At 38.2% G+C, this 72,089-nt stretch overlaps 1 protein-coding gene across 1 annotated transcript; it reads right to left on the bottom strand.

The window, feature by feature from the left end:
- Positions 1-13,349: 13,349 nt before the first annotated feature.
- Positions 13,350-44,225, bottom strand: PLSCR4 (phospholipid scramblase 4). Its single transcript, XM_060011390.1, has 9 exons — positions 44,147-44,225; positions 32,402-32,428; positions 31,113-31,217; positions 24,130-24,365; positions 20,683-20,725; positions 19,528-19,754; positions 17,788-17,949; positions 16,269-16,427; positions 13,350-15,406 (listed from the first exon to the last, which is right to left on the bottom strand). Exons 2-9 carry the CDS (start codon positions 32,406-32,408, stop codon positions 15,353-15,355), a joined length of 993 nt encoding a protein of 330 aa, XP_059867373.1. The 5' UTR covers positions 32,409-32,428; positions 44,147-44,225; the 3' UTR covers positions 13,350-15,352.
- Between the last annotated feature and the right edge of the window lie 27,864 nt (positions 44,226-72,089).

Raw genomic sequence — 72,089 nt, forward strand, 5'->3', positions numbered from 1 at the left:
CCTAGAAGTGACCAGAGTTTACATTCTGATGTGTTTCTTTCAGTGTTACGTCTGCATGTACGTGAGTGAGAATGTTTATGAGTTGTGTGAGTCTGTGTGTGCATACACGTGTGTGTACGTATAATGTGTTGTATTTTCAAACAAAAAACTTCTTTTTTTCTTATGGCCAATGACTATGTCCAAAAAAGTAGTGTCTCATTCAAAGTAGCCATCATGGCTAGAGATGCAATTATTCTAATGATGCCGTTCTCATTCATACCCTTTTAAATTCCTCTTTTAAAAAGTATCTTCACAGAAACTATCATATTATTTTACCTATATTCAATGGCATTTATTCAACATTCATTAGTCTCTGCTTCTTGTTTGTCACTCTTGTAGGCACTGAGGATATAGTGATAAACATGACATACAAAATTCCTGCCTTCTCAGTAATTATTATAAACAAAAAATAATATTTCTGATGGTGTTGGGTGCCGACAAGGAGAGAGTGAATTTGGGGGACTTAGAAATATTTTAGATAGGGGACTAGGGCATGCCTTTCTGAGGAGGTGAACTGGGAAGACAAGGAAAAAGCAAACTTAAGATCTGGGAAGAATGATCCAGGGCCCGGAGAGGAAACACAGTTTGCTTTTTGACATGTGGATAAATGGAAAGCTACTGCAGCGTTTTCAGAAGGCAGTAACTTAATTTGGATAATCTTTGAGAGTAGATTTGAGATAAGTAGGTGAATGTCGTCAGTGAGTCTTTGGAGTCATAGAGTTTATGGTACAAACTGAGTTTTGTAGTTTGGGAAGTCATTTCTAAAGGATGATTTTCAAAACTCTGTTAGCAACAGAGACCACAGAAGGCTCCCCACACCAGCCTTGCCCTCACTGAGTCCTTACAAAGAGTAAATATATCATTAACACTGGATGTATATATCCGTTGTTATATACATTGTGTATATACAGTGGAAGTATATACCATTGTTAATGAGATATACAAATATATAATATATAATGAGGGCAGATAAGTTTATAGAGAATTTAGTGTAAAGGACTGAACATGTAAATTATATGTAGCTAGATAATATGGTTACTTATATTACTTTTTAATTTTTTTTCTTTTTGGGAGGATTTAAGTATACTGTTTGTTTTTTTTTTTTTTTTAGATTCTTCATGAAAACTGTAATAGTATACTTGACTCCAAATGATACTTGTATACTTGTCCAAATGATCACATATTCAAACTTAGAGAAGCCAGATGTAATGCAGTTTCCTTGAACTCTAAAAACAGAAATGATTCTGGTTCATAAGGGAAACTTAACCTAGCTAATCTATTTAAGTACATAGAGACATGGCATCCACACACATTTTTTCCATCTCATTGACTTTACCAGTCAGACTTTGAGGATCTTCCCGTAAGTTTGTCTGTGACTCATCCTTGGTTCAGATGACTTAATGCTTCCATCTAACCCAGGGAAGGGAACATGATCATTTAACAAATCCACGATCCCCAGTTAGGATGCCAGGAGGCTCTGAAGAAACTAACCTTGTGGCTTTGGCACTTTTCATCTTTTCTTTTTCTTTTAAAAAAATCAGTGCTTACAGTTGGCCTACTAACTGGAATTTCTTTCATCCCTTGTAGGTATTTCTGGACCAGTTTGCTTTGATATCTCATTACAGACTACACAAGAGCCTGGCTAAGTTTCCTCGTATATATACAGCAGAACAAACCCTGTCCTACTCTTCCTTATTTTCTTGTACTTAGTAAAAATGCTGATGTGTGAAAAAGTCCAATTTTACACACATAAATTGTCTCACTGAAATTCTCACAATAACACTGTTACAAAAACAAGTCAGGCATTATGGTTTTGGGGCTTCCCTGGTGGCGCAGTGGTTGAGAGTCCACCTGCCGATGCAAGGGACATGGGTTCGTGCCCCGGTCAGGGAAGATCTCACGTGCCGCGGAGTGGCTGGGCCCGTGAGCCACGGCCGCTAAGCCTGCGCGTCCGGAGCCTGTGCTCTGCAACGGGAGAGGCCACAACAGTGAGAGGCCCGCGTACCGCAAAACAAACAAACAGACAAAAATAACAAGTCAGACATTATGGTTTTAATTTTACAGATACAGAAGTGGTGGAGCACAAGAGCTTCATTTCAAGCCTAGTGTCGCTTAGTTAGCAAGGGCGGCTTCTGAACAGGGAGCAAAGTCTGGGCCCCGCAAAGTCTACTACCTTCTTTCTGATACATCACATGTCTCTGCAGAAAACACCCAATACTTACCTGATACAAGCTTTCCCACCGCTACCTGAATATTAGACATTGTATACAATTTAAACTTTCTTGTTTTCTTATCATATATTTGTGATCTATAGCTGCTATTTGTGATCTATAGCTGCAATTTGTGTGGTTAACGGAGAATTCTAGACAATGAAATTTTCAAGTTGGCAGAGACAATAGCCTTTCTTTCTCTTCAACAGACCATTGACTGAAGGTGACTCTGTGGTTTATGTTGAAACTGACACTGAAAGCAGCAGTTAGCCAATAAATTTATCCAAATTCCTAGTTCAACACTGACAGGATATATACCCTGAAGCTTACATTTCCACGTGAATTTTAAAAGCGGGATGACACCTAAAGAAAGGTTTCTAATAGCTCTGCACACGCACACGCACACACACACACACACACACTGGTCAACCCATAGGAACATTTTCTTGGTTTAGTACCTTTTCTGCGTGGCTCAGATAAAAAATTAGCAACATCTGAAAGTAGGTTGATTTAGTTGGTTGGTTGGAAGGAGGAAAGATGGAGGGTGGTGTGGGAGCGACAGGAGCAGAGTTTTGGGGTAACTCGCTCATGTATTAAGTTGGGTGGAATCCAGCAAAGAAACTGAGCCAGTTGTTATAAAACATAGGACTACTGGGTAAGAGGGATGAATAAAAAAGACTTTTTGGCTGTTTTACTGGGCATTAGCAATGTGATCTCTCTTTGCCTTCTCCTCAAGGGTTCAACCTCCTTAAAGATCCTTTACATACAGAGAAAGTCTACATTGCTCCTCTGTGATTTTTGGAGTAGCATTTGTTTTGTTGGTAGGAGTGCCAGATTTCACAAGGAAAAATACAGAAAGCCCAGTTCAATGTGAGTTTCACGTAAGCACTGAATAATTCGTGTGTGTGCAAGTCTCAAATATTGCATGGGATAATGTTTTACTAAAAATTGATATTTGCAATTCAAATTTAACTGAGCATCCTGTATTTTATCTAGCAACCCTATTAGTTTGGCTAAAACATGGATACAAATAAGAAGGTTTACTTTATGGGCTTATATACAAATTGGAAGGAAGTTTCCTGGAGGCTTTCAGGTTCTGGTGCTGTAGCTCTCAGACTCAGCCAGGGGACGGAATTTTTCAAAGCATCCCAGGTGACACTGGAATAGCAAGAAGCTGGTGACTGACGTCCAGTGATTCTCATCCTGTACTATACAAAACAGAAGTCTAAAGGAATTTTTGAAAGCACTTGTGCCTGGATCCTACCCCAGAGCAATTAAATCAGTATCTGGGGAGGGGGGTGGGCAGGCCCCCTACACTGCAATTAAGGAAAAGTCAATTTTCAGTGTTCCTGCAGCATTAGGAAGCCCTAAATTATAGCCTAAAATATGACATCCTAGAGACAGCCAGCTATAGAAAACTTTTTAAAGTTTATTTTTAATTTTCTAAATTATGAAAAAATTATAATAAAAATTTATTATAATAAATCCAAGAAATAAAATAGCATCTAAAATAAAGATGAACTTCCCCAATTCTACTTCCCAGAGGTATCCACTATTAAAAGCTTGATCTGTTTTGCTAGCCTTCAGGAAGGAGGAATCAATGAGAGACAAAAGATATGTCATTTGTCTTTTAAAGAAGTTGCCAGACTTCACATTTAATGGACCAGAATTTTGCTGTGTCACCATGTCAAGGAAATATTATGTGTATTCAAGGCTTCACTGTGAATCAATGAAATCAGAAGCTAAAATATAAGGGAAGAAGGTGAGAGGAGACTTGAGCTCTTCTATGGGGTAAGTTTTATAGGTGTAAGTTTCCACCAGGGACCCCTCCTGTCTTCCAGCTCTGCCTGAGACAGGGAAGGTAACTGATTCTATACCACTCTGTAAACCTACTGTTGCCAGAGAACCCCCAATATCCTTAAAACAGTCTTACGAGGATAAAAATAATTTGTGCTTCCCTCCCTTGTCTACCTCGCAATTAATTTCACTCACAAGATAAATCTTTCAAAACACCAGCAATATAGATACAGTTTCCCTTTAAAAGTTATAGAGCTCGGCTTCCCTGGTGGCACAGTAGTTGACAATCTGCCTGCCAATGCAGGGGACACAGGTTCGAGCCCTGGTCTGGGAAGATCTCACATGCCGCGGAGCAGCTAGGCCCGGGGGCTACAACTACTGAGCCTGCGCTTCTGGAGCCTGTGCTCCGCGACAAGAGAGGCCGCGACAGTGAGAGGCCCGCGCACCGTGATGAAGAGTGGCCTCCGCTCGCCGCAACTGGAGAAAGCCCTCGCACAGAAACGAAGACACAACACAGCCAAAAATAAATAAATTAATTAAAAAAAAAAAAGTTACAGAGCTATCAGTGAGGGAAATGGCATAAACTCTTCCCGATTTCCACATCCAGGCAAGTCCTGTGGCCTTATCTCAAACATGTGCCATGAACATGTTGTAAATAGAAATACACAAAGCCCTATAGAATGGGGAGAGATATAAAAACACAGAAAACAGAGAGAAAAATAGAAATGGCCTACCTAGTAGAAAAAAATGATAGCAAAGCAACTTAAGGGGATAAAATAGACACTGAGCATTATCAGGAATAATCCTCGTTGCTGACTCTCACCCCCTCTACCAGATCCCTGAATAAAATATTCCCACATCCTCAGCCATGTCATCTGATGGGCCAGCAGGCAGACCAGGACACATGTAGGCAAGAGTTGTGTTCAACTGTCCATTTGTCTGTATTTCCATTTCCCTACTAAGGGTAGTGCTACGATTGTCTTTGCACAACTGATACTCCATTTTGAACCAGCAATTATATTTCTTCAAAGCAGGAAAATCTATCAAACAATGAAAAGACTTTTACCAAAAAATCTAAATACATATTTTAATCAGGAAATTGAACTCAGATGTGAGTGGTGACTATAAAAGGTATCAATTGTATCAGTGGATAAATGGATAAATAAATAAAGTAACCCTCTATGTTACCCCTGACATAAACATTTTAAATGTTTTTGTTGTTGTTTTTGCAACATTGTAATTTAGTTTCTCCTTTGTAGTTAGAAGACCTCTGTGAAATTAGTATGGTGTACTGAAGTACTGTAGACTCTATAAGCATGTGCTTAAAAATGAGTTAGAAGATAAGAAAAATTTTAAATTGGGTTTTACTTTTTTTATTGGTTAACATTCTGGTGTTATGAAAGATGTTGCATTAAAATGTTTTAAATCGCTGCTAAATTCTTGGTCTGGTGGAAGGAAATTGGAATAAAGGATGGAAATCTGGGAATTCCCTGGCGGTCCAGTGGTTAGGACTCAGTGCTTTCACGGTGGCGGCACGGGTTCAATCCCTGGTTGGGGAACTAAATCCAGCAAGCCTCATGGCGCAGCAAAAAAAAAGAATGGACATCCATTTTTACTTCTGGTTCTGCTACTAATTCCTGCTATAACTTTGGACACATGACCAGGGCCTCTCTCAATTTCTTCATTTATGTATTAGAATGTAGAGCAGATAGACCTTAATGCCCTTCTAAGTCTAAAGTCCTTTGATTCTACTCATTAAAAGTTACAGATTAGTACCAATATATTCCTGACTGAAAAAAATGAGCAGAGCGTACTAAAGAAATCCATGAGCTGGTGCTGCCCCCTATAGTAGACTGACAAGGTGTAGGGCGTGCTGTAAAACTAGACAAATATTTTGTCATTCTAATTGTGTCTCTCTGGCACCCTCTATGTACCTATTGCAAAATCAAGAGTTTTTAAAACTAATTTCTAACTGTTTTTATGTGTTATAATGAGAAGAATTAAAAAATAAATTATATTTAATGACTGTTAGCTAAGACAATTTGAGCAAACATTTTTTTTTAAAACTGTTCAAGGAAAAGAATGTTCCTGTAATTTCCCCAAATAAATTTATCTGAGTCTGATTTACAGAAGAGCTGGCACCATTTAATTTATTTTTAACTATAATATTTTTATTACACCTAGTTAAAAATTTTTTTCATTGAAATATAGTTTATTTACAATGTGTTAGTTTCAGGTGTACAGTAAAGTGATTCAGTTACATATATTTATATAAATGTGTGTGTGGTTTAGATTTTTTTCCATTAGAGCTGGCACCATTTTAAATGAATCACTTTTTACTTAACAGCATTAGAAACATTAAACATATTTAGTGCTGCTGGAGGGGCAGGATGGCAGTTGGGACTCTCTCTAGAGAAAAAGGCAATGGTTGACGTCATTTTTGCACTCTCTCTCTACCCTGACAGCACAGGAGGGCATATGTGGATGTGACACCCTCATACTGCCTTGCTAAGGCTGGCAGGGGTCAAAGGTTGCAGCACCCCCAAGCTCCCTGGCTCGGACCAGTGAGCATGAGTTGTGGCATCGTTCTCCCACTCCCTTGCTAAAGCCTGCAGTCATGCACACAAAGGCACTCTCCTGCTGCATCACTGAAGCTGTCTGGCAGGCACAGTCAAGGCATTTTCCCACTGCCTCTCTGGCAGTGTGATCTGACTCCAAAAGTAAAGGCAACAAAACAAAAATAAGTAAGTGGTACTACATCGAACTAAAAAGCTTCTGCACAGCAAAGGAAACCATCAACAAAATGAAAAGACAACCTACTGCATGAGAGAAAATATTTGCAAGTCATATATCCAATGAGGAGTTAATACCCGAAATATACAAAGAACTCATAAAACTCAATAGCAAAAGACCAACAATATAATTTAAAAATGGGCAGAGAATATGAATAATTTCCCAAAGAAGACATGCAGACGGGCAACAGGCACATGAAAAGATGTTCAACATCACTAATCACCAGGAAAATGTGAATCAAAACCACAATGAGATATCACCTCACACCTGTCAGAATGGCCATCATCAAAAAGACAAGAAATAGGGCTTCCCTGGTGACACAGTGGTTGAGAGTCCGCCTGCTGATGCAGGGGACACGGGTTCGTGCCCTGGTACGGGAAGATCCCACATGCCGCGGAGCGGCTGGGCCCGTGAGCCATGGCTGCTGAGCCTGTGCGTCCGGATCCTGTGCTCCACAACGGGAGAGGCCACAACAGTGAGAGGCCCGCATACCACACACACACACAAAAAAAGACAAGAAATAACAAGTGTTGGCAAGGATGTGGAGGAAAGAGATCCTTTGCACACTATTGGCGGGAATGTAAATTGGTGCAGCCACTATGGAAAATGTTATGGAAGTTCCTCAGAAAAGTAAAAATAGAACTGCCATACAATCCAGCAATTCTACTTCTGGGTATTTACCCGATGAAAACAAAAACACGAATTCAAACAGATACATGTACCCTCATGTTCACTACAGCATTATTTACAATAGCCAAGATATGGAAACAACCTAAGTGTCTACTAAAAGATGAATGGATAAAGAAATTGTGGTATATCTGTATATACATGTATCTCTATCTATCTATCTATCTATCTATCTATCTATCTATCCACACACACACAATGGAATACTACTCAGCCATAAATAGAAAGAAATCTTGCCATTTGTGAAAATATGGATGGACCTTTGGAAGTTATGCTACAGGAAACAGATAAATACTGAATGATTTCCTTTATATGTGGAATCTAAAAAACAAGACAAAAATCATAGGTACAGAGAACAGAATGGTGTATGCCAGAGGGGAAGGGGGTTGAGGAGTGAGCCAAATGGGTGAAAGGGAGTCAAGATGTACACACTTCCACTTATAGAATAAATAAGTCATGGGGATGGAATGTGCAGCATCGTGACTATAGTCAGTAACATTGCAGAACATACTTGAAAGGTGCCAAAAAGTTAATTTTGTATGGTGACAGATGGGAACTAGAGGCATACCTCATTTTATTTCACTTCACTTTATTGTGCTTGCAGATACTACGTTTTTTACACATTGAAGGTTTATGGCAACCTTGTGTAGAGCAAGTCCATCAGTGCCATTTTTTCCAAAAGCATTTGCTTGCTTCATGTCTCTGTGTCACATTTTGGTGATTCTTGCAATATTTCACACTTTTCCAACATTATTATACTTTGTATGGTGATCTGTGATCAGTGATCTTTGATGTTACTACAACTTGCTAAAGGCTCAAATGACAGCATTTTTTAGCAGTAAACTACTTTAAAATTAAGATCTGTACTTTTTTTTTAAGACATAATGCTATTTTACACTTAACAGACCAGTATAGTATTCACATAACTTTTACATGCACTGGGAAACAGAAAACAAATTGTGTGAATCACTTTATCGCAATATTTGCTTTACTGTGGTGGTCTGGAACCGAGCCCGCAATATCCCAAGGTATGCCTGTAGATTTACTGTGGTGATCATTTCATAGTATACAATTATCAAATTATTGTGTTGTACAACTGAAACCAGTGTAACATTATATGCCAATTTTACATCAATAAATTTTTTAAAGATAACGAATGTTCATTGAGCATCTTAAATGTACAACTGTCTAGAGCTCTATGTTTACTGTAATAAACCATCAATCCCCGCTTTGTTTGATGAAGATTTACTCAACTGACCATTTCAGTTACATTCACCATGTATTCAGTTTGCCAACACACTGTAAAATGCATCCTACTCATCTCCAGCTATGCCAGGAAGTTTACCTGAGTTTATGACACAACCAGCCAGCCTGACTGTCTGATTAAATGGGACAGAAATATATCACCCAACCCTTTAGATTGTGCTAGTGACATGGCCTCTACTGAATATGCCAACAACCCATTGAGCATATGTCCACCCTGGTCCTCAAAGACGTGTATTTTGTTTAAAAATCAGTCTCATCCACTAGCCTGTGAGCCCCTGAGAGTAGTAATTATGTACTTTTCACATTTGTGCTTCCCTCTGCTTCAGAAATAGCTCAGTGTCTGAATTTAGAAGATGCTCAATAAAGTAATGATTGATAGAGCGAAATAGTGGAGAGGATGTTAAAACTTTTTACAGGCTACTATAACAAATATTGCAAAAATATATCCACTGACTTTATTGTTATTCGTTAGGCAGAGGTGAATGTCTACTGACTGAATGCCTACCGTGTGCTATTAATAACCATACTACGTATAATCATGTAGCATACTATGCTGCCTCACTCTGACTACACTTGGAATGTGTCATTCTGTTTTTCTCTTTTCTGGGTTTTACAATTTAGGGAGCTAGAGGCAAATGGGAAATGCATTCTGCAATGGTCGACCGACTTATGGGAATAGATCCATTTTAAATATCAGCTATCACCAGCCAAAAAGCTGAATTTGGTATTCGTTGATTAAATCCAGACCTATGGGTTTCCCAAGCTTGCATCTTTCAGTATAAATTACATTAAACTTCGACTACTGCGGGGAAAAAGGACTGAAAAGTAGCCAGCAGTCCCATCAGAGGCAGGATGACATTCCCCAGAATCACTACTTATTCCAGACTTGAGCTTAATTTAACATCTAGTTGTTTGGAAAATTCAGCTAGTAAATCAGTCTAGTAACCAGATTTTTATAAAATTTCTGGGAAATCTGTCATTAAGAAAAAAAAATGTTTGAAATGTACCCTTCACCAACAGTTACAAATTCTAGCAGCTTTTCTTCATGATATACTGGCATTGAAATCATACTTAAAATTTAAATGTGTCTTAAATAAGTGAATTACAAATAAGCACTTATAAATAACTTGGTTATATCAGAAAGCTAGTTATTCCTACAAAGTCCAAAGTCTTATTTAAATATTGGCCAAGTCAGCTATGGGTGAGACGCAAGGTGTGATTTATCCTGAGGCAAATTGTTCTCCAGCTGTGAACCTATGAAACCAAACAAGTTGCGTGCTTCCAAAATACAATGGTGGGGCAGGCATAGCATAGACATCTCCATTCCAAAAGGGTAAAACAGGAAAGAATAAAGGAGGACAGTTCCCCGGTATGCCAAGACCGAACAGAACAAACAACGTTAAACCTTAAGGCTCAAGAATAATCTTCTTTGACTCAATGATCTGCCTTCTAGACCCACTGGGATGGCAACATCATCCCAGGGCTCAGCAGGAAGGCCTGTAGCGACTCTCTGCCTGGGCTCCATGGCTCTCTGGGTCTGGGGTCCTTGGCCCATGAGTCTCCCAGGTGGCCCCATCCTCTGAAATTTAGGTAAAGGTAGCCATGCCCCACCAGACCTGAGCCAATGGAGACAGGGTCGTATGGTCATCACCAAAGTATGCTGCCTGTGCCCTTTGGAAGGGCAACCACTGAGGCCCATGCTACACTGGGGGTCTACCAGAGTTTCGTCTGGGGTGTTGGAGGAGTGTGGCACGGACTACAGATATCAGAGCTCTACATGTGAATGGCACCATACAGCTGGCACAAAGGTCTCACAGGTGCTGGTGGTCCCTTCTTTGAACCACTCTGCTCCCCAGGCCCTTGCACTCAGGGCCTGTGATGGGAGTGGCAGCTCTGTTGATCTCTGAATCCCCTTTGGGGGTCGTTCTTCATTGCCTTGGAGAATAGTGCCTGGCTTCTGATCAGATGGCTGATCCATACTAATCTCCTTATCAGTCACTTGGCCACGCCCTTAGTGTTCTACCTTTTTGCAATATGGATAGGCTGAGAATTTTCCTAATCTTATATTCTGCTTCCCAGTCTTGAGGGAAAAAAACGGAGCTGGAGGAATCAAAGTCCCTGACTTCAGACTATACTACAAAGCTACAGTAATCAAGACAATGTGGTACTGGCACAAAAACAGAAATATAGATCAATGGAAAAGGATAGAAAGCCCAGAGATAAACCCACGCACCTATGGTCAACTAATCTATGACAAAGGAGGCAACGATATACAATGGAGAAAAGATAGTCTCTTCAATAAGTGGTGCTGGGAGAACTGGACAGCTACATGTAAAAGAATGAAATTAGAGCGCTCCCTAACACCATACACAAAAATAAACTCAAAATGGACTAGAGGGCTTCCCTGGTGGCGCAGTGGTTGGGAGTCCGCCTGCCGATGCAGGGGACGCGGGTTTGTGCCCCGGTCTGGGAGGATCCCACATGCCGCGGAGCGGCTGGGCCCATGAGCCATGGCCGCTGAGCCTGCGCGTCCGGAGCCTGTGCTCTGCAACGGGAGAGGCCACAGCAGTGAGAGGCCCGTGTAGCGCAAAAAAAAAAAAAAAAAAAGGACTAGAGACCTTAATGTAAGACTGGAGACTATAAAACACGTAGAGGAAAACATAGGAAGAACACACTTTGACATAAATCACAGCAAGATCTGTTTTGATCCACCTCCTAGACTAATGGAAATAAAAACAAAAATAAACAAATGGGACCTAATGAAACTTAAAACCTTTTGCAAAGCAAAGGAAACTACAAACAAGACAAAAACACAACCCTCAGAATGGGAGAAAATATTTGCCAACAAATCAACAGGCAAAGGATTAATCTCCAAAATATATAAACAGCTCATGCAGTTCAATATTAAAAAAACAAACAACCCAATCAAAAAACGGGCAGAAGTACTAAATAGACATTTTGCCAGAGAAGACATACAGGTGTCCAAGAAGCACATGAAAAGCTGCTCAACATCACTAATTATTAGAGAAATGCAAATCAAAACTACAATCAGGTATCACCTCACACCAGTTAGAGTGGGCATCATCAGAAAACCTACAAACAACAAATGCTGGAGAGGGTGTGGAGAAAAGGGAACACTCTTGCACTGCTGGTGGGAATGTAAATTGATACAGCCACTGTGGAGAACAGTATGGAGGTTCCTTAAAAAACTAAAAATAGAATTACCATATGACTCAGCAATCCCACTACTGGGCATATACCCAGAGAAAACCATAATTCAAAAAGACACATGCACCCCAATGTTCATTGCAGCACTATTTACAATAGCCAGGTCATGGGAGCAACCTAAATGCCCATCGACAGATGAATGGATAAAGAAGATGTGGTACATATATACAATGGAATATTACTCAGCCATAAAAAGGAATGAAATTGGGTCATTTGTAGAGACGTGGATGCATCTAGAGACTGTGATGCAGAGTGAAATAAGTCAGAAAGAGGAAAACAAATATCGTATATTAACCCATATATGTGGAACCTAGAAAAATGGTACAGATGAACCAGTTTGCAGGGCAGAAATAGAGACAGATGTAGAGAACAAACGTATGGAAACCAAGGGGGGAAAGTGGCAGGGGGGTGGTGAGATGAACTGGGAAATTGGGATTGACATGTATACACTAATATGTATAAAATTGATGACTAATAAGAACCTGCTGTAAAAAAGAATAAATAAAATAAAATTCTAAATAAATAAATAAATTCTGCTTCCTTGTTGCTTAACAATCCCATCTTTACGTCCATTCTCTCAGGTTGAATTTTACTGTAAGCAGTCAGGAGGAGCCAAGCTGCACTTCAACACTTTGCTTAGAAATTGTTTCACCTAGGTATCCCATTTCACCACTTGCAAGTTCTACCTTCCACAAAACACTAAAACATGGACACAATTCTGCCAGAGTTCTTGGCCACTTTACGATACGGATCACTTGTCCCTCATTTCCATCCTGGTCTTTATTGTCCATATTTCTACCAATATCCTGTTCATGTTTAATTAGGTATTCTCTAAGAAGACTGAGGTTTTCTCTACAGTTTGCCTCTTTTCTTCCTAAGCTCTCATCAGAATTATCTTTAAAATTCTGTTCATGTCAATATAGGTTTTTACCAGTATGAACCTTAAAACTTCCAGCCTCTATTCCTCACCCAGTGCCAAAGCCAGTGCCACATTTTTACATATTTGTTATGCAGCATCCCCATTTCTCGGTACCAATTTCTGTCAGTTTGTTTGGGCTGCTATAACAAAAATACTGCAGACTGAGAGGCTTAAACAACAAACATTTAACTCTGGAGGATGGGAATTCCAAGATCAAGGCTGGCAGATTATAAGGGCACTAATCCCATTCATGAGGGCTCCACCTACATGACCTATCACCTCCCAAAGGCTCCACTCCAAATACCATCACACAGGTAATTCATAAATTTGGCGGGGGGGGGGGGGGAATACAAACATCCAGTCTATTGCAAAGCCTCAATCACAAGTCAAAAATAAAACAGTATTTTACTATAAACTATATTATATTTATTTAGAAGCCAAAAACAATATGATGAAACATGAAAACACACACATTTCAGAGAATGGCTTGTTTTGTTAATCAATCTGATCAGTTTTACACAATGAAATATCGTTAAGAAACATAAAAATTATAATATAAACTGTAGTATAAAAATATAAGAAACATAGTATTATTTTTAAAGAAAGAAATTGTAAGAGACATGTTAATACCACAACAACTTTAAACAGAAATTTAAAATGTCATGCTAGAAATAATTTTTTCTTAGTATTATGCATCAGGTCTTAGAATGTAGGGATGTAGGCAAGTAAAAATGAAAAGTTTATATAGTAAACTTTCTGAATACTATTGTCTGATTTGCTCTATCAAATGTCAGACATCATTATAAGAAATAATATATCTGTCCATTTAAGACTACAATTGCCTTAAATATAAGGTAATTATTATTTTAGAAACAAGCAGTTTTTACATTTTTTTAGAAAGCTAGTAGTAGCATATAAAAATGAACATTACAAGAAACTGGTTAAAACAACATTTACCATGAAAAGATGAATATAATTTTAAAATGAGGCACCTTTATTTCACTTCAATAGGAACTGTGGGTGAAGGCCTTCATCTCATACCAAAGAACACTCAGTCTTGCTTCTTTTAATAAAGAGCAGTGGAAGAATACATTCCATTCTATGTACTGGCTGTGTTGAAAGAACAGAGTTCAGGTCCAGATAGGAAGCTAAAGTGCAGTAGAGGCAAGTTGATTTATCAGAGTGTATTCACTAATACACTGTGATTTTAACTAGTTAATACAAATAAGTGTAACTTATACTTTTACTATGTTGATCCAAATAATCTTTACTGATAAGCTATAGATCCCAGAGAAGCAGCATGTTTGCTGTGTTTTATCATTTTCTTTGCATAGATACAGATTTATCTATCATTTAAATAAAAAACAGCAAAACAGTATTAAGCAGTGTCTGCATTTGTAATTTTTGCTTTTACAAAGTGCTATGCAGAATGTCACATTTCAAAATTTAAAAACAAAACTCCAACTCTTGCAATTTGAACAGCACAGTTCAAATCAGGGATCTTCTTGTAAGAAAAAAAATATCATCTCCTCTGTGTCATATCAAATGAGACACGGGTTCAATAGGCAATCCTAGAGATTCGACCAAACCTATTTTACATGTAAGACATCTATAACCAAGAGAGGTTAAATGTATTAAATACAAGCTTCTCATAAGGGCACCGATGTCTCTAAATTGCTCAGAGATCTAGATTGGTTAATGGCCCTGGTAGTCTGACTCTATCTTCATACAGAGGCAGCTCCTGATTGTGTATGCTAGTAAATAAGGCATAGAAAATATAACCTTATGATATGAAAAACATGTTTTATTTTGTAATAAAATAAAAATTTCCATTGAAATTTTTATGAAGTTTGCAAAATAAGGTTCTGATACATTTGCACAAGTAAAATTTTCCTTGGGCAATAAAACATAGTATTTCTCTCTGCCTTCCATTTTGTTTTTAACAATGAAGAGCATCATTCTTTTCACCTTTGCCTTCAGTAACTGGACATGTTGATGGAGAGGAGAGGGTCAGAGTTAGAAGCTATATTACTCTATCTCAACAAAGATTGCTCTAAAAAGCCCATCATTTTACTATCAATTAATGTGAAAGCTTTGGGATTCATTTCCCCTCATCTCATGTTTAAAGCGTTTTCAAGTTCACTATATATATGTTTACTTGGTTAATGGGTCATAACTTTTTCAGGTAAACTCCTAGTCTACCAAGTAGACGGGTAGACAGATACTCAATTGAAACACGTTTAGATGTGTTCTTTCACTTACACGCTCAGCCTACCTGTCAAAGCTAATACCCAATAACAATAATCTGCAAGAGCAGATAAATATATTTGTGAATAATTGAGGGCTGACTGTAAGCCCAACCAACTTTTCTAAATTTTTTTCATTAATCAGAATTGCTGATTTGCGGTATCCATCAATCATGAGTGGATGAACGTTGTGGTGGAGAGCTTTCAAAATACATGAAGTCCTGAAATTGGAAAAAGAATTATATGTATAGATAAATATCAAATTAGATAGATAAATAATTACATAAATAAAGAATGTAAATAGATAATTAGGTGCAATGCACAAAATGTTATTCTTCATAATTTATCAGGTGATCTCATTCCAGTTAAGAATAAATCAAGCTAATGAAATTTTCATGAAGAGAACCTAATATGAAGAACAGCAATTGCAAATCTGAAACTGTGGGTAGTCAATAAGTTTTCCATTTGGGGTACCAATTAACTAAATTTTCCTTGTTGAAAGGAGGAAAAACTTGATAATCAATATTAAAAATGTTAAATATACCAATTGTAATATGTTAATTAGGTTTTTAAGGTAAATGTTATCAATTTTATTTCTATGATTTATGAATATTAGCCACTAATCAGACAGGAATACAGCAAGGAAATTGTACCTAATAAATCTTAGGTATATTGACAAAGAGGTAATAGATGAAGGGAGAGAACATCAGCTTTAGAGTTATTTTATTTCACTAAGAAATCAAAGAACAGGAATCTTTAAGTAGTGAGAATGGTAAGTAACATGAAATGATGACAATTACACCCACTGGATGCCTAGTATCTTTCAAGCACTCTCCTAGCCCCTTTACTCATATGATAGCTAATACTCATAACCCTGAAATATATATATATATATATATATGTATTTTAATTTCCATTTTACAAATAAGGAAACTGAGGCTTGCAAGTGTTAAACACTTTGCAAGACATATAATTAGTAAGTGGCAGAGACAGCTTCAAATCGTATTGCCTTTCTACTGCACTACACTGCTTCTCATCAGAAAGAATAATTCTCTCAGGATAACTCAGAAGCAAAATGCTTACAATGAGGAAGCAAGCTCCAAAAATCATGGCTTTCATTGTCACATCCAGGTCTAATGGGAAGTGAATTTCAAAGTGGTCAGCATCGCTCATTGCAGATAACACACCATTCCACTTCCGAGTAATACTTCCGATACTGGATACACCATCAAGGGATATGACCTAGAAAGACAAGAAAGTGACTTTATGATTGAAAGGTGTTAAACTACATGCTCTATTCTCCTGTTTATAAGCAGTTTACACTGAGGTAGTATAAATATGGTGCAGGAAATGAATATAGTAATAATATAATTTCAAATAGGGAATTATGGCCAAGAAGGGTTAAGTGCCTTGCAACTGGTTGACAACCAAGCTGGGGAGTATCTTACAATTCTCAGGCCAGTGTTCTTTCTTCACCCTCAAATGAGTTATTAGGGAAGCCTGTCAGAGGAGGTATGATTTAAACTGATTTTGAAATTCTTTTTCATATAGCAAAGGGTGGGAATTGGGGATTGGGAGGGAGTCTTTCCCAGTCGAGGGAAACATGTTAGCAAAAGCAAGGTGGTATGGCTCTTTTCACTTCACAAAATCCATATGATCACTCAGGCTTTTGTGGGCCCTGTCTTCTTAAAGTATGTCAGAATCCCAAAGGGCTTCAGCTTCTAGAAGGCACCTGCCACAAGGATAATAACCAAACACTACATTTTGGTGATTAAAATGACCCACACACCCTGCCCTCGAAATCTGGCTTATTTACATTTTCTATCTATCTATAATGGCCTTTTAATAAATAAGTCATGGTTGATGATATGGTTATGTAAAATGAGAACTAAGGAAAGTGTCATAGAAAATATTTGAATGAGCAATTCTGGATTATCAATTTTGTTGAATTGTGAGGCATTTAGAAAGAACTCTTTAAGAAGCCCAGGAATCTCCTTTGTCACAACTGTTGTCACAACTGTTAAGAGTAATAAGCTATCATTTTGTGGCCATTGAGATGAAGGCAGAACAGAAGGATTTTCCTTCTTCCAGAAAATGTTATAATCCACTATAAGATTTATCCTGGTTTATGAGTGTTGTCTTGTTTCTTGAGGATGCAGACAGACTTCTATCTTGCAAATAAGCAATTTGCACAACCTCAGGGGTGCTCTATTGGTTCTGTGACATGTGGGGCCTTTTCATTACTCAGGACCTATATTCTGTTCCTGGAAATCTTTGGTAAAAATGGTTAGTGAAATACAGCCAAGAATAAAATAGATGGATTAGGTTAGGCTATTTATTCTCAGGTTTAATGTTTTAAATGGTTTCTTCTTATCTTTATCAAACACTGAAATCATGCAAAAGAAGCTCACATTGTGGAAAACATTAAGCAATCCCCTAATGATAATTTGAAAATTTTTCAATGTCAACTGGTTAGTTAACTCTTTTCTCACATTACTTTATTCATTCACACACACAAAAATCATCTAAAAGCACATCATTCTGAGGTCTGTTAGTAGATGTAGAAAAAATAGTAGAAACATTTATTTTTATATTTGTTTACCTCAAAAACAGAATCTGAACCACAGCCATAGGTTGAGCATGGCCCAAGCACTCCCATCATATCTTCTTTCTTCTCATTTTGGATGCTGTACACTGCCCTGCACAGGTTCCAGTGTTCGGCAACAAAGCCAATGGTGACGCCAGGAGGACACTGCACCTCCAGCTGCAAATGAAGCAGTGACAGAGGCGAAGATGCTACATGTATAGGTATACACATACACAGATACACACAACCTAGGTATGTTCCTAATTCATTCAAGAACTAGGGAAACTGTCACTGGGAAAGAGTCTTCCATTATCCCCAGGCTATTTCTTAGGGCTGTATTTCAGTGAACAGCCTTGAGAGATGAAGTCATGTTCCCTTTGGGACAAAATTACTCCTTGTTATAAAATGGTCAGTTCTCCAAGCTCCATGTCCCTTAGCTGCGTATGTAGCATCTACCTGGGATCCGCTGAGTCATCCTTGTAGAACTTGGGGATGAGGGGACCTACGCACATGTGCTGGAGCTCACGCTGCTTACTGTGCTGTAATAAAGTTCTTTGCCCCTGACCTAGGGGTCTCACGTCTTCTGGCACAATCCATGAAAAAGTATCATGCTAGCTTCTTAGACTGACATCTCAGACATGACAAGTGTAATAGGAAACAAGAGAAAAGAGGCATTCTGAAAATTGTAGGTTGTGAAGACAACAGTATGTGTGTATAAGTATAGGATGAAGTGGAGACTGATCTCAAATATAAGACTGTTATTATACAAAGCCAATAATGACAAAGGAGTAAGCTATCGGACAATTGCTAATATTCACTGAGCACTAAACTATTTGCCAGGCACTATACTAACACAGTTGACATTTATTTACTATATAATCCTCAAAATAACCATCCTATGAGATAGGTACTATTAATATCTCCATTTTATAGGTGAATAAATCAAGGCACAGAGGCTATAAGTAAATTCTATTGAAAATGCTGGTACTTAATATATAATTAAAATCCCAGTAATCCTAGGAGGTATTTTTTTCTGCCCAGTTAACATATTAAGAACACTGAGGCTAAAACAGGTTAAGTAAATTGCCCACTTTTAAGTAGGTGGCATATTTGAAATTCAAATTCTCTTGGATCTCTCTCTAAAACTTTTCTTTTCCCTGTAGCAAACAATTTTCCTAGGGCAGCACAGATTATAGAAGAGCAACTAAACCGTAACTTGGCACAACTGCTTTCTAGTTCTAGCATCTACCAAGTGTAACACCATCCTCAGGCACTTATTCTTTTTTAGCCACCCTTCCTTTATCTGTAACAAGGTGTAGGTTATGATGGGTAGAGTAAAAGTATCTGAAGTTTCTTCCGATCCTATTTAAAAGCATGTCTACATTTAGTGTGACCTTATTTGGGGATATGTAGGCACATTTAGACAAATGTGTGTTCTAGGTAACAGACTAATTTCTAATTCAGTAGACACAACTGATAGAATTGCGATCAGTGACTAAATAACCCTCATTTGTGCTTGACCCGCCCCCCGCAACTAGCCCCTGAAGACATGAACCCACATGAAAAATGTCTTTGTGGTTTTTCCATAGGTGAGACAATTTGGCATTTGGCTTCCTTCCTCCCCCCACCCCACTATCTTCTTCCATTCTGCCTGTGCCATGAAAGGCCCCGCCTGTGTAGCTTTGGAAGGAGCACAACCGTGCAGGGAAGAGTTGGATCAGGAAGAAACAACGGATGAGACTTCTGTCCTCTTACCTCTTGCCTGGTGGAGGGGCAACAGAAGCAGCAGCAGGTGCATCTGAAAGGTCTCTGCATTGTCATGATTTCTCGGCCCATACAGTCAGTGACCCGGAGCACAAAGGGCCTCAGTGTCCGATAAGCATTCCTGGTATAATCATCTGTGTCTTCGGTCACAAAGTAAACCATCTGGCCCAGGTTGTTTTTAATATCATATGTATTATTAGTTTCAAAATCTGTTATCACTAAAAATGAGAGAGCCATCTTATTTTAGAAGCAGTTAAAATGGGCCTCAAGAAGTCCTTTTGTAGTATTTCACAGGGGCCTAAAGCAAAAGAGCTTTTTAAAAAATTTCAGGTGAAAAATATGCAATTATTAGAACGTCATTGTAATTCATATGCCCTATAAGTATATAGGTAATTTTGAAATTTTAAAACATTTCTTCTGAGAAGTTCAGTGTAAAATGATTTTTAAAACTTTTCCACATAGAAGCAAAGATTGGAAACAATACTCTTGGAGTACTTGAATTAAGAAAACTTTAATTATAAAAACATTTAAAGGAAATTATACACCAGACCATGAATTAATCAGCTTATGAAATATGCTGAGAGGATTAGGGTCATTACTAATTGCAAATAAGAAAACCAAATAAGAAAAGTCAAAGGCTCTATGTGGAGGTAAAATGAATGAAATGAGGGTGTAGATCTGATACAGTGAGGGGAACTGAGAACAGGCATTGTGCTTACCGTGATTTTTTCTTACTTCCACAGCATTGGACTTAGAACCCAGCAGACTGAGACTCTATTTCCAGCTCTGCCATTGATTAGCTGACTAGGGTGCCCTTGACTAGCTCATCTAGTCTTTTTGCTCCTTCTTTCCCTTGTCCATGAAAAGTGAATACGGAGGAGTTGAGATGGGTAAAGGATAGGGCGTTCGATCAGGTAAAAATGTTTAAGTCCTTTTGAAATCTAAGAGCTCATGTATGATGTGTAAACAGATAAAATTATACAAAGTTAAGTCCCTTTATTACTTTCTTGAAGATAGGGTAATAGAGGATAGTCTTTTCTCTTTGAACCACTAAAAAATGATCAATATAAATAAGGAACTAGATATTGGATAATGCAAATTTTCACCTGATTCAAATATTGCTGGACACTACAAAAGTATACATACTTTCCAGGGGTTCAAAATGCTGAAGAACATGTATGTTGTCCAACTGTTGGGATAGAACAAAGCAATTAGGAGAGAGAGAAATAACAGAATCAAATCAAACCAGTATTAGAAAAAAACCTGATGAGACAGAAATTAAATGTATCAATTGATACAAAAATATCTCTCTGAAACTGAATGGAATCAAAAACATTTTTATCAAGTAAAATCAGCCCATCTGCACCTGATCAGATGGTTATTAGCAGAGCTGTCCAGATAGAACACTCTCCTCCAGGTCCACTGTAAAATATTGAAACAATTCTCTAAAATATCAGAAAATCATCTTCCTGCTTCAGTAACAGCACCTAGAAGAAGCTATGTTGCCTAGTTCAGTTCCTACTCATTGGTCTCTCTGATATGTTACCCACAGACTGGACTTGTCAGGAAGTTCGGGACAGTTTAACATGGACCAGCCACAAGAAGCCAATTTTCTCAGTGGCTTAGGGAGAGTGAATGAGGCAGGGTGGACCTTGCACAGGAATCTCCGATCTCATATTACTTCACAGTACCTCTGAAAGAGGTTAACACACTGACTTCCATTCACTTGGGCTGCTGATGCCAGGGTCTTCCCTAAGTGCAGACTAATAGGGGAAGATCCAAGAGAGCTGGAAGCATGTGAATAGGATGAGGGCAAAGGACAGGAAACATTCTCCAAGGATGGAATCCCTTGAAAAGGGAGGTTGGTAATACCATTAGAACAACTTCTACCTTAACTTTACTTAGGAATCACTGTAAAGATAAACACTTTGGCCCATCATCTGTTATACTTGAGAACATCCTAGCAGAAAAGAAACCCCCTTAAGGACAGACTACTCATATCTAATTGTAGATAATTTAGATCATTAGATCATTCCTAATGCCTGAGCCCAGAACACTGCCCGAAATGCCATATTTTACCAAATGTTTGTTGAATACATTAATTAATGAACACTACATTACTGTGGTAATAAATAAAATTTAAAATAATGTAACCTGCCATAAACATTCTGTGGCGTGATCCATTACAGGAGGGTATAGAGAGGATACAATCTTTCTTTCATTAAAAAATTTTTCGGGCTTCCCTGGTGGCGCAGTGGTTGAGAGTCCGCCTGCCGATGCAGGGGACACGGGTTCGTGCCCCGGGCCAGGAAGATCCCACATGCCGCGGAGCGGCTGGGCCCGTGAGCCATGGCCGCTGAGCCTGTGTGTCCGGAGCCTGTGCTCCGCAACGGGAGAGGCCACAGCAGTGAGAGGCACACGTACCACAAAAAAAAAAAAAAAAAAAATTTCTTTTATGAAAAGACAATCAGGTGAGAGGGCCTAAACATGTCTTACAAAATTATCAAAAGTGGCCACTAGGGTGGTTTACAGTCCCTTTGAAAAACTCTAGGGACTCTTAAACATCTATAACTAAAAAGTAAAAATATTCACTACTTGGTAAGAGCTTCTACTGCTGAGCAAAATATTCTAAAGAAATGCCTGTTACTGTGAAAGCAGTTTACCCAATAAGATACTATGGTTGTTAAGAAGCAGTCCTAACAAAGTGTGGAGTCACTGGCCAAGCCAATATTCTAGAAATAATGTAAACCTGCTACTCTGGATGTTAAAGTGTCAGGATAGTCCTGATAATGATTCATGTAATTTGCACACGAGATGGCAAAAAGACTATGATAGGGACTTCCCTGGCGGTCCAGTGGTTAAGACTCCACACTTCCACTGCAGGGGGCATGGGTTCAATCCCTGGTCGGGGAACTAAGGTACAGCCAAAAATAAAAAAATAAAAGCCTAGGATGAAAAAATGCTTGGATGCCTGGCTCTGTGTCTTCCACCTACACACAAGGTGTTTCAACTAAAAACATCCACACAGCTATTATCCACTGGGTGGGTCCCATGTGCCAAAAATATTAGGCACGTTACAAACCTTATCTCATTAAAAATTCTCCTAACAACCAATAGAGTAGGTATGACTAGCACTATTTTATAGATGATGAAATTCAAGCACCAAGAGGTTAGAAAAGTTACTCAAGGTAGCAGAGTGAGGAGAGAGTAGAGCTAGAATTAAAACCCAGGTTTGTCTGGCTCTAAACCTGTTTTATTTGTTTCTTTTTCAATTTTTTTTTTAACTAAAAACATTGCTGAAAGGGAAAATAGATTTCATAAAATATGCCCATTTAACTTCACCTAAAGTAATAGAAGAAATTAAGAAAATGGTTTTTAATATTTAAATGAACAATATTAAAGCTATACATTTTTAAAAAGAAATGACTCTAGATATTGGATTTCTAAGGAAATTTTCTACATTTATCATCAAGTAAAAAAATAAACTTTCTAAACTTGGTTAACTTATAAACATTTTATAAGCTTCCAAAATAATGTAGGGGTTACTCTAGCACTGTACCTGAATGACTGGCTTTGTCAATATTTTGCCAAACAACAGGTTAATAAAGTTTTTGGTTTATGTAAAATCCAAATTTTCCTGATACAACTGTATTACTTTCAAAGATCAACACTAGAACTTTGTAACAATGGTTTTCAGTACACAGGATTAACAGTCAGTATATAAAACTGAAAAGAGAAACATGTCAAACTCCAAGGAACATTTGGTTGACTACGGTGGGGAGACATGTATTGAATTGGCAAGTCCCTTGCTTATAATGTGTCAATATTCCAACACTTGCTTTTTCTAAAAGTGAAACATGATTTAGTAGTTTCTAGGGGATTTGCAATACTAGGTTTATCTTATTTTCATTAAGCAACATTTTTATTTCTGACATGGGTTTTTAAACAGTACCATTTGATGATATACAAACCTGTGGGCATGTTGCCCCAGTTTCTGAAATGGGTGGCCCAGTCCTAGAATGTCCATCTAGATATAAATTAGAGAGTCTCTGTGTTGTGGAAAGGGGTTCTCCGGAACTTGACCTGAAACAGTATCCTTGGAGGTCCCCTATTTTTATTTACCTTGTATGCTTTGGGAGGTGACAGGACTGGCTGATGAAAACTATGGGTGGTGAGAAATAGCAATGGCCTGAGGCACTGAGTGATTTACTCACTGTCTACCGTTCTGTTCTGTTCTTTGTAATGTTGCTTTTCTTGACATTCAGCCTTTACTTCTAAGCAAATGACACTCCAATTAACATCTTTGATAATTTTTCTTCTATTCCAATTCCTAGTTTTTAAACTGCCTTCATAGGACATCTTGAATGTCTTAAAATTCAATATACAACCTTCACAAAAACCGTATCATCCCACCAAAAAAATCCCTATGTTCTTTGTTCCCCATTCACATTTCTGAAATTAGCACTACCACTCCTATAGTCTCACAAACATCTGTCATCACTGACCCATCCCTTTATCCACTCTATCCAGTCTCTTTTTGTTGGATCCCCAGTCATACTTTGTAAGAAAATAATTTGGATTTGTGTGGAGTACCTGGGCTAAATATTCCAGACCTGGAGGACAGTTTGGCATAACAGTTGGCATTGGCATCCACACTATTGGAGCAGAATGTTGTGGTGCAGGATATTTTCCAGGCTGGTACTGGATAGGATGGCTACCACCAGTTTGCATGTACAAGGGGAAGGTAGTGGGCTGATGTGGACTGTAGTATCCCACAGGCAAGCCTCCTGGGTGGCCTGCAGGAGGAGGGACAGCTGGTCCAGGGGGCCCTGTGTTCAAAAACAAATGAAAGTGTTATACATTATAAACACTACAATATATTGGAAATTAGCATGACTTTTTACATGGAGATGATATGGATCACACAACCTCCACTTAAAAATAACAAGGTGTTCCATTTTACGAGTGTGTAGGATGTACCAAAATGTACTAAGGGGATTTACACATTAACTCATTTAATCCTCTTAAGCCTTATGAGACAATTATTCCCATTTCAGAGGTACAGAAGTAAGGTTGAAAGATCAAGTTAACATGTTAGCCTCTAGGCATTAGCTTCCTTCTTTGGAGATAATAATATACCTACTTCATTAGGTTATAGTAGGATTAGCGCAAGGCCTAGCATATAATTAGCATGGTTATTTTTTTGTTACTATGTTTACTGTTATTATTGTTTAAGGTCATAAAGATAGTAAGGTCTACTTAACTTCAAAGGGGTTCTTCTTTTTGTTTTTTTTTTCTTTTTGCGGCTCGCGGGCCTCTCACTGTTGTGGCCTCTCCCGTTGCGGAGCACAGGCTTCGGACGTGCAGGCCCAGCGGCCATGGCCCACGGGCCCAGCCGCTCCGCGGCATGCGGGATCCTCCCGGACCGGGGCACGAACCCGTGTCCCCCGCATCGGCAGGCAGACTCCCAACCACTGCGCCACCAGGGAAGCCCCCCAAAGGGGTTCTTTTAATGACTGCTGTCTAACTCCAGAACAGTTTCATCATCCATCCCCAAAATCCCATACCCATTAGCGGTCATTCCCCATCTTTTCCCCCAGTCCCTGGAAACCGCTATCTCTATAGATTTGCCTAATCCGGACATTTCATATAAATAAAATCATGTGACATAGCCTTTGTATCTGGTTTCTTTTACTTGGCAAGTTTTCAAGGTTCATCCTTGAACTTTGCATTAGTACTTCATTAATAAAAACTAGTGAAATAACAATACTCATGTCAGACAAAATATACTTTAAGACAAAAACTGTTACTAGAGGTAAAGGACATTTTATTATAATAACAGAAGTGTCATTCCATCAAGAAGACATAACAATTATATACACCTAAAAACAGAGCTTCAAAATACATGAAGCAAAAACTGACACACTAAAAAGTGAAATAGGCAATCCAACGAACAACAGCTGAAGGCTGCAATACCCCACTCACAGTAAGGGACAGAACACCTAAGCAGAAGATCAAAAAGGAAATAGAAGCATGAAAAACACTATAAATGAAACAATACATAACAGGCATGTATAGAACACTCTACCCAACAACAACAGACTGAACATTCTTCTCAAATGCACATAGAACCTTCTCCAGGATAGACCTACTGGTTGGCCATAAAGCAAGTCTCAACAAATTTAAGATACCTGAAATCATACAGAGTATATTCTATTACAATGGAATAAAACCAGAAATCAATAATAATAGAAGAAATTTTGGAAATCACAAATATGAGGAAATAAATCAATACACTCTTAAATAAACCAAGGGGTAAAAAGAAATCATGAGAGAAATGAGAAAATACTTTGAGATGAATGAAACAAAAGCACAATATACCAAAGCTTATGGAATGCAGCTAAAACAATGCTTAGAGGGAAATTGACAGCTGTAAACACCTACACTAAAAAAGAAATATCTCAAATCAGTAACCCAACTTTCCACCTTAGAAATAAATCAAACCCAAAGCAAGCAGGAGGAAATAATAAACACTGAAGTAGAAGTGAGTGAATGAAACAGGAAAAACAATAGACAAAAATCAGCAAATCTGGGCTTCCCTGGTGGCGCAGTGGTTGAGAATCTGCCTGCCAATTCAGGGGACACGGGTTCAAGCCCTGGTCTGGGAAGATCCCACATGCCTCGGAGCAACTGGGCCCGTGAGCCACAACTACTGAGCCTGTGCGTCTGGAGCCTGTGCTCCGCAACAAGAGAGGCCGTGATAGTGAGAGGCCCGTGCACTGCAATGAAGAGTGGCCCCCGCTTGCCACAACTAGAGAAAGCCCTCGCACAGAAATGAAGACCCAACACAGCCAAAAATAAATAAATTAATTAATTTTTAAAAAAATCAGCAAAACCAAAAGTAGGTTCTTTTAAAAGATCAACAAAATTGAGAAACCTTAAGCCAGACTAACCAAGAAAAAAAAATAGACTTCAATTATTAAACACAGGGGTGAAAATGGGGACATTACTAAACTTACAGAAATTAAAATGCATCATATGGAAATATTATGAACGGTTGCATGCAAAAGCAGGGTCCTGTGCATGATCTCTGCACACAGCACCACCAAGGGGGTGGGAAGACCACCCAGGCTACGCCTCCTGCCCAACCCACTGACCCGTCCCTACCCTCACCCCATTTAAGGAACCAGCTCAGCCCCTGCCTCGGGGAGTGAGCAAGGCCACCTGCTTCTTGTTCTCGCTCCCTCTGCTGTAGCAGGAATCCCAGTAAAGCCCTGCTTCAACTTCTCATCTGGCCTCTTAACAATTTCTGTTGATTAAATTGTCCAAGGACCTGGGTCTGTAACATATTCACTGGTAGATGCATAGTATGTGAAGTGATTAGAGAGGAGGGGCAACTAACCTAGGCAGAAGAGATACCCTGTGATGTAAGTGCTGACACATTAGACCCAGCCAGCACCTTTACGATGAGCAAAGGTTTTAGATACAGCAGGTACAAAATGAGCAGCTGCACAGAGGAAGCTCAGTACCACAGGAGTAAAGGCCATGCATATATAGAGATTTAGCAAACAAAACAGAAAGGAAGGTGGGGAGGAAGTGACGATTATGAAAGACCTATGCTCTGTGCAAAGAACCTGAACTTTATGCTAGTAAAATGTAAAATGGAGTGACCAGTTTTACATTTAGAACCTTTATGAATGAGAAGGTTAAATTAGGAAGGAGGTGCCTGCAGGAGTCTAGATGTGAGGTAAGGAAGTTTAATTGTGATGAAAAGAGTAGAAAGTGGAGAAATAATAATCGACGTTTAAGAGACATATTGTCTTGGCAATAGACTGGATGTGAGGAAAGATTCTCAAGTTTCTGACGTGGGTCCCTGCAGGCCTCCAGTGTAGAGAAAGAACAGAGGGCACGTGTTCCGGAGTGAGATGCCCAAGATGCACTGAGGAATCACTGAGGTTGAGATCTTGGGTCACCCAGGGCAAGTGGTCTACAGGCAGGTGGAAATGCAAGTTTAGAGCAGAGGAGACTGATGTGGGTAGGGGCTAAGGGATTCGTAAGTGGTTAAAGGCAAATGAAACCATATGGGGTATTCCCAGTATAACTTAGGAGAGTGTAAAAGGACAGGTGAATGGAAGAGAGAGGACACGGCAGGGCAGGGCTGGACAGGGGAGTGGCCCAAGGACCTCTGGGGAATACCCATTTTTAAGGGTAGAGAACACAGACCTCTTGACAGAGACCAGGTGTCAGGAGAGACTAACAGAAAAATAATGGTAACTAGAAACAATGTTAAATTAGAGCTAAGTGAGAAAAAAAGTGCTAATGTCTTTAGAAAAAATGGAGGAAATTTCACGTTTCAGTTTGTTGTGAAGAATAGACTTTAATTCCTTTAAGAGCTGTATTTAAGAGTACCCAAATTGGATTGGAAATCGGATATCCTGCTCATCAGTTTTTTAGAACTATTATTAAAAAGCATACAATGCACCTAAAAAGTCACACAAACTATCTCAAAAATACTAATTGTTATATCACTTCAATGAGTTGATGATTAATTCTTCTGGTATTAACCATGTGATTTTAAGATAAAAGTATGTCATGGAATAAAATTTGAGGATCAATAAATTAGAAAGGAAATTACAATTTAGATTATGGTGCTATTCAGTTTAGAGACTATACTTCTAAAAAAAATTGTATACAAATGTATGTAATCAAATGATTTTTGTTATAAGTATGTATTATTCAGAGATGTTAAGAGAAGTGAAGAAAAAAACATAATCTAATTACGTGTGGGAAATGTTTTATACTCTCTTTCAAGCTTTAAAATTGCCGTTAAGGGTTCTGATTGTTCTGCAGGAAAACACAACAAAACATGTTTAACTTTGTGTAACTATAGTATCCCACACTTATTTAAATAAAGAACTCTTGTTATGGAGCATTTTCCTACCAATGCTAGTGTGAGAAATACTGCTTTATGGGATTTGCGTTTTCTTAGTTATTTTGAATATTATCATCCTTTTTTATTTCAAAAAAGTATGTCATTTTCCTCTTTAAATAGACTACATATAACAAAGGCTTCTTTATTAACTATGTTTTTAAACATATTTGGCCCAAAATTATTTTCAATGGTAACAAATATCCAGTAATGTAATGCAAATGGAATTATATAATTGAATTTAAAGAAATTCATTAAAGCTAAAATTTCAAGTATAGTATTTCAAGTTCCTTAATGTGAATCAAGGGCACACAATTTGCATCAGTATAAATAAGTATATAGTTCAGCCACTAGATGGTGATCACAGTGAATTTTTGTTGCTGATTTTCATAACTGAAAATTCATTACTTGTGCTATTTTTTTGATACAGAAAGGAAGAGACAGACACTTTCCCAGATGAGCAGAACATGATTTATAACCAAGGTTTACTTCTTAGAAACGGTGGAGTTTCTGTTCTACTGGAACCTAAGTTCTTGGATATAGAGTGACTGGTGAATCTAAGACAGATTATGTAGATAATGTTGATAGCCACTGAAGTAAAACATAGAGAAACGTATATATAGTGATATTACAATGTAGGGTTGTCAAAAACTTGGATTTAGCAGGGGTTAAGCCATAATGAGGGGTTATACTGGATCAGATTCACACAACATGCATACACATGAGGGAAAGAGGAAAAGGAAGCCCTGTTTTCAGAAAACACTACCGGGGCAAAGGCTACCTGAGCTTCATGAATCATATGTCTGGAGCCAAGACAACATCCTTGCCATCATCCTGTGGATACTGGGGTTTCTTCTGCTCTTTCACAGCCTAACTCACTGGTTTCTGCCTCTAAACAAACACTTAAATATATATTTAAAGAAATATCACTATACTTTATCATTTTCTAAATCACTAAAATGTATTTGAATATAATCCTGATTAAAACTATTTCCTTAGTCAAAAGTAAGTGTTGGTTTTTTTTTTAGATGTTTTAGGGCTTTAATGTCCTTCACACGGTCAACATAAAACACTGACAATGGATGAACAATAGGGGAAAAGACTGTTCAGCGAAGATCTTCCCGAACTCACGGCATCACTGGTCAAACACCATAAAGAGAACAGTCACATGAACAGTAAGGGAGTTTAACAGAGACTTTTAGTTTAACAGCATAACTGAAAAACAAAGAACCAACCAAGTAAACAAGCAAGCAAGCAAGCGACCAACCGTTCTTCTACCCACTGAAAGGAAAGTAAAAGTGAATCAGGGAGCTTCCAAATCTGGTGAAGCAGCTTAAAAAGGGAGAGGGGAGGGGGAAGGGGAGGCACACAACAGTTGAGAACGTAACACTCTACTGCACAAGGTCAAGGATCCTAACATTCTCAACGTCTCAACATATACCAACAAGAACCATATTATTAGAAATATAAAGGCACAGAGATATAAATGCATAGAGATATAAACTATTTGGTATTAAAAACAGACCTTGCTATATAAACGTATAGTATGTCACTTTTATCTCTTTATGAGAATAACAGTATAAAGAAATATCTCCAGTTTGCCTTTTAGTCTGGAACATCACAACACGGTCGGTGGTGACCTGAATTAACAGCTGCAGAATCCAGAAGACCCCACTGCTGTCATCTTGCAAAGGATCAAAATTCAGCACCTAGAGGGCTCCACCCACCCTCCATGCTGTGTGTCTCTAAAAATAATGACGTGCAATTTGCATACAATTAAACCCATAGGCATCTTTGAATATGAGATCTAGGGAGGAAAAGTAGCAGCAAAGACAACAGTAGCTAGAATTTGGTAGAAAAGCAAGAGAAGATTTTTTAAAAGCTTCCACTTCAAGTCAGGATTAAGGTTAAGTTTCAACAGCTAGGCTTAGCTGTGGATGTTTTGCTGTTCTCTGGAAAAAAAAGAAAATCTATCATAAGGATGTTCATTCGAGAAAAATACTGTTTGTTTAGTTTTTTTAGCCATGACCAAGTGAAAGAGTAAGAGTATTTTTAATTTTAAAGAATTTACATATTGCCCCAATACTTAGGAGTATCTATTTTCCTGAGTCCCTGAGTACAGTATGAGTTGTGTATTCAGACTTATAAAAATATTTGCTGAACTACAAGCTCCTGAATCAGAACTCAAAGCCATTCACTTCCATTTTTCTGCACTTCTCCTGCCATTTGTCCCAACCAGACCTTCATGACCCTGAGCTTTTGGACATATTGTTCTTTCTGCAAGTATGGCCCTTTCCCCCTTTCCTTCGATTGATAAATTCCTCACGTGCCAGTAAAACTTGATTTCCTCAGTTAGTGCTTCCCTCAAATCCCCAGTAGAGGCAGTTACTGCCCTCTGTGCTCTACACAGGACAACGTTCTCTTCACATTCAAGCAAAGAGAATGCCATCAATGTTTGCACAACTTCCTTCCTAAGACAGGAATATAATTCTAATTAACATCTAGTGAACTACTCGGCACGCTGTAGGCATCCAGTATTTATTTACTGAATCATTCCATTAATTAATTAGTTAATTTTAAAAGCAATCTTAACTATGAGCATGGTTTTCTGGAGAGGGGCAAGATTCTTCCTGAATATTCAACCTACCTGGTACAAAATGGGAATTGTACTCAGGAGGGGCACCAGGCCTTGGATCAGGTGATTTTATTTGATTCTCCATTTCATCTGCAAGTTGTTCAGGGCCTGTGGGGACTATATTTTGGGGGAGAGAAAGGGGACCTGATTTACAATGGGAATGATAATATGATTACAGAAGATATTCATTTTTTAAATTTTGGTATGCATCAATGAATATAACCAACATGACATACACTCATTTTTTATAAAAAAGCAATTCATTATGTAATTAGACATCAACCTATTAATATATTTGATGAATTTTTAGCCTGAATATGGACTTAAAAATAAAACTAAGCAATTATATTGTTATGATCAAAGCAACAAGCTTTCATGCTAGTGTTCAGCTGACCTGATGCTCATTCCTATCTACATAAACTCCTTGCACAGTAGCAAAACTTCTTTCTCCTATTATATAATAGGGAGAGTACAGTCATTTATAGAGTGCATCTGATTTAGTCCCGAATCCTTTTTGGAAAATGGCTGTGTTTAAATAAATTCAAAGCACAACACAATAAATACTTAATAAATTTAATATATAACATGATGAATACTTAATAAATTTAAAACATAACACAATGAATACTTAATACTTTAAATAGCAGTAATGCTACAAACAACTCAGCTGGAGGTGGTTCAGTCTTCCTCTCCAGTGAGTCACATTTTTACCATATTCCGCCTAAAAGCAACCTAAATCATGGTAATTGCTGCAAGGGAGGTACTGAAGTCACTTTTGTTATGTTATAGCTTGTCCTCTTGTTGAAATTAGAGAAATTACTCACTAGAAGGTAGTCCTAAATCTCTTAACTGGTTGACTTTTATCTCATAAGAAACACAAATCCCACAGATGTGGTGTTTCTCTCCTTGTATCATCTCCTACATTGCTTGAAAAAGCAGCGCTACTTTTGAGTCTTCTTCTGTAAAGGCAAGCTGCCATCACAGGCTTTTTATTACTATTACCTCTCTTTGCAGATTTACTCTCCTACCTATATTTTTCCTTTACCTAACTTTCCCCCACATACTTTAGAGATTTTTGCAGTACCTATATGCCAGTATAAAACCCTTTTAATCCTTTTCTGTCAAAGATAAAGAGGAATGTTCATATATATAAATGAACAAATGAATGTATATATATATATATTCTTCAAATATTAAACAAGTGACTTAAAAGTGAAATAAACTCCAATTTTTTAAGGAAAGGAATCACACAGTTCACATTTGAAAATAAAGCATATTAAAATTTATTCACAAAAACTTACCTGACATTTGAAGAATCCTAATTAATCCTGAAAAAAAAACACATTTTATACCTTTAAAAATATATTTATATAGTTAGTATTATTATTTAGTAATACATGTAACAAGTTCTGTGATTCTTTTAGTCCCCAGTTACCTTTCTTTCATTCCTTCATTAATTCAACAAATATTTCCTGAGCATCTATTATGTACCAGGGACTATTATAGGTGTTGAAAATACAGCAGTAAACCAGATGGACACTCTGCTGGAGATTATATTCTAGTGGAGTGAAACATATCAAGAGATATTTAAGATTAAATTTAGATAGTACAGTTATGAAGAAAACAAAGTTAAAGATTAAGAAAAACATGGATGAGGCGCTCGAGGAGGGTCAGGGAAAAGCTCTCTCAGGAGGTGAGCTTTCAGCTATCTGAACTATGACAGAAAGCATTATACTAAAAATGTAGGAAGAGAGTTCCCAAAAGACAAGAAAGTAAGTGCAAAGGCCTTGAGATGGCAATGAGCTTGGGCAATGACCAAGGGAGAGAAAGAGGTCAGGTGTGACTGGAACACAGGGAAAGAAGAGAACCGAGGTCAGAGATGGAGACAGAGGTCTGATCATACCTGAAACTCATGGCAAAATGTTTGGAATCTGTTGTAATTGCAGTTGGAGGTCTTTGGAAGACTTTAATCAGTGGAGTGACCAGATCTGATTTAAACTTTATCTTGAGGGGCAGGAGTAGAAGCAGTGGGGGAGGGATGGCAGCAGTAATCCAGGTGGGAGCTGATGCTGGCTTAGACTGGGGAGGTAACATGAGAGAGGGTCAGATGCCGTCAGATGCATAACAAGATTTGGAAGCAGAACCCACAGGAGTTGCTGATGGACTAAGTAAAGAGAGGAGTCGAGGATGAGTCTCATTTTTTAAGCCAGGGTACCCGAGCTGATGGTGATGCCATTAGCTGAATTAGAGAGGAAGATGGTGGGAAAATGTTGGGACTGGGGAGGGCAGGAATCAAAAGTTTAAATTGGGACATGTTATGTTTAAAGAAGAGTCCAAGAGAAGACATGTTAAACATTTAAATAAAAAACATGTATATGTGAACATTATGAGAATAACTCAGAGAAGTAATCTAGAAGTTGGGATGATATTTGAAACAAGGGGTGGAGGCTGGGGAGAGAGTTCATTGATTTCATTAATTCAATTAAGGGGAAAAGATTATTACAGAAAGGAATTTCAGTATTTCAGGTTTCTGAGTTCTGGGTGATGACAAATAACAAGGAGAAAACATCAGCAAAAGCTATAATACACTGAATGCTTATCAAATGTCAGGAAAAGGCAGAGCACTTTTCATATATTATCTCCAATTTGCACAGCAAAGAAACCATAAACAAAATGAAAAGACGACCCACAGTATGGGAGAAAATATTTGCAAATGATACGACCAATAAGGGATTAACCTCCAAAATTTACAAACAGCTCATGCAGCTCAATATCAAAAAAACAAACCATTCAGTCAAAAAATGGGCAAAAGATCTAAATAGACATTTATCCAAAGAAGACATGCAGATGGCCAAGGGGCACATGAAAAGATGCTTAACATCACTAATTATTAGAGAAATGCAAATCAAAACTACAATGAGATATCACCTCACAGCAGTCAGAATGGCCATCATCAAAATGTCTACAAACAACAAATGCTGGAGAGGGTGTGGAGAAAAGGGAACCCTCCTACACTGTTGGTGGGAATGTAAATTGGTGTAGCCACTATGGAGAACAGTATGGAGGTTCCTTAAAAAACTAAAAACAGAGCTACCATATGACTACCATATGATCCAGCAATCTCACTCCTGGGCATATATCTGGAGAAAAACATGGTTCGAAAGGATACATGCACCTCAATGTTCACTGCAGCACTGTTTACAACAGCCAAGACATGGAAGCAATCTAAATGTCCATTGACAGATGAATGGATAAAGAAGATGTGGTACATATATACAATGGAATATTATTCAACTATTAAAAAAATGAAATAATGTCATTTGCAGCAACATGGATGGACCTGGAGATTATCATACTAAGTGAAGTAGGTCAGACAGAGAAAGACAAATATGATATCGCTTATATGTGGAATCTGAAAAAAAATGATACGAATGAACTTATTTACAAAACAGAAACAGACTCACAGACATAGAGAACGAACTTATGGCTACCAGCGGGGGAAGGGTGGGGGAAGAGATAGATTGCAAGTTTGGGACTGACATGTACACACTGCTATATTTAAAATAGATAACCAACAAGGACCTACTGTATAGCACAGGGACCTCTGCTTAATACTCTGTAATAACCTAAATGAGAAAAGAATTTGAAAAAGAATAGACACATGTATATGTATAACTGAATCACTCTGCTGTACACCTGAAACTAACACAACATTGTTAATCAACTATACTCCAATATAAAATAAAAATTAAAAACAAACCAAAAAAATAAATAAATAAACAGGGACTTCCCTGGTAGTGAAGTGCTTAAGAATCCACCTGCCAATGCAGGGGACACGGGTTCGAGCCCTGGTCCGGGAAGATCCCACATGCCGTGGGGCAACTGGGCCTGAGTGCCACAACTACTGAGCCTGCGCTCTGGAGCCCACGAGCCACAACTGCTGAGCCTGTGCGCCTAGAGCCTGTGCTCCACAACAAGAGAAGCCACCGCAATGAGAAGCCCATGCACCGCAATTAAGAGTAGCCCCCACTTGCTACAACTAGAGAAAGCCCGTGCACTGCAACAAAGACCCAACACAGCCAAAAGTAAATAAATAAATAAATAAACTGGAAAAAAAGTAAATAAACAAAACAATGTAATAGTGAAAAAACAAATGAAAACATCTAATACGTAAATGGCCAATGCTGCTCAACTCAGGTACTTCTAAGTTCCCAGTCCATGTTCTTTCCAATGAGTTGTCCTGCTTATCAGAGTACAGAATGTGGTCATTTGTGTTGCTCCAGTAGGGTAGAAATCACCGATACAGGGTAGGTATGCCAAAGAAGCATTAGAACACTATATGAGTGAGTAGTCAATACAGACTGAGTTGACCCAGCAAATGTCACCATGGCATAAGCCAGTATGTAGATTCTAGCCTCCTGCCAAGCCTGCGTCAGTCTTGGACCATTTCCTCTCCCTCTCTGGAGCTGGAGTTAGTTGTACAACATCCTACGTGTCTTAAAAGTAAAAACAGCTCCCTGGAGCACATCACAAATCCAGACCCAACTGCAGGCCAACCAAGAGTTCCAGGAACTGGTCCTATTCCTTTAATGATGGTAATATCTGGTGTTTAGGAAAATGCCCCTACCTTTCTAGAACCTTAAATTCTGGACATTCCTAGGAATGTACTCTCAAGTGACTGCATGTGTACACACAGGTTATATACGAGAATATTCTTGACACACTGTTCATACTAAAAGAAACTAAAAACATTTCCAGTGCCCATCAATGGTACACTGGGTAAATATATTCTGGTATATTTATATGATATAATAGTATACTGTAGTGAAAACAAAGTACAGCCATACCCATCAACAGAGATGAATCTCGAAATTACAACACTGTACCAAAAAAAAGCAGTCATAGGAGAACACATATGAGTCCATTTAAGAATGTTCAAAAGCAGGAAATGAGACAAAACGCTTTTTTTCTGATACATGTATGGGGGAAACTTTAAAGAATAAAATTAGGTAATTAATAACACAAAATTTAGGAAAACGGTTACCTGTGGAAAAGAAGTGATGTGGGTAAAGTGTTTAGCTCTGGCCCCCAAGGGGCTTGAAGTTCCTGCTAATGTTCTAGTTCTAATAGGGTGGTGAAACAGGGGTGATGGGTTGTTACTAGTTTTTAAAGAGTACATATACGTTTATATCTGCATATTTATATGTATGACATTGTTTCACAATAAAAAAGAACCATCTGACAGTTATATGTTTAGTGTAACTTTCTAACTAAACATCTATTGTTCCTTTCTACATCAAGCCTGGGGATTGCAAACTGTCAAATAACTGTGATGGAAAGTAATTAGAACAGATTATTGAGTGCCTTAGTAAAAACGGGCCAAATTATCAATCTATCCATCTATTCATCCATTCATCCATAAATCCATCCAACTATCTAGAGTGGCAAATGGTACAGCATAGTGCAAAAGTGGCATATGTTAACAATTGCTGAAGCTAAGTGAAGACAGATTTGAATATTTTTATTACAAAAACAAAAAACTTGAAGGAAAACAAGTACATAATTCTGGACCCCAAAAGTGAAATAATACCTCTGGGGTCCAGGCCTGGAAATCTGTACTTTTAACACAGGCCCAGGTGATCCTTTTGATCAGGCATGTTTGGACTGATATAGTGTAAAGAAAAATAACAGTTCTCAACCATGCCAGGCAGAAATTACCATTCAAATGTGATTCCAGTGATTGAAAAACACCTTGAAAAAATAAACCAATTTTGAAAAAATTTTAAATCTATAAGAATGTTTTTTAAAGTAACTAATATCAATGAATTTAAAGTAAAATACACCTACACATTGCCTAACAAGCTGCAGGTGCTCATGGAATTTGTTTAGTCCTCCCTCCTTTGAGCCACTGGTTTCTTTTTTTTTCACCACTCTAAATGCTCTCCCCATTCTTAAAAATTTTACAATATAGTTTTGTTTTTTTTAACATCTTTATTGAGGTATAATTGCTTTACAATGGTGTGTTAGTTTCTGCTTTATAACAAAGTGAATCAGCTATATGTATACGTATATCCCCATATCCCCACCCTCTTGAGCTTCCCTCCCACCCTCCCTATCCCACCCCTCTAGGTGGTCATAAAGCACGGAGCTGATCTCCCTGTGCTATGTGGCTGCTTCCCACTAGCTATCTATTTTACATTTGGTAGTGTATATATGTCAGTGCTACTCTCTCACTTTGTCCCAGCTTCCCCTCCCCTGCTGTGTCCTCAGGTCAGTTCTCTACATCTGCGTCTTTATTCCTGCCCTGCCACTACGTCCATCAGTACCATTTTTATAGATTCCATATATATGCGTTAGCATACGGTATTTTTCTCTTTCTGACTTATAAAAGAATCTTATCTTAATAAACTTCCTTTAAAGTTCAAATATGTTGTAAGATTTTTGTTTTAAGTGATACATTCTCATTCTCATAGAAGGAGTACAGAATGAAACAGTAGTAACTGTAAACTACATAAATATCTAGCACATAAATATCTAACACATATAAGAAAACACATTATAGTGAAACGTTATAAAAATCATATTCCTTTAAAAATATGGTCACAATAATTTTGTAAAAATAATTAAGATGCTTACAATAATCTGCATAATTATAATATGGAAAGTTTTGTTTTTAAAAGTATTTAAAATCTAGAGAATATGCTAAATAATAAATAATATTTCCTTTTCAAATTTTCTATAAGAAATGTATAATAGGGCTTCCCTGGTGGCGCAGTGGTTGAGAGTCCGCCTGCCGATGCAGGGGACACGGATTCGTGCCCCGGTCCGGGAAGATCCCACATGCCACGGAGCGGCTGGGCCCGTGAGCCATGGCCGCTGGGCCTGCGCGTCTCGAGCCTATGCTTCGCAACGGGAGAGGCCACAACAGTGAGAGGCCCGCGTACCGAAAAAAAAAAAAAGAAATGTATAATAGATTTTATAATCTGAAATGAAAAAAATAATAGAAATAGAACTGACAATCTAGACTCTTACAGTGAATTTAACTAAAAAGACCTGAGGTCTATAAAAGATGAAAACTTTACACACCCTTCCAAACACAATTCTCTTTACAGACTTGAAGCCAAAATCTTGGCTCCTGTGGTGTATTGTGTTAGTTTTATGGGTTTCCTAGTCACCAGGGAACTAGATAGTTGAGTGGACTCAGTATGAATGGATTAAAGTCCGATGATTGTGAAGGATTCTGTCATTCCTGTTCCACACCTTGGCAACTTAATAGGTTGCTGTTACATGGGCTGGAATTAAGAAACTATCCTACTCAAAAAGCAATTACAGAGGCCTGCACTAACAAGATAAATTTAGGTCTGTTACTTTGGAAGAAAACATGCAGTAGAAGTAACCCAGAGACACATGGAATCTTTCATTAGAACAATACATGGAATATACATTTAATTATATATTTGCATGAAATTAATCCTACAAGAAACTTGACAGAAATGGTGACTAATTTTCACTATGAACAAATAAAAATGTTGGAAAATCTAATCAATTTATGAAAAATCTAATCAATTTATGTTCTGTTTTTATAATTTATACAAATATTTTTCTTATTTTAGTCACACTATGGTTCCTTCCAAACAAAAGGTCTATGGTAGGACATTTCCTTTTTTTAGCAGGAGGTTGGTTATTCAGCTTTATTTAAAAACAAAAGAATTAGATTAAATGGGAGCAAACTGATAGTCACAGTTGATAGATAACTTTTTTTTTTTTTTGCGGTACGTGGGCCTCTCACTGTTGTGGCCTCTCCCGCTGCGGAGAACAGTCTCCGGACGCGCAGGCTCAGCAGCCATGGCTCACAGGCCCAGCTGCTCCGCGGCACGTGGGATCCTCCCGGACCGGGGCACGAACCCGTGTCCCCTGCATGGGCAGGCAGACTCTCAACCACTGCGCCACCAGGGAAGCCCGATAGATAACTTTTATTAAACGTATTAGCTTAATTTTTTAAAAGAGAATATCAGGTCTCTCCATTTTAGCTTTCAGAGGAGGCATGTTTTTGTTACCTGGAGTACAAAAAATTCCAGAAGAATAATATAATCATGATGTTTACATAATACATTTTAGGAAACATTACCATGACAATCATGATATCTAAAAGATTGCCAGATAATGCCTTATTGTGTCATTTTCTGGCTAGTCTTCTAGTATTAAAAACTGTAACAAAACAGGATGTCAGGTGACCTACAATTAAATCATTTTGATAAGTAACCTTACATTTTAAAATGTGTTATCTGCAAAAGTACATATATTTATATCACAAAAAGGATCCTTCCTACCTAGAGCCCCATTTCCCTTCTCAAAAGGCAGCCACAGATACTAGATTTTTTGTGTCTTTCAAGAGGTTTTCTAAGCAAACACAAACTAATATATATGCCTTTTAATACAAACGGCAGTTTCCTATATACTGTTTTGTATCTTGTTTTTTCATTTATTAAAATTCTTTGATGTTGATTACATTTCAGTTCATATAACCTTATTATTTTTAAAGGCTGCACCACAGTTCAACTGGCTGCTTGATGAAAATTTAAATTGTTCCCAAATGTATGCCATTACAAACAATGCTGAAATAAATTTATATATTTTATGCACCAGTGTATTGAATCCCTGGAAGCAGAACTGATGGATAAAAGTTTTGAACATTTTTATTTTGACATATATTGTCAAACTCTTCACCAAGAATCTGAATCAACTCACATACCAGACAAAAATGTGTTACATTTCTAACACTATGTTTTATCAAAATTTTGTCATTGTTAATCTGAAAGGTGAAAACATTCCAGTTTTATTTTCCATATCTTGAGCATTTTTTACTCTTTGCTTAAAAGTCATTTTCAGCTCCATTTCTGTGAACTGCCTGTTTGTCATGTGCCCATTTTTCTGTTTGCTAGGTTTTGTAAAAAGTTTCTTTTCAAGCTGCTCAACATCACTAATTATTAGAGAAATGCAAATCAAAACTACAGTGAGGTATCACTTCACACCAGTTAGAAGGGGCATCATCAGAAAATCTACAAGCAACAAATGCTGGAGAGGGTGTGAAGAAAAGGGAACCCTCTTGCACTGCTGGTGGGAATGTAAATTGATACAGCCACTATGGAGAACAGTATGGAGATTCCTTAAAAAACTAAAAATAGAATTACCATACGACCCAGCAATCCCACTACTGGGCATATACCCAGAGAAAACCATAATTCAAAAAGACACATGCACCCCAATGTTCATTGCAGCACTATTTACAATAGCCAGGTCATAGAAGCAACCTAAATGCCCATCGACAGACGAATGGATAAAGAAGATGAGGTACATACATACAATGGAATATTACTCAGCCATAAAAAGGAACAAAACTGGGTCATTTGTAGAGACGTGGCTGGATCTACAGACTGTCATACAGAGTGAAGTCAGTCAGAAAGAGAAAAACAAAATCGTATATTAACCCATATATGTGGAACCTAGAAAAATGGTACAGATGAACCAGTTTGCAGGGCAGAAATTGAGACACAGATGTAGGGAACAAACATATGGACACCAAGTGGGGAAAGTGGCAGGGGGATGGGGATGGTGGTGTGATGAATTGGGCGATTGGGATTGACACATATACACTAATATGTATAAAATGGATAACTAATAAGAACCTGCTGTATAAAAAGAAAATTTCATTTTATGTTAAGAATTTTTTCTCAAATTTGTCATGAATGTTTAATTTTTGCCACGCATTCTTTTTGTTTTTTTTGTAGTCTAATTTTTGCCTGTTTTACTGATTTTGAAAATGTGATAATACTCAGTAGTGTTGATAATGGGATGAGAGAAATATACTCTTACAAACTTTTTGAAGTACAGCATCTCTCTCATCCTGAAGAATGAGTACTATAAAAGTGATTTTAGGACAATGTTACTGAAATATATAAAGAGTATAAAAACTACTGTATTTTCTGTTTATAAAAATGTTAGGCTGTGAAATCCCTCAAGCAAAACTTCAATTGTGTGCCTATAGGAAACATCATAGCAATCAATACTGAGGAAGTAGATAAAGGAAAGGATTTTCAAAGAAAGAAGCTGAAAGAACATTCAAAGAGAAAGTAAATGAAGTGAACAATACGAAAAGCTCTGTGAAAGAAAATATATTTCTTCTACACTGAATGATAACTAATATATCCAGAAAGGAATTATATACCTAAATTACTAATTACAATCTCAAGATCTTTACTATTTATTATTTTATTTTTCCTATTATAAAAATATCACTTTTTATTTACAAATATGCATATATTTACAGAACAAAACATGAATACACATAATATATGCATACCTCAGAGCTATTGCATGTTCAGTTCCAGACCACAATAAAACAAATACACATATATACATATAAATATATGTATATATACACACCCATATACATAAACATTTATACATACTGTGGTACGACTTGTTTTTTGTTTCTGTTTGTTTTCAATTTATAATATACTTCGGACATACTTCCACCTTAGAACATTTAGAACTATCAAATGTTTTAAACTATTGTTATTCCACTGTAGATGTACAATTAATTATGTAATCAAATTCCAATCAATGGTTACAAAACTATTCCCAAGTTTTCTATTACAAACAATCCTACTGTGACCATCTTTTTTGGTTTTTGTTTTTTTTTTTGGTGACCATCTTTGACACAGATTTTTATTTGCACACTTAGGAGCACGATGAATTCCAATAAGTGAATGGATATTAAAATTTTTAAGTTATCACCATAAAAAAGTTTTACCAATACATTTCCACTAAGAGTTTGTAAGAGTATATTTCTCTCACCACACTATCAACAATACTGAGCATTATCACATTTTCAAAATCAGTAAAACAGGCAAAAATGGTCTTATTTTAATTGCATTTTTCTGATAATTAATGTGGCTGAGTCTTCATTCCCCTTATCATTTGTGTTTCTCTTACTTTGAATTCACACTTTTTATTCTCAGATTGGATGGTTGGTCTTAAAAGTCCTTAATGAGAGTTCTAGGCATATTAGAAAATTAGCTCTTTTTCTGTTAACAATTTCCATTTGTATCTGTTTTGTTTTGTTTTTCTTGCATGCAAATGTTAAGAATCATGTCCCTACATGGGCTTTAGGTTTTTCTATCAACCTCAAAAATGCTTTCCCACATGCTACACTAACAAACATTCATTCAGCTTTTCTTCTTTTTTAGGTTTCATATATTTCAACTTAAATTAGTAAATCATCTAGATTTCATTTGTATGTTAAGAGTGAGGGAAAGTTCAAGTTTTATTATTAGGTTTCCCAAATAAACACCTGACTGTCCATACATGATGGATTAAATGTTATTTATTCTCCATTCCCTATTTTAAATGTATGTTTATCAAATGTCAGCTTTCCTTTTATTCTTAAATGTCTCTTCAGTTTCTTTGATTTGTCTGGTAGTAGATCTATTCCCCCTAGTGGCCTTTTAATCACTACAGCTTTATAAGCCCTTTTATTATATTGCAAAATCCCCAGATATATGTATACATATGTATATTTTTCTTTGAATTGAAAACTTCCTGGCAAGTAGTTATTTTTCCCCTTGAGCTAAACAGTTGCTTTAAAAACAAACAAAAAAATTCGGTTAGGATTCTGTTTAATTTATATGTTCTTTTAGAGAAATGATACCTTTGTCTAGAAGAATGTTATGTATTTCATTGTATTTTTATCTATACATTCTCATATATAGTATATTTTCATCTATGTCCCTAGATCTTTACATCTTTTTTAAAATACGTTTTTCAAGTTCATGCCAAACGGAATGGTTTATTTTGTTCTATTTTCCAGTTTATATATATATATATATATATATATATATAAAAATCTATTGATAACTGTAAATTGCAGTTAGATGCAATTAGACACTTCACTAAATTTTCTTATTTTTTCTATGAGATTCTCAGTTGTTTTCTGTTGATTCTCAAGGTACACGATTGTATTATGTGTAAAAAGTGATAATGTTGTGTCTTCTTTTCTAATCAGAATGTTAACGTGTCCTCCTGCCTACCTCACTGGCCTATACAACTCAACAACGTCATAGAGTATGATGATGAGCATTCTTGGCTTTTCCAAATTTCCTGGAAGTGATGCTAGTGTTCCAAGATTTACCGTAAGAGCAAGACAGACAGATGGAGGGTATCCTACTCGTAATGCAGTAACACCCAATATAAAATATTAAAGCTTTACCCTTTTACGTAGATGGGAAATCGACCTTAGTGCATAATATCTTCATCTCTGTACTAGTTTGGGTAGATAACACACTAAATACGCAACAAAGTAAAAACTCAACTAAATCGTAGGTCCTAAGAGCAGAAAACAAATGAAAGAAAATTCTAAGTCTTGAAACATAAACGTTTTATTTTATAGAAACAAACCAACTGTACGCCGAAATAAATTACCACCCGCCCCCCAAGTCTGCCTGAATGCTAAAGCGAGAGTTGGGTTCTCTCCTGTAACCCCCGTCGCTCGGCCAGCAAAGCACGTCAAGAAGTGGCTGCAAACCCTTTTACCTGCGAGTCGGCCAGGCCCGGGTCCGCAAAGCTGCGCTGAGCGAGCGCCCGCCAGAGACGCCAGCGGAGCCGCCTCCGGGGCAGGAGACGCGGGAAAGGTGCGCAGCGCGGCTGGGCAGCGCAGCCAGCTCTCCGGGGCACGCTTCTCCGCGGCCGGAACGCTCTCCCTAACACAGCCTCAGTCCCGGGGCCACGACCGCCGACTTCAGATCCAGGGGGCCCCGACCCCTCACCCAGCGCCGGAGACGGCTCGCTGCCAGCCAGGCCCACGCGTCCACCTGGCAGACATGCGCCGAGCGCCCCGAAACTTCGGAAACCACCTGGGGATGCGGCGCGGGGCGCGGCGGGCCGGGGGGCAGCCAGCCCAGGACACGGCGTGCCCCCGCGTCCGCCGGCCTCGGGCCTCTCCTCGAGGCGCCCGCGACCCGGCTCTCCGCCCGCCCGGCCCCACTCACCGCCCGGCCAGCCGTCCACTCGGCACCCGCGACGCCAGGCCTGGGGTCTGAGTTTATCCAGGGAGAAAAGAGAAAGGGGCGGGGCGGGGAAATGGAGAAGGAAGAGGAGGATTTTGCAATGAAAAACCACACAGAGCCCCGCAGGCGACTGGGAGGAGGGTCGGGGGCGTGGTCCCGCGGGCGGGGACCCTCCCCGGGGCGCCGTCTCCCCGCCCCGCCCCGCCCCCGCGCTGGGAGCTCTGCTGCTGCGGGTCCGCTGCCCCTGGAGGCACGGGCCGCTGCTGAAGCCGGCTTTCCAGTAAAAATGCACAGGAGACAGGAAAAGAGGGAAAACTAGTTGTCACCGCTCACATGTGAGGTGAAGAAAAAGATAAAAGCAAGTCGACGGCTGCCTCTAATCCTAAAGGCACTTTCTAGAGCCTGTGAGGCAGGGCTTCGTGGCAGAGATCAAAGAGCCCAGAAAGGAAAAGAAGAAGCCAGCCTTTCCTAAGAGCCCTGTTAATTTGCATCTGTCCCACACCCCAGACCCTTGGCTTGGAGAATTGACCTTGGCGATGCAATGCGGGCTGGAAACACTCAGGCGCGGGGCCCAGGCATTTGTTTTCCTTTCCACTGGATTGGAGGAGGCCAGTTTGATGTTAGAGGGAGGTAGGGAGGAAGGGGTGCCAGAAAAGAGGAGTGGGGGAGCTGGATCGCCTATGTTTTCTGAGAGAAAAATGGCATTTGTTAATTACTGTTGTTAGGCACAAGTATTGGTTTCAAACTAATGAAGTTTAGATCTGTGGTCCATGGGAAGGAACACAACCCACTGACAGGAACTTAGGGAATCTAGGTATCTCTGACCTTATAAAGAATCAGAACTGGACAGAAGTAAATTAGATTAAGTTCTGAAGAGTACTTGGCAGTGCCCCACTATGGGAGAAGTTTGGATAGGGGAAGGCGTATGGGAGTGGAGTTCTGGAATTTTCCATTTTCCCCTTATGAATGCTATCTGCTACTGTGTATGTGAAATAGATTTTAAAAATTCATATTGCATTTCTCAGTAGTAATTGCATGGGACATTACCCAGATACTGAAATAATGTTATATTGAAAGCATAAAACGAAGTAGTGCCGAAACTACAGCTAAATATACTATTTATTAGCTTTGTTTTAAATTCATGAGAGTGATTCAGAGATTGAGTTTATGAATGCAAACCTCCAAAATGATCACATGAATGATCCCCAATAATTCAGGAGCAAAACATGGCTTGTGAAACATATTGCTTTGGGGAGGGATAAAGAAATGATTGAAAGTATTTCATATGCCCCAAATCCCAAGTTTTGAGGGGAAGAATAATGATCAAACCTATGTCTATGAAATTCCTGATCTGGTGATGTTCCAACTCAAATCCTTCAGGGGATGAAAACTTTACTGTTTTTTGTACTAATCCTACGTTACTTGCCCTATTGCTCCTTAGCTACATCTCTTAGTATTATTTTATTTTTATTGTTTTTTCCCACATTACCACAATCTTCTTAGAGTTAATATTGTACCTCTTCACGTGAAATTAGGAAGTTTGCAAAGCACTTTTTGGTACCTCAATTCTATATGTCATTGCTATCATGTTTTACATGCACACAAATTATAGACTACATAATTAAATGTTATGTTTTGCTAAAGCAATCAGTTGTCTTTACAGCTACTAGGAGATGAAAAAATAGTTTTTATATTTACCCACAAATACACAGTTATCTGCTTTTCATTTTTTCTGGTAGTTAAAGAGTTTTATCTATTGTCACATCCCTTCAGGCTGGGGAATTTCCTTTAGCATTTCTTGTAGTGCAGAACAGCTAGAGATAAATTCTCTCAGCACTGTTTAATCTGAAAGTATTTTTTTGCATGCATTTTAAAATATCTTCACTGGATATAGAATTCTGAGTGGACAGATTTTTCTTTTCTTCCCCAACAGTTTTGAGTTACATTTTTATCTAATGGGATTCAGATTTTTGGCTTTAAGGTAAAGTTTTTAGCTTTGGTTTTCTGCAATTAGGCTGTGATGTGTGGTTTTCTTTGTATTTATCCTCACTGGAAGTCTTTGAGCATCACAGACAGATGATAGGTTGATATTTTCACCATTTGGGAAACTTCCAACCATTATTTCTTTAACTTACCTCCCTACACCATTCTCTGTTCTTTCCTTCTGTAAATTCAATTAAATGTATCTTAGACCATTTAATGTTGCCTCACAGGTCAGCAAGACTTGTTTACTTTTTTCCAATACAGTAAGTCCCCTACATACGAATGAGTTCCATTCCGAGAGCATGTTCGTAAGTCCAACAAAGTTAGCTTAGGTACCCATAACACAATCAGCTATATAGTATTGTAATAGGTTTATAATACTTTTCACACAAATAATACATAAAAAACAAACACAAAAAATAAAGAAAACATTTTTAATCTTACAGTACAATACCTTGAAAAGTACAGTAGTACAGTACAACAGCTGGCATACAGGGGCTGTCATCGAGTGAACAGGCAAGAAGAGTTACTGACTGGAGGAGGGAGAGGAGGTGGGAGATGATAGAGCTGAAGGATCGTCAGCAATAGGAGACAGAGGGCAAGCTGCAATTTCACTCACACCTGACATAGATGACACGGGTTCTGATTCCTTACTGGATTCAATTCTATCTACCCTCTTGAGAAAACAATACAGCGATGTCTGGGTAGTAGCTCTTTTTTTCTCATATAGATAACAGAGACTGCTTTCTGAACAGCTGCTGCAACCTTCGTGAACCATTCTACATTCAGGTACTGTGCCTCGAAAACTAACAGCGCCTCCTCAAATAAAGAAAATCCCCTTGCCATTTCCTGGGTCGTGAATCTCTTCAGTTCTTCAGTTACTTCTTCTTCCTCTTGTCTCTCTTCATCCTTACTCTGGGCCACCAATTCCATCAGGTCTTCATTAGTAAGCTCCTTGTGTTGCAGAGCAAGGAGTTCAATGAAATTGTCCTCTTGCAGATCTATCTTCTTGCCAAGGGTCACTAAGTTGTTGAAGACCTCTTTGGACTCCTCATCCACCTCAAATCCATGAAAATCATGAACAAACTGCAGGCAAATGTTCTTCCAAATCCCATTCATGGTAACGGCCGTAACCTCACACCAAGCAAAGTCAATGTTTCTTATGGCCTTGTAGATGTTATAGTCCTTCCAAAATTGTTGCCATGTTGTTCCTGATTCATCACTTACCTGTATTGCCTGACGAAAAATGTGACATAAATAATATTTCTTGAAAGTCGCTATAACTCCCTGGTCCATAGGTTGGATGAGCAACATGGTATTCAGTGGCGATGCACTACTTTGACATTGGGATGAAAGTCATCCATGAATGGGAGGTGGCCCAGAGCATTATCAAGCAGCAAAAGAATGTTGAATGGGATCTCCTTCTCCAAGCAATATTTCTCTACCTCTGGGATAAAGTGGTAGAAAAACCCATCCTCGAAAAGGGCCTGTGTAAACCCAGGCTTTGGGGTTACTCTTCTGTACAACAGGAAGAGAGCCCGTGGCTATGTTTTTAAGGGCTTTTGGGTTCTCTGAATGATAAACTAAGAGAGGCTTCAGCTTCATATCACTGGAAGCATTGCCACCAAACAACAGAGTTAGCCTGTCCTTTGCTGCTTTATAGCCTGGCAACAACTTCTCCTCCTTACTGATGTAACTTCGGTCTGGCCTCCTCTTCCAGTACAGTCCTGTCTTGTCCACATTAAAAACCTGCTTAGAGTGTCCTTGTCCCCATGGTGAGCCACAGCCACTGCCTGCCTCTGCAGGAGACCCTCCAACACTAGCAGGAGAGGGGGAAGATGGTGGAAGAGTAATACGCAGAGATCACCTTCCTCCCCACAGATACACCAGAAATACATCTACACGTGGAACAACTCCTACAGAACACCTACTGAACGCTGGCAGAAGACCTCAAAATTCCCAAAAGGCAAGAAACTCCCCACGTACCTGGGTAGGACAAAAGAAAAAAGAATAAACAGAGACAAAAGAATAGGGACGGGACCTGCACCAGTGGGAGGGAGCCGTGAAGGAGGAAAGGTTTCCACACACTAGGAGCCCCTTTGCGGGTGGAGACTGCGGGTGGCGGAGGGGAAAGCTTCGGAGCCGCAGAGGAGAGCACAGCAACAGGGGTGCGGAGGGCAAAGCGGAGAGATTCCTGCACAGAGGATCGGTGCTGACCGGCACTCACCAGCCCGAGAGGCTTCTCTGTTCACCCGCTGGGATGGGCGGGGCTTTGGTTGGAGCGCAGGGAGAGGACTGGGGTTGGCGGCGTGAACACAGCCTGCAGGGGGTTAGTGCACCACAGCTAGCTGGGAGGGAGTCCGGGGAAAAGTCTGGACCTGCCGAAGAGGCAAGAGACTTTTCTTCCCTCTTTGTTTCCTGGTGCGCCAGGAGAGGGGATTAAGAGCACTGCTTAAAGGAGCTCCAGAGATGGGCGCGAGCCACGGCTAACAGTGCGGACCCCAGAGACAGGCATGAGACGCTAAGGCTGCTGCTGCCACCACCAAGAAGCCTGTGTGCAAGCACAGGTCACTATCCACACCTCCCTTCCGGGGAGGCTGTGCAGCCCGCCACTGTCAGGGTCCCGGGATCCAGGGACAACTTCCCTGGGAGAATGCACGGCACGCCTCAGGCTGGTGCAACGTCACTCTGGTCTCTGCCGCCGCAGGCTCGCCCCGCACTCCGTGCCCCTCACTACCCCCGACCTGAGTGAGCCACAGCCCCCGAATCAGCGGCTCCTTTAACCCTATCCTGTCTGAGCGAAGAACAGACGCCCTCCCGCGACCTACATGCAGAGGTGGGGCCAAATCCAAAGCTGAACCCCGGGAGTTGTGCGAACAAGGAGAAACGGAAATCTCTCCCAGCAGCCTCAGGAGCAGCAGATTAAATCTCCACAATCAACTTGATGTACCCTGCATCTGTGGAATACCTGAATAGACAACGAATCATCCCAAATTGAGGAGGTGGACTTTGAGAGCAGGATTTATGATTTTTTCCCCCTTTTCCTCTATTTGTGAGTGTGTATGTATATGCTTCTGTGTGAGATTTTGTCTGTATAGCTTGGCTTTCACCATTTGTCCTAGGGTTCTATCCGTCCATTTTTTTGTTTGTTTTTTACTTAAAATATTTTTTCTTAATAATTATTTTTTTATTATAATAACTTTATTTTATTTTACCTTACTTGATTTTATTTTCTTTTATCTTCTTCCTTCCTTCCTTCCTTCCTTCCTTATTTTTCTCCCTTTTATCCTGAGCCGTGTGGATGAAAGGCTCTTGGTGCTGCAGCCAGGAGTCAGTGCTGTGCCTCAGAGGCAGGAGAGCCAAATTCAGGACACTGCTCCACAAGAGACCTCACAGCTCCACGTAATATCAAACAGCGAAAATCTCCCAGAGATCTCCAACTCAACACCAACACCCAGCTTCACTCAACGACCAGCAAGCTACAGGGCTGGACACCCTATGCCAAACAACTAGCAAGACAGGAACACAACCCCACCCATTAGCAGAGAGGCTGCCTAAAATCATAATAAGTCCACAGACACCCCAAAACACACCACCAGACGTGGCACACCAGAAAGACAAGATCCAGCCTCATCCACCAGAACACAGGCACTAGTCCCCTCCACCAGGAAGCCTACACAACCCACTGAACCAACCTTAGCCACTGGGGACAGACACCAAAAAGAAAGGGAACTACAAACCTGCAGATTGCAAAAAGGAGACCCCAAACACAGTAAGATAAGCAAAATGAGAAGACAGAAAAACACACAGCAGATGAAGGAGCAAGGTAAAAACCCACCAGCCCTAACAAATGAAGAGGAAATCGGCAGTCTACCTGAAAAAGAATTCAGAATAATGATAGTAAAGATATCCAAAATCTTGGGAATAGAATAGAGAAAATGAAAGAAACATTTAACAAGGACCTAGAAAAACTAAAGATGAAACAACCAACGATGAACAACACAATAAATGAAATAAAAAATACTCTAAAGGGATCAATAGCAGAATAACTGAGGCAGAAGAACGGATAAGTGACCTGGAAGATAAAATAGTAGAAATAACTACTGCAGAGCAGAATTAAAAAAAAGAATGAAAAGAACTGAGGACAGTCTCAGAGAACTCTGGGACAACATTAAATGCACCAACATTCGAATTATAGGGGTTCCAGAAGAAGAAGAGAAAAAGAAAGGGACTGAGAAAATATTTGAAGAGATTATAGTTGAAAACTTCCCTAATATGGGAAAGGAAATAGTTAATCAAGTCCAGGAAGCACAGAGAGTCCCATACAGGATAAATCAAAGGAGAAATACGCCAAGACACATATTAATCAAACTGTCAAAAATTAAATACAAAGAAAACATATTAAAAGCAGCAAGGGAAAAACAACAAATAACACACAAGGGAATCCCCATAAGGTTAACAGCTGATCTTTCAGCAGAAACTCTGCAAGCCAGAAGGGACTGGCAGGACATATTTAAAGTGATGAAGGAGAAAAACCTGTAACTAAGATTAATCTACCCAGCAAGGATCTCATTCAGATTTGATGGAGAAATTAAAACCTTTACAGACAAGCAAAAGCTGAGAGAGTTCAGCACCACCAAACCAGCTTTACAACAAACACTAAAGGATCTTCTCTAGGCAGGAAACACAAGAGAAGGAAAAGACCTACAATAACAAACCCAAAACAATTAAGAAAATGGGAATAGGAACATACATATCGATAATTACCTTAAATGTAAATGGATTAAATGCTCCCACCAAAAGACACAGACTGGCTGAATGGATACAAAAATAAGACCCATATATGTGCTTTCTAAAAGAGACCCACTTCAGAGTAGAGACACATACAGACTGAAAGTGAGGGGATTTCCATGCAAACGGAAACAAAAAGAAAGCTGGAGTAGCAATTCACATATCACACAAAATAGACTTTAAAATAAAGACTATTAGAAGAGACAAAGAAGGACACTACATAATGATCAAGGGACCAATCCAAGAAGAAGATATAACAATTGTAAATATTTATGCACCCAACATAGGAGCACCTCAATACCTAAGGCAAATACTAACAGCCATAAAAGGGGAAATTGACAGTAACACATTCATAGTAGGGGACTTTAACACCCCACTTTCACCAATGGACAGATCATCCAAAATGAAAATAAATAAGGAAACACAAGCTTTAAATGATACATTAAACAAGATGGACTTAATTGATATTTATAGGACATTCCATCCAAAAACAACAGAGTACACATTTTTCTCAAGTGCTCATGGAACATACTGCAGGATAGATCATATCTTGGGTCACATATCAAGCCTTGGTAAATTTAAGAAAATTGAAATTGTATCAGATACCTTATCCAACCACAATGCTATGAGACTAGATATCAATTACAGGAAAAGATCTGTAAAAAATACAAACACATGGCGGCTAAACAATACACTACTTTTTAACGAAGTGATCACTGAAGAAATCAAAGAAGAAATCAAAAAATACCTAGAAACAAATGACAATGGAGACACGACGACCCAAAATCTATGTGATGCAGCAAAAGCAGTTCTAAGTTGGAAGTATATAGCAATACAATCCTACCTTAAGAAACAGGAAACATATGAAATAAACAGCCTAACCCTGCACCTAATGCAATTAGAGAAAGAAGAACAAAAAATCCCCAAAGTTAGCAGAAGGAAAGAAATCATAAACATCAGAGAAGAAATAAGTGAAAAAGAAATGAAGGAAATGATAGGAAAGATCAATAAAACTAAAATCTGGTTCTTTGAGAAGGTAAACAAAATTGATAAACCATTAGCCAGACTCATCAAGAAAAAAAGGGAGAGGACTCAAATCAACAGAATTAGAAACGAAAAAGGAGAAGTAACAACTGACACTGCAGAAATACAAAACATCATGAGAGACTACTACAAGCAACTCTATGCCAATAAAATGGACAACCTGGAAGAAATGGACAAATTCTTAGAAATGCACAACCTGCCAAGACTGAACCAGGAAGAAATATGAACAGACCAATCACAAGCACTGAAATTGAAACTGTGATTAAAAATCTTCCAACAAACGAAAGCCCAGGACCAGATGGCTTCACAGGCAAATTCTTTCAAACATTTAGAGAAGAGCTAACACCTATCCTTCTCAAACTCTTCCAAAATATAGCAGATGGAGGAACACTCCGAAACTCATTCTACAAGGCCACCATCACCCTGATACCAAAACCAGAAAAGGATGTCACAAAGAAAGAAAACTACAGAACAATATCACTGATAAACCTAGATGCAAAAATCCTCAACAAAATACTAGCAAACAGAACCCAACAGCACATTAAAAGGATCATACACCATGATCAAGTGGGGTTTATTCCAGGAATGCAAGGATTCTTCAATATATGCAAATCAATCAATGTGATACACCATATTAACAAATTGAAGGAGAAAAACAATATGGTCATCTCAATAGATGCAGAGAAAGCTTTCAACAAAATTCAACACCCATTTATGATAAAAACCCTGCAGAAAGTAGGCATAGAGGGAACTTTCCTCAACATAATAAAGGCCATATATGACAAACCCACAGCCAACATTATCCTCAATGGTGAAAAACAGAAAGCATTTCCAGTAAGATCAGGAACAGGACAAGGTTGCCCACTCTCACCACTATTATTCAATATACTTTTGGAAGTTTTAGCCACAGCAATCAGAGAAGAAAAGGAAATAAAAGGAATACAAATCGGAAAAGAAGTAAAGCTGTGACTGTTTGCAGATGACATGATACTATACATACAGAATCCTAAAGATGCTACCAGAAAACTACTAGAGCTAATCAATGAATTTGGTAAAGTAGCAGGATAAAAAATTAATGCACAGAAATCTTTGGCATTCCTATACACTAATGATGAAAAATCTGAAAGTGAAATCAAGAAAACACTCCCATTTACCACTCCAACAAAAAGAATAAAATATCTAGGAATAAACCTACCTAAGGAGACAAAAGACCTGTATGCAGAAAATTATAAGACACTGATGAAAGAAATTAAAGATGATAGAAATAGATGGAGAGATATACCATGTTCTTGGATTGGAACAATCAACATTGTGAAAATGACTCTACTACCCAAAGCAATCTACAGATTCAATGCAATCCCTATCAAACTACCACTGGCATTTTTCACAGAAGTAGAACAAAAAAATCTCACAATTTGTATGGAAACACAAAAGACCCGAATACCCAAAGCAATCTTGAGAACGAAAAGCAGAGCTGGAGAAATCAGGCTCCCTGATTTCAGACTATACTACAAAGCTACTGTAATCAAGAGAGTATGTACTGGCACAAAAAGAGAAATATAGATCAATGGAATAGGATAGAAAGCCCAGAGATAAACCCATGCACATATGGTCACCTTATGTTTGATAAAGGAGGCAGCAATGTACAGTGGAGAAAGGACAGCCTCTTCAATAAGTGGTGCTGGGAAAACTGGACAGGTACATGTAAAAGTATGAGATTCGATCACTTCCTAACACCAAAAATAAGCTCAAAATGGATTAAAGACCTAAATGTAAGGCCAGAAACTATCAAACTCTTAGAGGAAAACATAGGCAGAACACTCTATGACATAAAGCACAGCAAGATTCTTTTTGACCCACCTCCTAGAGAAATGGAAATAAAAACAAAAATAAACAAATGGGACCTAATGAAACTTCAACGCTTTTGCACAGGAAAGGAGACCATAAACAAAACTGAAAGACAACCCTCAGAATGGGAGAAAATATTTTCAAATGAAGCAACTGACAAAGGATTAATCTCCAAAATTTACAAGCAGCTCATGCAGCTCAATAACAAAAAAACAACAACACAATCCAAAAATGGGTAGAAGACCTAAATAGACATTTCTCCAAAGAAGATATACAGACTGCCAACAAACACATGAAAGAATGTTCAACATCATTAATCATTAGTGAAATGCAAATCAAAACTGCAATGAGATATCATCTCACACCGGTCAGAATGGCCATCATCAAAAAATCTAGAAACAATAAATGCTGGAGAGGGTGTGGAGAAAAGGGAACCCTCTTGCACTGCTGGTGGGAATGTGAATGGGTACAGCCACTGTGGAGAACAGTATGGAGGTTCCTTAAAAAACTACAAATAGAACTACCATATGACTTGCTTGCTTTTATTCTATCAGTCTTCTCAGAGTAGAAGCCAATGGCCTACGTGATCTGGCAACTCTGACATCATCTCCCATTGCTCTCTCACTCTTTTGCTTTTACTTCAGGCACTGGCATCATTCTGATTCCTGAATATCAGTCACACTCCTACCTCAGGATCTTTGTAACTGTTGTACCCTCTATCTTTTTCAAGTACTATGGAATATACTTATTTTAACTTCTTATATCTATGAATGCATTTATTACATTTATTTTCTGCCTCTCTCAAGCAATATCATCTCCATCCGTCCTTAAAAAGGAAAGAGTTAAAAAAAAATACTATGCACAGTGGAGACAACTTTGAAATTTAAGAATAAATTTAACAAAAAAATCGATAGGGCCTTCATGAAAAAGACTGAAATTTTAATGAAATCTGTAAAATATAGGATATGTAAGCAATGTTTTTGGATGAGAAGAATCAATATTTTTAAAAATCAATACATTAAAAATTAATATATTAATAATACCTGACAATTTCTAACTTTCAAATAATTGACTAAAATGATCTTTCAATATAGAGGGGAAAAATAAATGTCCATGAACGTACAAGGAAAATATTGGAAATGCATTATAATTTAGTATATAATTCACAGTAACAGGGCCATTGAATATTTTTTCCAGTGATTCAATATGAAGAATGATTTTGCCAACCATGTCCATTAGCTTTCAAATCTGATTTATTTGTCAGCAACTCAATTATATATACTCACAAACATAATTATTAAAAGTTTTGCTAATCTATTTGTAGGCTTGTTTAAACCTCATAGTATATTTCTTCCTAATATAATTATACTGTGATGACTTATATCTTAGGGACATAAGACTACCAGAAATGGGTTTGTTTACAGGTTCTAAAAATGAATAATAAAGCATTTAAAAAATAAGTCTGGTAATTTCTAGTCAATATGTAGAATTAGTTTGCTTTCAATGTTTGTATTTATTTTTTCTAAGTATGATACCTGTGGGTCTAGTGCCTTCTGAGTTAATGTAACAAGAAAGGAACTCTGTCCATTCCCCTCCCATTGAATTTAGTCATATGTTTTCCTTCAATTTCTCTAGCCCATTGATTCTTGTTATGCTCATGATAGCAACATTCTTAACATTTTTCTGATTGTGAAAATGATCCATATATATATTATGAAGACTCAAACAATACAGAGGAGAAGAAACACATACTCAAACACACACAAGTGCAGGATAGAAGAGAAAATTAAATTCATTCTTAATTTGAATATTGCACTTACTGAATACAAAACAATTCCAGTCTGGGAATATCTGAAATTTAGGTGTGGTAGCCTGGTCTAGCCAAATCCATCTTAACTAACCAACCTGTGTCGATGCACTGCCAACCTCTGGACCCTGAGCATATAGATATTTCCTTTCTGGATTGATAACATGAAACAGAAACCATCTGTCTTCCTCTTATCTCCTTTTCTTCTTCCTGGCAATTCCTCTGAATTTTCCACTCCTATCCCTTTGAAATGTCTACCTCCTGTATCGTCAACTACTTTCTTTCTTTTTTGTTTTCTTTCCCTTAGACAAAATTTAGGCTTATCCCTCCCATCCGAAAAAGTCATCTGTTGTCTCTACTTTTCCCTATATCCACTATAGAGTCTAAAAGCATTTCTACTATCTTATTTTCCATTTATTTCTCAATTACTTGCAATCTGGCTTGCTTTATCAACTCTCTGTGGAAGTGATTCTGGCATAGTTCACCAATGACTTCTGTATTTCCAAATTCAGTGGAAACAATTTAGCTTTTATTTATTTATCCTCCATGGCTCTCTGCTCCCTGATATTACATCCTTCTGGTTCTCATACTTTTGCAGATATTTGTCTCTTTCACAACTTATATTTCCCACATAAACCTTAAATGTCCTGTTGCATAGGATACATTATGTAGCAAATCCTTATTTGCTAAAATGAGATGGATAATCTAATCTTTTAAAATGTTTTCAATGATTACCCACATATACAAAATTCCCCAAACTCTACTTCCCACAGATATCTCTGTCCTCAGCTACAGATTCACAAACTCAGTTCCCTACTGGATGTTTCTATCTGGGTATGACAGTGGCATCCCAAATTCAACAGATTTAAAACAAACTGATTTTACCTTAGGCATCTTCTTGTACGCTCCCTGTCTTAACTGGTAGTACCACAATCCACTTAGCCAGAAACCAGTTTTTCTCAAAATTTCTCTATCTTTCAGGGTTCGAATCAAGAAGGCAGAGTAAGAGAACATGGAGCTCACCTCCCCCCATGAACACATCAAAGATACATCTACATTATGAATAATTCTCACTGAAAACTAATGGGAAACTGGTAGAAGAACTTCCATACAACAAAGGCTGTAAGAAATATACACATGTAATTGAGTAGGAAGGGAAGAAAATTGATTGGGTTGGGATCTGTGCCCCTGGGAGGGGATCAGAGGAAAAGAGACATTACATGGGCAGATACCCACCTTGGGAAGTGAGAAAGTTGAGCCACAGATTGGGAGCTCTAGTCCTAGGGTCCTACACAGGGGAGACAAGACTCCTTGGCTGGTTGGAGGACACTGGGACAAATGGAAGAGTTGTGGGAAGCCTGGACTCCATTCATGAGGAGTCTGCACATGCTGGCTAGACCTTTAGGCAGGGCAGAGAGAGGTCTTCTCTACTGCCTGCCAGGTTTCCTGCAACCACCATGTCATGTGTTCCAGCCCAGACTGAGTGAGTGCTGTGGCCCTACTCACTCATGTCACAGAATGGCACTGGATCTAGGGTGGCCACAACCCAGTAAAATACATGACCATGGGATGCAGAAGTGACTTGGTCCAGGGACAGCAACTGCATGGGGTGGTGGTTGCCATTGCTTGTGTTTGCTCAAGCAGTGCCTCAGAAGCAGCCCAGATCTCTGATGGTGGCTACTCCACCATAGCTTACCTTGTATACATGCCAAGAATCCATGCAGGCCCCACCTGCCCTGTGGAGCAGTTCCACAACAGGGCAGGGATGGCAGAGGCTGGGGCACTCAGAGTCTGTGGGGGACAAAGGGGGCTTGCATCCAAGGCTGCATTCGAGCAGAGCTGCAGGTTCTTGCACAGGCAGAGCACTGGTACTCTGTCTGCACATGGGCCCCACTTGCTTCAACACTCCCCCTCTCCAGGACAAGCGTCCTGGTACAGGGAGAAGGAAAAACACACACTTAAAGGGAACAGAGCAAGCTTGGGCCCAACCCACAGGACTTCTGCTCTAGCAACTTGGGATCAGACTCTGCCTCCAATAGGGTGGTGCTGGCCACTGAGCAGATGGGAAGACCTGAGTCATACCTGGTGCCAGCTCTAGACTCTCCAGCTCCAGCCCCACTTCCCAAAAATGTGATAGCTGCCAGCACTCCCTGAGAAAAGATGTTCCTAGAGTCCTCATCAAATAAGCTCTCCCACCAAAGGCACTGGGCACATTCAGCCTGTATAGGGATGCTCCCACATAAGATCACCTCTTCAAGACTGCAATACTTACCTGTTTCACCTAAATTCATAGAGGCAGAGAAAGTTAAGCAAAATGAAAAGGCAGAGGAGCTAATCACATTTGAAAGAGCAAGAGAAAAACATCTGAAAAAATAAATAATGAAACAGAAATAAACAATTTACCAGATAAAGAATTCAAAGCATTGGTAATAAAAAAACATTAACTGGATTAGGGAAAAGAATTGATATAAACATTGAACACTTTAATGAGGAACTAGAAAATAAAAAAGATTTAATCAGAAATGAAGAATTCAGTAGCTGAAATAAAAACACATTAGAAGGAATGAACAGCAGACTAAGTGATACAGAAGAATGCATAAGTCATCTGGAGGATAGAATAATGGAAATCACCCAATCAGTACAGCAAAAAGAAAAACAAATTTTAAGAAATAAAAGCAATTTAGAGATCTCTGGGATAACATTAATCATACCAATATTCACAACTCAAAATTCACACTCAACATTCTCCCAGAAGAAGAGAAAGAAGGGGAATGAAAATGTATTTGAGTAAAGTATAGCCGAACACTTCCCAAACCTGAAGAAGGAAACAGATACTCAGATACAGGAATCATAGAGGGTCCCAAACAAGATGAACCCAGGCAGACCCACATCAAAACACATCATAAGTAAAACAGCAAATGTTAAAGAGAATTTTAAAGGCAGCAAGACAAAAACAAAGAGTCATATACAAGGAAATCCCCATAAGGCTATCAGCTGATTTCTCTGCAGAAACTTGGCAGGAAAGAAGGGAGTGGCATGATATATTCAGAGTGGTAAAAGGGAAAAACGTGCAATCTAGGATGCTCTACTCAGCAATATTATTATTTAGAATGGAAGGAGAGATAACGAACTTCTCAGAAAAAGAAAAACAAAAGAGTTCATCAATACTAAACCTACCCTAAAGGAAAGGTTAATGCATCTTCTCTAAGTGGAAAAGAAGCAAGAACCTATAGGAAATGGAAAATCCCACTAGGAAAGGCAAATATATAGTCATGACTGAGGATCAACCACTTAAATAAGCCAGTATGAAGATTAAAAGTTAAGGGATAAAAATGAAGATGTAAAATATGAGATCAAAAACACAAAATGTGGGGGAGATGAGTAAAAAATGTGATCTTCCTGAATGTGCTTGAACTTATGAGACTAACAGTTTAAAACAAGTAAATATAGGTCAACATATATGAACCCTAAGGTAAACGCAAGTCAAAAAGCTACAATAGATTCACAAAAACTAAAAAGAGAGGAACACAATCATACTAGTAGAACCACAAGGGAAGAAACAGAAAGAATAAATAAACAGAGAAGAACAACAAAAACAACTGGAAAGTAATAAAATGGCATTAAGTACATACGTATCAATATATCAATAATTACTTTACATGTCAATGATTAAATGCTCAAATCAAAAGACATGTGGTGGTGGATTGAATAAAAAACAAGATCCACATATAAGCTTCCTGAAAGATATTAACTTCAGAGCTAAAGACACACACAGACTGAAAATGGAGGGATAGAAAAAGATATATCATGCAAACAGAAATAAGAAGAAAGGGAAGGTACAAGACTCATATCAGACAAAACAGACTTTAACACAAAGGCTATAAAAAAAGATGAAGAAGTGCATTATATAACGATAAAGTGATCAATATAAGAAGAGGATATAACATTTGTAAACATATATGCACCCAGTACAGAAGCACCTAAATATATAAAGGAGATATCAACAGACATGAAAGGAGAAATATACAATAATACAATAACAGTGTGGGACTTTAACATCCTAGTTACATCAATGGACAGATAATTCAGACAGAACATCAATAATGAAAGAGTGGTCTTAAATGCACAATAAATATCTACAGGACATTCCATCCAAAACAAGCAGAATACACATTCTTTTCAAGTGTACTTGGATTGTTGTACAGGACAGATCACACGCTATGCCACAAAACAAATCTCAACAAATTTAAGAAGACAAATTATTTCAAGCATTTTTCTGATCACAATGGTATGAAACTAGAAATCAATTACAGGAAGAAAAATGGAAAAAGAACAAACACGTGGAGAGTAAACATGATACTAAAAAACCACAGGGTCAACAGTAAAATCAAACAGGAAATCAGAAAATACCTCAAGACAAATGAAAATGGAAACACAACACTCTAAAATCTATAGGATGCAGCAGAAGCAGTTTTAAAAGGAAAGTTCATAGTGATACAGGGATTCCTCAACAAACAAGAAAAATCTCAAATAAGTACTCTAACCTACCTCTTGAAAGAATTAGAAAAAGAAGAACAAACAAAGCTCAACTTCAGCAGAAGGAAGGAAACAATAAAGATCAGAGAGGAAATAAATGAAATGGAGATTTTTAAAAAACAGAAAAGATCAATGAAATCAAGAGCTGATTTTTTTGTAAACGTAAACAAAAGTGATAATCCTCTGGCCAGGCTCACCAAGAAGAAAAGAGAGAGGACCCAAATAACAAAATAAGAAAGGAAAAAGAAGAAATAACAACCGATACCACAGAGATACAAAAAAAATCATAAGAGATTACTACAAACAGTTATATGCCAACAAATTGGACAACCTAGAAGAAATTAAGAAATTTCTAGAAACATACAACTGGCTAAAACTGAGTCAAGAAGCAACAGACAATTTGAACAGACTGATCACTATTAGTGAAATTAAATTTGTAATTAAAAGAAAAAAAGACTCAGCAAGCAAAAGTCCAGGACTGGATGGCTTCACTGGGGAATCCTCCCAAACATATAAAGAAGTAATACCTATTCTTCTCAAAATACTCCCCCAAATTGAAGAGGATGGAATAATACCAAATTCATTCTCTGAGTCCAGTACTACCCTGATAACAAACCCAGAAAAAGACACTACAAAACAAAATCACAGGCCAATATCTTAGATGAATATAGATGCAAAACTCCTCAACAAAAAGAATCCAATAATATATAAAAAGGATCATACATCACGATCAAGTTGGTTTTGTTCCAAGAACGCAAGAATGGTTCAATATTCACAAATCAATCAATGTGATGCACCACATTAACAAAAGCAGGATAAAAATCACATGATCATCTCAGTAGAGGCAGAAAAAGCATTTTACAAAATTCAACATCCATTCATGATAAAAACTCTTATCAAAGTGGGAACAGAAGGAACATAGCTCAACATAATAAAGGCCATTTATAACAAGCCCTCAGCTAACATCATACTCAACAGTGAAAAGCTGAAAGTGTTTCCTCTAAATTCAGGAACATGACAAGGAGGTCCACTCTCACCACTTCTATTTAACATAGTATTGAAAGTCCTATCCACAACAATAAGACAAGAGAAAGAAATAAAAGACATCCAAATTGGAAGGAAAGAAGGAAAACCATTACTATTTGCAGATGTCATGATACTTTATATAGAGAACTCTAGGGGACTTCCCTGGTGACACAGTGGTTAAGAATCCACCTGCCGGTGAGGGGACAAAGGCTCGAGCCATGGTCTGGGAAGATCCCTCATGCTGCGGAGCAACTGGGTCTGTGTGCCACACTGCTGAGCCTGTGCTCTAGAGCCCATGACCCGCAGCTGCTGAGCCCGTGTGCCACAACTACTGAAGCCCATGTGCCTACAGCCTGTGGTCCACAACAAGAGAAGCCACTGCAATGAGAAGCCCACACATTGCAATGAGGAGTAGCTCCTGCTCACCACAACTAGAGAAAGCCCACGTGTAGCAACGAAGACCCAACGCAGGCAAAAAATAAATAAAAATAAATTTAAAAATAATAAATAAATATGAAACTGGAAAAAAAGAGAAAACTCTAAAGCCTCCAACAAAAAGCTATTAGAACCAATAAATTAATTCAGTAAAGTTGTATGATACAAGATTAATATACAGAATTTATGACTTTTCTATACACTAACAGTGAAAGACAGAAAGAGAAAGTGAAAAAAACAATCCCGTTTGAAACTGCAACAAAAAGAATAAAATACCTAGGAATAAACGTAATCAAGGAGGTGAAAAGCCTATACTCTGAAAACAATAAAACATTGATGAATAACACTGAAGATGATAAAAAGAAATGGAAAGATATTCCATGCTCTTGGATTGGAAGAATTAATATTAAAATGGCCATACTTCCCAAAGCAGTCTACAGATTTAATGCAATCCCTATCAAAATACCCATGACATTATAATAACAGAACTAGAACAAATAATCGTAAAATTCATATGGCACCACAAAAGACCCCAAATTGCCAAAGCAATCCTGAGAAAATGAACAAAGCCAGAGGCATCACATTTCCAGATGTCAGACTATATGACAATGCTACAGTAATCAAAACAGCATGGTATTGGCACAAAAACAGACAAATAGATAAATGAAACAGAATAGAGAGCCCAGAAATAGCCCATGCACCCTATGGTCAATTAATCAATGATAAATGAGGCAAGAATATGCAATGGAGAAAAGACAGTCTCTTTAATAAGTGGCACTGGGAAAATTGGACAGTTATGTGTAAAACAATGAGATTAGAACATTTCCTCACACCGTATACAAAAATAAATGCAAAATGGAGTAAAGACTTAAATGTAAGACATGAAACCATAAAAATCCTAGATGAGGACACAGGAAAGACATTTTTAGACATAAATTATAGCAATATTTTTTTTGGATCTGTCTCCTAAGGAAAAAGAAATAAAAGCAAAAATAAACAAATGGGACCTAATTAAACTTAAATGCTTTTGCACAGCAAAGGAAACAAATGACAATATGAAAAGACAACTTCCAGAATGGGAGAAAATATTTGCAAATGATATGACCAACAAGGGGTTAATATCCAAAATATATAAACAGCTCAAACAACTCAGTGTGAAAAAAAGAAACAATCCAATCATAAAATTGGGCAATGACCTGGATAGACATTTTTCCAAAAAAGACATACTAATGATTAACAGGCACATGAAAAGTTGCTCAATATCAGTAATTATTAGAGAAATGCAAACCAAAACAACAATTAGATATCACCTCACATCTGTCATAATGGCTATCATCAAAAAGTCTACAAAGAACAAGTGTTGACAAGGATGTGGAAAAAAGGCAACCCTTGTCCACTGTTAGTGAAAATGTAAATAGGTGCAGCCAATATGGAAAACAGTATGGAGGTTTCTCAAAAAGACAAATACAGAACTGATCCAACAATTTCACTCCTTGGTATATATACAGAAAAAAATGAAAACACTTATTCGAAAATACACATGCACTCCAACGTTCATTTCAGCACTATTTACAATAGCTGAGATATGGAAGCAACCCAAGTATCCATAAACAGACAAATGGATTAAGAAGATGTGGTGCATATGTGTGTATATATGAAATTTTGCCATTTGCAGCAATGTGGGTGGACCTAGAGAATATTATGCTTAATGAAATGTCAGACAGAGAAAGACACAATACTGTATGATAACACTTATATGTGGAATCTAAAAATAATACGAGGGATGTGTATAGCAAAACAGAAGGAGTCACGAATATAGAAGACAAACTTGTGGTTATCAGTGGGGAGAGGGAAGGGGCAAGGGGAAAGCTAGAGGTATGGGATTAAAAGATCCAAACTACTATGTATAAAACAGATAAGCAACAAGGATACATTGCATAGCACAGAGAATTATAGCCATTATCTTATAATAATTTTTAATGGAGTACAATCTGTTAAAATACTGAATCACTATGCTGTATTCTTGAAACTATTATAATATTGTAAATCAATCATACTGCAATGAAAAAATAAAAAGATGTACCAATGACATAGATAAAAAATCTCTTTCACTAACTCACTTCTAATCAATGCTCTATGTGTATAGATATTACACCCCAAATATTTCTCAAATAATTTTCCTCTTTTCTTCCTTAGTACCACTAACGTACTGCTTTCTATACACAGTCATAAAGATGTAACCAAAATACAATTCAAACCACATTAGTCAACTGTCGAAATCTTTCAGTCCCTTATTAACACATTCAGGATAAAGCCCAACCTCTTAGAGTGCACACATGGCCCCTCTGCCTCTGTCACCCTCTCTCCCATCACTTCCCAACACTGTGTTTATCATAATCCAGTTGCTAGCAAACTCCCCATTCACTATGCTATTTGTCATTTCTGCTCCTTGTTTAATTTCATCCCTTTGTTCTGGAAACCTTTCCTGTTGTGAGCTCCCATATCTGCTCTTTACCTGGGTAATTCCTATGTAAGACTTGGCTCAGGCCTTACTCCCAAAGTCTTTGTAAGTCTTCTTGCTATTCTTTTTTCACCCCATTGTGTTAAATACTCTTTCTATGGACTTCCCAATGCCTCTCTCTATCATCAACCTCACACAGTATGTTACAATTAGCTTTGTAGGTTCATGTATTGCCTTCCCAGCAGACTAACAGCCCAATGGGGGCAAAGATTGTGTACAAGTTGGCACCTGTACAACCCCAGTTCTTAGCACAGTAGTTGGCATGTGATTGGATTCAATACATACTTTTACTGGACAAATGCATTGTATCTTTTACTAGAATTCTTGAATAGTCTCTTAGAGAGTGCCAACTAAATGGAAAATAGCACAGGCATTTTGGCCAAAGACATATTGTTTGTTCTATTTTTCTGATTTTCATCTAATTTTAATTATATTAAGATTCAAGAACACTTGAAAATGCATCTTGAAAACAAATTAACAGTACACTGAATACCTACTTGTTAAACGTTTCGATGACAGTTGTAATTTTTTCTCCATTTCTCTGGTACACATCCAAAGAGGAAGTTACAATCATTGTTTTATTTAACCATGTTTACACATTCCCATTCCTTTACTCTGCAGAGGTTTTCAACAAACTTAAAATGTTCTTGGACACAAGAACAAATATGATACAATCTACTGCAAAATTAGACATGAGCTAAACATGATCTAATAATACCCATTATGTGTTTATTTTACATTTTAATATTTATTTGCGCTCTGCTAGACCTGAGCCAAGTCTTAAATGATTGGCTTTAGTACACTGAGACATGACTGAGTTTCATACAGGTAAGAAAAAAATAAAAACCAATGGAGAGATATCAACTACACCACATATGTGTTTTAAAATAATTGTAGAATAAGAACATATTTTAGATGATTTAAAGAAAGCATTTTATATGAATCATATCATTCACTGCATAAAAATATGATTTTTAATACTTATTTGATATTCCTAATAACTCTGAATACCGCACAGTAGAAAATTAACTCCTTACTTTCACATACCAGAGGGTGATAACATCCTGCTTTTCAGATGAAGAAAACTAGTGCACATAATCCTCTGCTGCTCTCTTAGATCTGTGATGTCATGACTTGTGACTGCTAGAAGCCCTGGCTAGAGGTGCCATTTCACCTTCAGTTCCATGTATCCACAAAAGATTTTGTGTTAACATCTAAGGATTTTAGGATTACTAGGTAAACAGTTTCCTGCCACATTCTTTCTTCTTGATTTTTTAAAATCTATTTCAATCATATACTTTTTAAAAAACAGATTTATTTAGATATAATTCACATACAATAACATTTACCCTTTCAAAATGTACTGTTCAGTATTTTTTGGTATATTCAGAGAGTTGTGCAACAATCACCACCAAGCAAATAATGAGCCCAAAACACACAATAGTCTGGCTGTCATCCCAGACCATCCCTACTCTTATGTTCCTGGCCTGCTCACTCTTAAATTCCATCTCCATCTGTTTCCTGACTTTTTGATCCTTTTTCTCATGTAACGCTTGCTTCTGCCCTGGAGATTTGGCATTTATATTTTGTCTCTGGTTTCTGACAGTCTTCAAGAACTTTGGCATAGAGCTGCTCACCAGCTCTCTCATTTTGGTTACCTCCCGGGGTGCTCCTGTCTTAGCTGTTCTTTAAAAATCTATGCATGGTTATAGCCCACCCCAACACTCCAGCCAGTTAACTATTTCCTGTAAGAGGGTCATGCAAACATTTTGCTTCCAATTTTTGTTTCTTGGGACTCTGTCTTCAATGAAGCTCTAACAACAGGAATGAGCCCAGAATATCTTGATATACATCGCTTGTGAAACAAGAGGTGAAGAAAAAGTAGAGATCTTGTTGAGGAGAAATTTAGGGCATCCTCAGGAATTGGGAATTGCTTCTAGGCCAGGTACATAAAGATATGAGGTATATATACCCCAGAGAGGTGCAGATGAGTTGCCTATGGCTCCTGAGTCTAGATCATCCCTGAAGGCTTTGCACAGATATACACGGGTGATTCTCAGCACAGAATGAACCACGTCTCAGAGTTCATGTTGGGAGTGGGAGAGTATGTGAGGGAGCATTTATGGCTGTCACTTTGATAGGGACATTACTGGCATTGAAAGGACAGAGACCAGAGATGTTGAACTTCCTGCAGGACATAGGGCAGCCCTGCACAAAGAGTATTTGTTAGTGTCCTGCATGACTTGGAATGCCTAATGGGAGACATGAAAAAATAGGTGTCATCAAGTGTTGAATGAGTCTGAATGGGTGAAGACTACTGACCTATCAAATCAGCTCTCTACATGTCTGCTGCCTTTGGTCTTACACCCTGCCCTAACCAGTGACGTGGGCCACAAACCCTGTCCTGCCCTCCTGGGGCTGCCCTGAACACAAGCCTGACCTCTGACAAGGAGATCTTTCTTTTCCTTTTCCTCAGAATAAGCTGGTTATGAGGCCCAGGAAGAGCTATGGTTGGACAGCTCCAGCCCTGGGAAAGGGTTTCAGAGCCAGAATAAGAGTGTGGACTCTGCAACCCAGACCGTGTAGATTTGAACTACAGCTTTGCAACTTACTATCAGTTAAGACCTTGAGGAAGACACCAAACTTTCTCTTGCCTCAGTTTCTCCCTCTGTAAAAATGGGGTAATATTGGTCCCTGTCCTAGAGGTTTGTTGTAGGATGAAATGTGTCAATAAGTATAAAGTGCCTGTGAGAGGATCTGGTATAGAGTAAATAATATGTTAGCTATTATTATCAAGAAGCCTACATCACTGATGACTTATCCCGGCATAGGAAGGTCAAATGCCACATCAATCAAGATATGTGACCTTGAGCATTTCACTTTATCCATCTGACTTTGTGTTCCTTACTGTAAAATGAGATGAATAATTCCTGCCCCTATTTGTCCCACAATGACTTAAAGGTTATCTTGCAAAGGCTCAGGGCACACAGCAGCAAGAACCACATAATGCAGGCAGGAACTCACAGGTGAGTGCCAGCACGAGCAAGAGACCCCTGCTTTTACAATTTCCTGGAGAGATGTGTTTGGGGCATAGGGCTGGGTGCTGGCAGAGGTACTTTGCCTCCTACTGTTTTCTTTCTTTTTTTTTTCTTTTTTGCAGTACGCGGGTCTCTCACTGTTGTGGCCTCTCCCGTTGCGGAGCACAGGCTCCGGACGTGCAGGCTCAGCGGCCATGGCTCACGGGCCCAGCCGCTCCGCGGCATGTGGGATCTTCCCGGACCGGGGCACGAACCCGTGTCCCCTGCATCGGCACGCGGACTCTCAACCACTGCGCCATCAGGGAAGCCCCTGTTTTCTGTTTTTAATGGGGAGTGCGTACCAGTGATATGTCTTTGGGGAACAGATGCTTTGAGCTTTGGTGTCAGTTTTTTAAAGATGTACTGGAAAAAGCCAGGTTTCTAGCACCTGGAGACGGTGAAGGAAGTGGCCTGGCCACCCACAGAGACAGGTCCACAGTCAAGAACCAGCACTCCTGTTTTTCAGTACAAGAGTAAAAGATAAAATGTAAGTAAACACATTTTTAGAATTGTTAAGCACTATGTAAATTATTCTACTTATGAATACCAAAAAGTCATGGCAAAAGATTACAATGAAGAATACCATATGTAGACTATATAGTGCCCACGATATTATGTTCTTAATCCTAAATATATAACTTTGTTTAAATAATAAGCCTTTCTGATTTTAAAATGACCTTTACTTATGACTGATAGCTCACAACTGGGAAAAGGGACCCCAAGGATTGTGGGGGAGAAAAGCAAAAGATTGTTTTAATTAATGTAATTCTTGTTTCTAACATTAATAGCAAGATTTTAAAGTCACTAATTTTTATAACGTTTATAATACATTCAGTTATTTGTAAATTCACTAGAATAAAATTCACATGTGTAATTCATATGCGATGCTGGAACTCGCAATGGAAATTTAATTTGCATGGCCACATTTAGGAGAGGAAACTGAAAATAACTTGCCCCAAATCCAACAGGTGATATGTGACAGAGCTAGGACTCACATCTGCATCTGCAACACTGTAAACCAATAATTTCCAGTACCAGACAGAAATGGAAAATATTTAGCTTGCTTCAATATGTAAAGTGATACTGCCCGCTGGCCAGGGCTGGCCTCAAGGGCCTCAGAGAAAGTGCAGTTGCTTGGAGTGCCACATGGTAACCTAACCCATTATCAAGATGTTAAATACTAGCCGCAGTCCAGAAAGCTTCCTCATGCCCCTTTCAAGCAAACCCCCACTCCACTCATTATAGGCAACAACTGTTCTGATCTTTTTCTTACCATAGAAATTTTTGCCTGTTTATAGATGCTATAAACGGAATCAGTACTCTAGGTGTGCAGCTTTTTTCGCTCAGCAGAATATTTATGAGACTAGTCCATGCTGTTGTATATACCAGTAGTTCATTCATTTTATTGCTATGAAGTTTTCCGTTTATGAATATATTACAATTTCTTTATTCATTATCCTTTTTTTCTGACCCAGATCCTTTTACTTATTTATTTTAAAATATTTTTTATTGAAGTATAGTTTATTTATTTTATGTTTCCGGTGTACGAAATAGTGATTTGATATTTTTATAGATTATACTCCATTTAAAGTTACTATAAAATATTGGCCATATTCCCTGTGCTGTACATTATATCCTTGTAGCTTATTTATTTTATATTTAGTGGTTTGTACCTTTTTTTTTTTTTTTGCGGTGCGCGGGCCTCTCACTGTTGTGGCCTCTCCCGTTGCGGAGCACAGGCTCCGGACGCGCAGGCTCAGCGGCCATGGCTCACGTGCCCAGCCGCTCCGCGGCATGTGGGATCTTCCCGGACCGGGGCACGAACCCGTGTCCCCTGCATCGGCAAGCGGACTCTCAACCACTGCGCCACCAGGGAAGCCCGGTTTGTACCTCTTAATCCCCTTCCCCATCGTGCCCCTCACCTACCCATCTCCCCACTGGTAACCACTAGTTTGTTCTCTGTAACTGTGAATCTGTTTTTGTTCTGTTATATTCATTCTTTTTTTTTTAGACTCAACATATAAGTTAAAATATACACTATTTGTCTCTCTCTGACGTACTTCACTAAGCATAACACCTTCCAGATCCATCTATGTTATTGCAATGCAAATGGAAAAACTTCATTCCTTTTATGGCTGAGTAATATTTCATTGTTTATATGTATATATATACCACAACTCCTTCTTCTTCCTTTTTTTTTTTTTTTCAGTTGCATCGCGTGGCTTGTGGGATCCTAGTTCCCAGACCAGGGGTCGAACCTGGGCCACCACAGTGAGAGCACTGAGTCCCAACCACTGGACCGCCAGGGAACTCCCTATACCACATCTTCTTTATTCATTCCTCTGTTGATGGAAACTTAGGTTGCTTCCATATCTTGGCAATTGTAAATAATGCTGCTATGAACATTAGTGTTACTGTTTTTGTTTCCTTTGAATACAATATCCAGAAGTGGTATTGCTGGATCATATGGTAGTTATGTTTTTAATTTTTTGAGGAAACTCCATACTGTTTTCCATAGTGGCTCTACCAGTTTACATTCCCACCAATAGTTCACAAGTGTTCTCTTTTCTCCATATCCTTGCCAACACTTGTTATTTGTAGACATTTTGATGATAGCCATTCTGACAGGTGTGAGGTGATATTGTGGTTTTGACTTACATTTCTCTGATTATTAGTGATGATGACCATCTTTTCATGTGCCTGTTGGCTATCTGTGTGTCTTTTTTGGAAAAATGTCTCTTCAGGTTTTCTGCTCAGTTTTTGGTCAGGTTTTTGTTTGTTTTTTGATATTGTGTTGTATGAGCCTTTATATATTTTAGATATTAACACCCTAGCAGATATATCATTTGCAAACATCTTCTCCCATTCAGTAGGTTGTCTTTTCATTTTGTTGATGGTTTCCTCTGATGTGCAAAAGCTTTTCAGTTTGATTTGGTCCCATTTGTTTATTTTTGCTTTTGATTCCCTTGCCTGAGGAGACAGATCCAAAAAATATTGCTAGAATTTCTGTCAAAGAAAGTACTGCCTATGTTTTCTTCTTGGAGTTTTTTGGTTTCTGGTCTCAAATTTAGGTCTTCAATCCATTTTGAGTTTATGTTTGTATATATTGTAAGAAAAAGTTCTAATTTCATTCTTTTACATGTAGCTGTCCAATTTTCCCAACACTACATATTGAAGAGACTATCTTTTCCTCATTGAATATTTTTGCCTCCTTTGTCATAGATTAATTGACCACATGAGCATAGGTTTATTTCTGGGCTCTCTGTTCTGTTCTATTGATCTATATGTCTGTTTTTCTGCAAATGCCATGCTGTTTTGATTACTGTAGCTTTGTAGTATGTCAGAAGTCAGGAAGCATGATACCTCTGGCTTTGTCCCTTTTTCTCAAGATTGCTTTGGTTATTTAGGGTTCTTTGTGGTTCCAAAAAGTTTAGAATTACTTTTTATAGTTCTGTGAATAATGTCATGGGTATTTTGATAGGGTTTGCATTAAATCTATAGATTGCTTTGAGAAGTATGGCCATTTTAATAATATTAATTCTTCCAATCCAAGAGCATGGAATATCTTTCCATTTCTTTTTATCATCTTCAGTTTGCTTCATAAATGTTTTATAGTTTTCAGAGTACAGGCCTTTCACCTCCTTGGTTAAGTTTATTCCTAGGTGTTTTATTCTTTTTGATGCAATTTTAAAATTAAAATTTTAATATTTCATTATTAGTGTATAGAAAAGCATGGATTTCTGTAATTAATCTTGTATGCTGCAACTTTACTGAATTCATTTATTAGTTCTAATAGTTTTTTGTGTGTGGAGACGTTAGGGTTTTTTACATGTAGTGTTATGTCATCTATAAATAGTGAAAGTTTTACTTTTTCCACTCCAACTTGGATACCTTTTATTTCTTTTTCTTGTCTTATTGTTGTGGATAGACTTACAATAACATGTTAAATAGAAACAGCAAGAATGTGGATCCTTGTCTTGTTCCTGATTTTAGAGGAAAAGCTTTTAGTTTTCACTAGTGAGTATGATGTTAGCAGTGGGTTTGTCATAGATGGCCTTTATTATGTTGAGATGCGTTCCCTCTATGCCCACTTTGATGAGAGTTTTTGTCATGAATAGATGCTGAATTTTGTAAAATGCTTTTTCTGCATCTACTGAGATGATCATGTGATTTTTATCCTGCTTTTGTTAATGTGGTGCATCACATTGATTGATTTGTGAATATTGAACCATGCTTGCTTCCCTGGAATAAATCCCACTTGATAGTAGTGTATGATCCTTTTATAAAATATAGCTGAATTCAGTTTGCTAATATTTTGTGGAGGATTTTTGCATCTATATTCATTAGAGATATTGGCCTGTAATTTTCTTGTTTTGTAGTGTCTTTGTCTGGTTTTCGTATCAGGGTAATGGTGGCCTCATATAATGAGTTTTCGAATGTTCCCTCCTTTTGAAATTTTTGGAATAGTTTGAGACAGATAGGTATTAACACTTCTTTATGTTTGGTAGAATTCCCCTCTGAAGTGGTCTGGTCCTAAGCTTTTGTTTTGGGGGAGTTTTATGATTGCTGATTCAATTTTAATTCTAATAATCTGTCTGTTCAAATTATCTATTTCTTCTTGATTCAGTCTTGGAAGATTGTATGTTTCTAGGAATATATCCATTTCTTCTAGGTTGTCCAATTTTTTGTCATATTATTCTCTTATGATTGCTTTTATTTCTGTGATATCAATTGTAATTTCTCCTCTTTCATTTCTTTGTTTATTTGGGCCTGTTCTTTTCTTAATGAGTGTAACTAAAGGCTTATCAATTTTATTTATCTTTTCAAAACGCAGCTCTTGGTTTCATTGATCTTTTC

This window comes from Delphinus delphis, chromosome 4, assembly GCF_949987515.2.
Source record: "Delphinus delphis chromosome 4, mDelDel1.2, whole genome shotgun sequence".
NCBI lineage: Eukaryota > Metazoa > Chordata > Mammalia > Artiodactyla > Delphinidae > Delphinus > Delphinus delphis.

What these genes read in the sequence shown, in the direction of transcription:
- PLSCR4 (XM_060011390.1), bottom strand. An exon ending in CAATTCCCATTTTGTACCAG is followed by an intron (nt 24,366 to 31,112) that starts GTAGGTTGAATA and finishes TTTTGAACACAG; the next exon opens with GGCCCCCTGGACCAGCTGTC. An exon ending in TTGGAGCTTGCTTCCTCATT is followed by an intron (nt 15,407 to 16,268) that starts GTAAGCATTTTG and finishes TTCCAATTTCAG; the next exon opens with GACTTCATGTATTTTGAAAG.